Genomic DNA, 72,089 nt, shown 5'->3' on the forward strand with positions numbered 1-72,089 from the left:
AAAAATTTAACCCCACTTGTTTTGTTTTGTTGGGCTAATTTAGCACATTTTTATTAAGAAGTATCTAGGCATTGCCATAGAAAGTCTGAGAACTTCTACCTATCCCAGATTTAAAAAAAAAGAAAAAAGGAGAACCTAGTCCTTTAGATAGTGTGCCAAACAATTTAAGACTTTGTCTAGTTGCCAAGATATACAAAGCCAACCTCAGAGAATTATAGAAGTGTCCAAACATAACCAGCTATGTCTCTGTTCTAACCAATCATGTCATTCGAAAATGAAACTAATCACAGCAATTGAGACAACTATAGTCGTCTTCAGAAACTGATTCTTTCAAACTTGGTGTAAAGAGTTGGATGTGGCTGCTACTCTTGTATATCACTATTACTAAAATCATGATAACCATCATGCCGGCAAGGCTAGCAAACTCCTAAATAGTCCAATGATAATCTAAAATTTAGTTGCATAAACTGCAAGCAAGTTCAGAAAGTAAACTTAGCAGTCGTCACCTTCATCAAGTGCTAGCAGCAAAGGAACCCCTTACTAGAAAAAATAGGGCAATTTGAATAGTACAGGAAGGAAAGACGTGCATAACAAGAATAGAAGCAAGTTTAGTTAGAGATTCTAAGCAGTGCGGCATTCTAAACATAAGATTCCTACTACTATAGTCTAGGATGCAAATCATGCTGCACTCAACAGTAGTGAATTCATAGCCAACAAAACGAAGCCACACTTGCAAATCATAGCAATCCAGTGAACCACTATTCTCTCGATGCTTAATAACATGCAAAATACAGGTATATTTTCATCAAGTCCAATGTACCAGCGAATATGATCCCTTCTTGAAGCTTCCATTATCACAACAAAAAATAAAACAAGCTTCCAAAACAGACATGACAATTTCAGCTAAGCGGATAAATCTATCTAACGTTCCATCCTATCAAGTACTGCATTTTACCAACCACAGGCACCATAATAAACTAATTATAGCATAAGAAGGTGTTGAATTGAGTTTTCTATGCCACCATGTGAGAGGATTGCCTGCATTCACATTATTCTTCCATGCGGTCCTCCGTTTGTGATTGGAGAAACCTTTATTTTCATCTTTGGAAGAGTGAGGGAAGGATCCTCTTGGAGGGCAGCAGGTGCTTTGACCAAATGAATATTCTGCTCCAACTCCTTAGCTGCTGCCTGCTGCTCAATGGCTTTCTTGCCTTCATCCTGTGAAAATTTCCATAACATATTAGAATATGTACCGAAGAGTTATGGTATAAGCGAAAATGATTTCAGCACATCCATCTTTTTGACAGTACACTAGATGTTGCAGAAGAAACCCACCTCATAGCATGGTGTCTAGCCTCTCTAGCCACTCTGATTTTGTCAATCTTCTTAATGGCCTTTAGTGTGCACTCTGTAACAATTCCTATCATATCTCTCAGGCCTGTTGCGTTTCCTCTCCAACTCAAAGCATGAGAAGATGACAATCATTAGACATTGGATTTACTAAAACAATTTAAGGGCCATGACAGGAGTATAGGAAGATTAATGACTCCTGCCACAATTTATTACCTGTGTCATACCTTCCCATGTAATCGCCTGTATGCCTTGGTCCATTTCAACTTGCGAGGATTTCTCTTCATTTTAAAGTTCTTATGGCATTTGGATCGGCAAAATCGGAAAGATTCTGCAGAAAGATGCTGGTCAAAATACTATCATAGGGGCCAAAAAGAATGTACTAGGCAATAAGAATACCATGCTCATACATGCAAAAGTTTTTGACAAACCAACCAAACCATCAACGTATGAAAACCCAAACATATAAAATATGGTTTATATTTGCGGTCAAGTGCAGCATACTGGCTTCGCCTATTTTTGGGTCATTGCTATGCTGACATTTTTATCTAAATCAAGAAATATATCCCTGTTAAGTGCTAAAAATCTTATATCTGCTTAACCTTCACATGATAAGCTACTTTAACTAACCGTCAATTTTAATGTTACTTCCATGTCAGCAACTCCTCATTCAAATATACCGATCTAATTACAAACTGATGCCAAGCAGCTGCCTGGATGCCTTGCAATTGATACCCTTTTAATTCACCTTACCTAGCAAGATCGGATACATATGCTACCCTATATCAAAATTTGTATTAACGCCACATTACAGACATAATATATGTAGCATTGCTCATGATACACACACAGGAATCAAAAATTAATGATATTAAAATGATAGACTATAGTTAATTTGTCAGCACCACTTTCTGATAAATGGAAATCCGATAGTTTACGGAAGAATATGTGCCTCAAAAGGGAGGAATGCATTACGGTTAGATCAAGGCCGGGTTAAGGCCAGACTATCATAATTGATAGATTACATATATACGTATAGCAAGATGTAGTATACAATCACTAAATGACCCAAGCCAAAAACTTGCAATATCAAAAGTCTATTATATAAAATTAACTTAATAATGCATCTGAGACCAGAAACCATGAAAATCTTTGTCTGGTATAAGAATTTGTGAAGCATATTAACCATACAAGAACATAAAAAACTCCAATCTATAAAAACAACTTCTCTTTGGAACAAAGAGAGTTTAGAATATTATTACAGGAAATTATCAGAGATATAGGGCCTACCTTTGCATCATTGCGAACAAATTGAATACCATGCCCTGGATAGATGGTTGAGGAACAGAACCAACACTTCTCTAATCTCATTTTGTATTTGAGTCAAGTGTCAATTATATCCTGCAATAAGTTAGAACAAAATCATATATGAGACAAGTTATTAAAAGTCATCATCTGATTCCATCATCGTCCAGTTACTACTGACCATGATTATAAAATAGCAAGAAGGAAGTGCTATACAGGGTGATTACTATCATCAAACTTAGGCTGTTAAAAGCCCTGACTAATGTGAACAAGTACTCAAAATTTAACCAAAAAAAGAACTAAGATGATCGAGTCAAAAATAGAGGAGAGAGATGAACTTCATTGATACCGTAAACCATAAAACGGCCAAAAGAATAAAGTTAAGATTATTTTTTGGGAGGGGGGGTGAGAAGGAGATGGTGAGGATACAACCAAGAACTCATTCATTCAAGTAATTGAAGAAGCAAGACAAGTAGCAGCAAAGATTTAGGAGCAAACACAATCAAAAAAAGCTAATTTCGTGATCTCAGTCATAAAAGCATGTTTCCTAGAAGATCATATTGTGGAAGGATCAAAACCTGATCTCCAAATGCATATTTCACATAGAACAAAATCTGAACCCTAAATGCATACTTTATAACGTTAATCTTGAGCTCCAAATATGTAATCATAAATATCAAGGTGCCTAATCTTTCGATAGAAGTTGGAATCAATACTGCTGGAATTGATCTTTGCCAATGTTTGGAGCATAAGAAAGGATATGTGAATCCTACAGTCGAAGATATGAGGTATGTGAGGGGAAGCAAGGGTTTTGGGATGAAAAGGAAGATAACTTAGGGAGAAAGCAAGGATTTTAGGTGAGTAAGAAAGGAAATCATGAACAATCATGGATCCTGCATCAGTAATCCATTTTATGAAATATTGTTTTCTGATAACAGGGTCCCCTGGTTTTTCATAGTAGTCAGATTATGTCATTAAAAATCATAACATGTCTTGGAAATTCGAACCAAATATCCTTTTAAAGTAAAACTCATTCTTTAATAATGTTTATTACACGTTTTAGTAAAACTTTGCATCCAACAGTACCTTAGAGATTGCTAGAACATGTAGCCAGAAGAGAGACAAGGAGAAGAGGGGTCATTGGGGGGGGGGGGGGGGGGGGGGGGGGGGGGGGGGGGCGGGGGGGGGGGGGGGGGGGGGGGCGGGGGGGGGGGGGGGGGAGGGGGGGGGGGGGGGGGGGGGGGGGTGTTAACTATTGGACTTGCTGATTACAAATGTATATGTTTCACTACCAATTGACTCTAGATGGCTAAATCTCCAACAAAGACTCGAATATTGGTTGATTAACTATATGAACACAAGACAGTTTGCCTTATAACAAGTAACTGAATTACAGTTTGGTTTGCATTAATGCTAAAAGTAAAGAATTCTCTAAACCAATGTCAGACATATAGACAAACATCTGCATGTCTCTATTAGAATCCTGGTCTAGGGCAAAGAAATATTCTCCCACTATTTAAAACAACATGAATAATACAGGCCCTTATGATATTTCTTGAGCCTAAGATCACACCCATTCAGCCTCCTAACTATAGCATTATTCTCAGCATACTCAAGAAAAACAGCAATAAGATTGGATCTTGGCAGGACAAAAAGATGGACAGCAAAACACCAGTGCCTCTTCACTAAGTAAGAACTTTATCATTCTTTTTTTTGTTATATAACCAACAAAAAGAAGAAAAGAAAAGGTTATACAAGCATCACATGTTAACTAATATAATGCAGCAACAAAGCTAAAACTTCAACCTACATTTGTCTATAATCTATACTACAAGACCATGGTATGGCATATGCTCTTTTGATGTTACAGACATTTGCTCATACATAAAGATAACAATCAGTAAAGGCAAAAAAGACATATCCAAGCGAGCACATTCACATAGGAGCAATAAAATTCCCCTTCGTCATCAATGGACAAGCTCAACTGAATGCAAAATCCAATCTGAATTATACTGAACTAAGCAATCAAAAGAGTTGTACACCAAACTACCTTCTATGTTCAAAAGTTACAAGGGATATCAATTTCGAATCGATCCATTAAAACCCAGTGCCTATTCAAATTTGCAAGCTATATTTGTTAAGATGAATTGCTAAAGACTAAGATTTATAACTCGGAACTGATACATCACAGAAGCTGGTGATGAAAAGAAAAGATAAAATGGAAAGGGGAAAACAACGAGAAATTGAGATGCTGGTGATGAAAGAAGAAAAGAGCGGCGGATTTGCCGGTCGGAACAAGAATTGGAAAAAACAAACTGGCGGTGGGAACCGACTGAGCCTCCTATTTCTGCTTTCTTTTAACCGAGAAAGAATGGAACAGCGGAGGTTAGAGATGGGATGAGATCTCGGGAGGTGGATTTAGGTTTAGGGCACGGATTCGTCGTGGATGGAATCCGAGAGAGCGAGATGGAGGCTCGATGGCTGGTAATTAACCCGCCAGATCGGGGTTATGGGAGTACGTGTCGAGGGCGACGAGGGGTCCCCGTCCAGGTGGGGATAACTATCTACAAGAAGAAGCTAGGATAAACCCCACAGAGAATAGAAGAAGGGAGGAACTCTTACCTTGGTAGAGCAGAGGATCCGACCTCGCGTAGATGAGAGGGAAGGCGACGGGAGCCAAAGAAATCCCAGACCAGGTCCTCTTTATGAGCTCTTCCGTTCAACCTTGGTTCTCAGGACCCGTCGAGCCGCCGCAGTCGCCGTCGACGGGGAGGCGAAGAATCCGGAGGAGAGGAGAGGGGAGAGAGACACTGAGGGAGGGAGGGAATAGAGCTCAGGCGGCGCACAAATGACAAAACCTAACCCTAACTAAGGAGAAGTGAGAACTCGGTGGACCTCAAGCTGAAATCGGGCCGAGGCGGAGAGTTGGCCGGCCCTGGGCTTTGTGGGTTGTATCCCTTGCCTAACAGTATCAGCCCAACAGTTAAATAGATTATATGAGTTAAACGAATTAGACATCTAAAATTTATATCCGACCTAATTAATAAATATGTTAAACAGATCAATTTGTTTACGACCCAAACCTATTTAGACCAAACTCAAACCTATTTATGACAGGGTCGAACATGAATCAGATTGGCGGATCGGGTTATATTTTGCTACCCCTTTCTATCCCCACCAAATCTTTTTTCATTCTATCTTCTCCCTGGGTGTGTGTGTTTATAGCAATACAGTTATTATTTCTCATCAAAAATAAAAAATAGAACTAAAAATGAAAGCTAGCCACGTCAAAAAAAAAAAAAAAAGGGTTTCTCTTTTTACTTCATTGATCTGTTGCTCTTGGATTGTTTTTCCCCTTACAGCTCTTACTATGTTGCTCTGTATTCCTCTCTTTATATTGATCGCTTTTATTGTTATTTTATTTTGTTCACGCGTATGAGCACAACCAAAAGGATCAAAAGATCCCTCAGAGCAGTTCATAAGTCATTAATCCATGGAATGGAAATATTATAATTAGCATTTAATTGCAACCTAGTCCACCAATCTGTTAGTTTCTCTATGGATGTGAGCAGCTCGAAAGAAAACAAACTGTTTTGTCAAGCCATGCATCCATTAAGAGAGGATGAGGATTAGCTTCCAAATGGAGGGAAGCGTTGCAGAATCACCTTCAAGCCGCATCTTATTTGCTTACATTGTGTGTCGTACCTAATTGTTTCCCTCCCAAGATGCTCTTAGGTCAGTCATCGAAATAGCTGCATCATTATATAGGTTGTCCATAAAGCTGATCACAAGCTAGGTCGCTTGCCCAGATCAACCTGCCTTGCCCGAAATTTAGTATGCTTGGACACTAAAAATAGGCTCGCAGGACAAGCCCGGAAAAAAAAAAAAAAGACCCGATTTAAAAATCAGACTGGGTTAGAAAAAATTAAAAAATGGCATGACCTAGCCCAAGATCATATATATATATATATATATATATATATATATTATATATATATATATATATATATATATATATATATATATATATATATATATATATATATATAAACTAATTATATATTACAATGAAATAATAATTAGAGTTGATCATGGGCCAAACTTCAGGTTTAAACTATATTCATTCTTAGTCGGGTTTCTAATTAAATCTATTTAAAATTTGACATTTTTTTATACCCAAGTCAGTTTATGATCCACTCTAATAATAATATATTATATTACACTTAGTTTTTTTTTGCTGCTTTGGCGGGTTCTTTATACAAGATGTACGAATACATCCAATACAATCAAAAAATACTAGCTCACGGAGTGTTGGAGGCAGCTCCTCCATCCCTGACCAGAGGGTGTATCCGGAGTGCTGAGCCGCGTAAGCAGTCACCCAGTCGGCCGCTCCATTGGCTTCTCTGAATACATGCTTGGATATTACACTTAGTTTATAATAACAGAGGAAAAATAGAAAAAGCAAAAAAATAAGCCCGATGTTTGTGCCGAGCTAGGCCTGGGCAAAAGCAACGAACTTAACTTACAGAGCCATGGACGGAGATTTTTAAGATCCCTGGGAATGGAGGCGCCCAAACAAAGCAACGCTGTCTTGGAATTAAAAGCTTCATTCGTGATCATGATGAACTCTGATGCTAATGCAACAGCCTTTCTGAAAAATTCGTGCTGAAAGAGGCTGGATGGTGTTGAGGGCTCGCTCATTCCTCGATAGCCAAATAGCGCATGCGTTCGAGCCCACCATCGCGTCCATGTCCTCGGCTCGCCTCCGTCCCCTCCTTTACTCCCTCCTTCGCTCGACCCCAAAACCCCCCGCCCTTCCTCCCAACTTCTCCACCGCCGTCTCCCCGGACTCCGATCTCCCGGTCCCCGCTTCCCCTCCAACCCAGGAATCCATCCTCCGTGTCCTCAAGAAGCTCGACAAAAGTCCCCCAAAGGCCCTGGCCTTCTTCAACCGCATCACGTCCCAGTGTGGCTTCAAGCCCGCCCACCTCACCTACAATCTCGTGCTGCAAATTCTCTGCCACAAGGACTCCATGAAGGATTTCTGGGCCTTCCTCAAGTCCGTGGACGACGCCGGCCACACCATCGACCGGCGCACGTACGTCACCCTCCTCGCCAACTTCAAGAAGCACAAGATGGCCGCGGAGTCCTCCGCCTTGACCCAATTCTACTCCCGAGCCATGGCGAAGGCCGCCTCCGATGCCGCCATCGACTCCGCCGCCAAACTCATTCTTGGCTCGAAGGAATGGAGCGAGGCGGTCGAGAAGAAATTGCAAGACCTCAATTTGTCGTTGTCGGAGATTGTGGTCGCGAAGGTCCTTCGAATAATGCGACGTTTCCCTTCAAAGGCACTGGCTTTCTTCCGATGGGCGGGGCAGAGGCCGGGGTACAAGCACGGGTTGGTGGCGTACAATGCTATGGCTCGGATTCTTGGAAGGGAGGATTCCATTGGAGAATTCTGGAGCTTGGTTCGGGAGATGAAGGGCGAAGGGCATGAGATGGATGTGGACACGTATGTAAAGCTCTCGAGGCGGTTTCAGAAGACTATGATGATGAGGGAAGCAGTGGAGCTCTATGAGCTCATGATGGATGGCCCCTACAAGCCGGCAATTCAGGACTGCAGTGTGCTTCTGAGGCGGATTGCACGGAGTGGAGCGGACCTTGAGTTAGTTTTTAGAGTTGTGAGGAAGTATGAGGCTGCTGGGTATTCACTGTCGAAGGTCCTCTATGATGGGATTCATCGGTCGCTGACCAGCATTGGGAGGTTCGCCGAAGCTGAGGAGATCTTGAAGAGGATGAAGCTTGCAGGTTATGAACCGGATAGCATCACTTATAGCCATTTGGTCTATGGACTCTGCAAGGTTAAGAGATTGAATGAGGCTTGCAAGGTTTTGGACAACATGGAAGCTGATGGTTGCGTTCCCGACCTTATGACTTGGACTGCTTTGATTCAAGGGCATTGTTCGATAGGTGAGGTCGATGAGGCCTTAGAGTTATTGACAAAGATGATTGAAAGAAATTATGAAGCAGATGCTGATGTTCTGGATGTCTTGGTGAAAGGTTTGTGTAGTAAGAGAAGGGTGGATAGTGCCTACACTTTAGTTGTTGAAATGATGAACACCCATGTAAGGCCATGGCAGGCTACCTTTAAGTATTTGATCCAAGAACTACTGAGTGTAAGAATGCTTGAAGAGGCATTGAAGGTTCTCAATTCAATGAAGAGCCATAGGTTTCCTCCTTTCGCAGACCCTTTTCCTCCCTATATAGCCAAGTATGGGACAATTGAGGATGCTAGGGATTTTCTGAATGCATTAACAGTGAACAACTACCCGTCATCTATGACCTATTTACACGTCTTCAAGTCCTTCCTCCAAGAAGGCAGGTATTCTGAGGCTCAAGATTTACTTTCTAAATGCCCTCGCTATATCTGTGAGCATGGTGAGATCTCTAAGCTCTTCAGTTCTATTAAAGCTGGGAATGCTGCTTGAGTTTACTTGTCCAACAACTCATGAAGGCCTTGGGAATGCCAATTTTAGGCCTTGATGGATTGTCATTGTCATGCACGATGATATGATCAGACTAATGTTACAGTCTATCTTTACCTGGTATTTTTTTGTGAATAGTGGATGAGTTTGTAGCTGTTTAAACTGTTTTTTATGCAAAATCCGGATACACTTTTCATACATTCTGCTGACCCTGAATAGTTGTTTGTGATAAGGCTTGATGATTATGGTTGTGGTTTATGTGATCATTCTATATGCATTATATAAAAAGCAAAATATGAATCTTTTTCTCCCAGGACTTGGAAAATAACCTTGCAACCAAAGTGATTCTTGACCTGGATTCCTATTAGCGTTGTGTTCGGAAAGAATCTACAGATGACAATGATCACAAATTGTGGTCAATAATTTTGGATTCTCTTTTATGCTCTAACTAGTCATTGGATTCTCTTTACGGCTCCAAGGAGTCATTGTGGAGATTTTTAGGCCTGAGAAAAAGGTCTAAGATTGCACTTCTAGAAACTGCTTCTGCAAATGTATTATACATGATAGATTTTCAAAGTTATCGAGAGCCCCCTTTGCTTTATAATCTTTATGAAGCCCTAGGCTTAGTCGAGTTTTTTTGTTTTCCCCAAAAGCATTAAATCATGTCTGCAGGCCCTCTTTATGTTCTTAAAACAAGTACTTGTAAACTGGAGATCTTTTAACATTCTATAATGGAATAATGGAGAACTGTTATGAACTGATGAGTCTCTCGAGTTCTTCTGCACGTGTACTCTAAATATGTATGATGGGAAGTCTGTATATTAAGTTATTAAATCAGTGTTTAAAAGGGTTGAGGTGAAAAACAAGGCTTCTATTACTCTTGATGAAGAGAAGAACTATTGGTACATTATGATTAAACTGAACTTGTTTATGTTTCAGGTGTTTGGTGCAGATAGAAAGAAGGTGAAAGCTGTTCTTCCATGAAGCACTATAAGAACATTATCAAACACTTTGTACTTCTGCAAGGAACTGACTCACTGATGTTCAGAAAAAAAATAAAGCTGGATGGTTAGGATTCTGTTAAATCTGAGTGTATTCCATTCAAATTTTTATTGAAAAATGTGATGGCTCTGTTTTGTATTTCAATAAGAATACTAAATTTTGTTTGTTAGAGGTCATCGCTACCAAAGACATGTTGTGCTGAAATTCATGCTGATAAAATTGTCAGCATTGCATAATTATTACATTTTCATGGCATGCCTGGAAGGACCCAGAAAGATCAACAGCAGCATAGTTCACAATGTTTGAGAACTGACCAATATAAGTATATTAAGGTGGATATGTGCAATAAACATGACTGTAGATATGCAATAAAAAAAACCCTCATAAAGATTCATCCATTTCCAGCTGAACATTAATCCAGATGACAGAAAAACAAAAGGCTTTCTCATCTATTACCTTCTTTGGATGTGCCGGTCACAAGCTCCTGCAATAAAAGAGGAATGCATTGCTAAGCAACAAATTCCAATTAACTAAAATGACTGAAAATCACAACCACGCAATCACGCATATGACATAAATATTCTGCCACATGAAGTAAACCCCAAACCCTAACATCATATTATAGTCGAAAGCCCACAAAAAAGGGAAAAAAATAACAGATATCAGAATCTAGGTTCTAGGAGAACCAATGCCGGAAGAACAAAAAAATGATACTGAAATCATCAACTTTACCTAGAAAATAAAGCAGAAATTATACCGAAATGAATCGCTTATAAAGCCTGCATCGACCGATGACCTAGAACACAAGAGAAAAGAGAACAACCAAAAAAAACTTAGAAATTGAAGAAATAAACGCAGAAGGGATGAATCCATATCAGATCTGAGAAGAAAAGAGGAAAGATCAAGGGAAGAAAGAAGAAAAGATGGATCTTTCTTACCTCGATAGAGCAGAGGATCCGACCTCGCATGCACGAAAGACTTCGAACGGAAGAGGGAGAGGGAAGGCGACGGGAGCCAAAAAAATCCCAAGACCCGTCAAGCCGCCGCGGTCGCCGTCGACAGGGAGGCCGAAGTTGTCGGCATGGGGGAGGAGAGGGCGAAGGTGAAGGTTCGGAGGAGAGAGCTTGGGAGGCGAAGAGTCCGGACTTCGGAGGAGAGCTGGAGAGGAGAGGGGAGACACTCGAGAGTCGAGAGGGAGTGAGGGACGCTGAGGGAGGGAATAGAGCTCGGGCGGCGCCAGCGCACAAACCCTAAGTCCTCACTCCTCACCCTAACTACGGAGAACGGGAGAAGTCTCAATTGAAAGATCCATCATCCATCTAAAGTCGCGGACGGTGGATGGGTGGAGCAGTGAAGCCAGTGCTGCAGTGGACGGCTAGTGGACCTCGCGTTGAGATTGGGCCAAGCGGGGAGTTGGGCCGAGGCAAAGAAAATGGGCTGAGGCGGGGAGTTGGGTTGGCCCTGGGCTTTGTGGATTGTGGTCGTTATCTAACAGCCCAACAGTTAAACGGGTTATACGGGTTAAACGGGTCAGACATCTAAAACTCATACCCGACCCAATTAATAAACAGGTTAAACGGGTCAACCTGTTTATGACCCAAACCTGTTTAGGTCAAACCCAAACTTGTTTATGGCGGGTCGAACATGGATCGGGTTGGCGGGTCGGATCATATTTTGCCATCCCTACTCATAAGCCTCATGATTTTTGTTCCCAAGTTCTTTAAAATCTAATATAATAATATGAAATAAGATGGATAAAGGTTTTGGGGCTTGTGTTTGGACTTATTCCCGTGCATGTAGGAGGTCTTTTTTTAGCGTTGGGTTTGTTATCAAGGCAAGGGGAGTGTGCTTTTTCACGTGTACCTTAACTTTGAAATTTGATAAATATCACATATTCCATCTAGCAAATATACATTAGTAATGTTTTTAACCATGATAAGATTTAGAACCTGAGTTCATCCATATTATCATTGGAAATATTATGAAAGTCCATCTCTTTTGAAGCACTGGTTATAGAACTGATGGAAGAGTAATGTGCATACATCCTATGAATTGTATCTTAAAATGTAAGATGTGGCATGTGCTACATATGATCCTTGAGTTTTTTACTATAAGAGTGCCAAGAAGAAAAGTGCAATATGTTGTTGGAAAATGCAAAATCTTGAGTGGAACAAAGGCAAGACATTGACAAACCTGACCCTCTAGTTCCTTTTCCAGGATAGATGTGTTTAGGCGTAGATAAAAGCACGATTTACAATCCTCATGGTTGTGGATTGTCTCAGTAAATAGGCATATTTCTACCTAGTATCCCATCCTTATATTGCATCAACGTTGCCCATTTGTTTGTAGATGGTATTTTAACTGCATGGTTTGCCATGATATACAGTGAGTGGTGGCCAAACAGTTTTCACTAAGGTCTGACGTACCACCTCATACCGCTCGGTATAGAACGTACCATATCATACCGAGAGAAAATTGGTATGAAATATACTTTTAAGTTAGTACAAGCCACGTACCGCTCGTACCAAGGCGTGTACCGATCCATATCGAGGTGTACCAAGATAAAAATTAAGAAAAATGATTAGAAAGCTATTTTGGTATAGTGGTGTATCATACCATGCCGTACCGTACCAAATTGATAAGGTACCGATACGATACCCATTACTGGAATTGCTGACCTTGGTTATCACCAATCAATTTTGGAAGAAGTTCTTTTTTTCAGGGTGCAAAGTTGAATATGAGTACGAGGCACCGTTCTCTGAGAAATGACGAAATTGAGGTCTTCATCTGATGCTCCGAAAATTAATTATGATGCTTAATTAGTTCTAGCAAAAAAAATGGGTACATTAGCTTCTATTAATTGAATGATGGCTCAATAGCATCTATCAATTAGCTACAAAAGATCATTTCATTCAAGAAAGCATATCAACCTGCACACCTTTCATCGCTAATCAATATTACTCCTATGGATTTTTGGTTGTGCACCACATGGATCAAGCTTTGTGCATGCTACAACTCAATGACAACTTTAATTGTTGTTTAGGCCAAAATCGAATAGCGTGCGGACAAATATTAGACTAAAGGTGAGCTTGAAGAGTACAGTTAGGCTTTTCGTCATCTAGATTCTTGTAAACAACTATCCATTAACATTCATCCTCTTAAAAACTATTATGTTAGTTTAATGGAGAATATGGTGTTGTTGCTTATTGGCTTGAACTTCTCATCGGTGTTCATGGTACATCCAATTTTCTGTTCTCGCACATAAAGAATAAACTGGGTGATCATTTGTTCCTCTCGATGCCACTTGCAGGGATTTCTTCTAGTGAAAAAAGCTGAATTTTTACCATATACCATTGCGGACTGGAGGTTCCTTAGGTGGAATATTTGGATGTTAATTGAGGTTGTAACAACCCAGGACCCACCCAAAAGGACTAATTGAAAGGTATTATTTAGGTTTCTTGATTCTGTATAAGTATCCAAGATCTACCCAGCGAATAACCTATTGGACTAAACACATGCCCGCATGGATCCTTATATACTCCTCCTATTTAAGCCATGTTATTCTCGTGAGGCTAAGGGTTCGAATCCATTCAAATCTAATCACAAGCACCACGATCGGCCCATGGTCAGTCTCAAAGAATCCGTGCTGCAATATTTCATAGTCCACATAGACTATGGATCAGGTCCATTCTGATACCATTTTTAACAACCCAGAGCCTCACCCAAAAAGGCTAGCCGGAAGGTATTATTTAGATTCTTTGATCCTGTATAAGTACCCAAGATCTATCCAGCGAATAACCGATGTAGGACTAAACACATGCCTGCACGGGTCCTCACAGAGGTCATTGTTTAATGGGCCAATTTACCAATTCAAGCTGTAAAATGGGAACCTTATCAGGTAATGCATGAGAAGTTTATGGAGTGCACTTTTAGCTAGCTTTGAAGGCATAATTGAGAATGAAGATGCAGAAATTATACAATGTTTTTTCTAGCTTTTCATACTTTGGTGTTTGGGCTTGTTTTTCTGGAAGGAGCTCGTCAGAGTAAACAGACCATTTCTACAACAGCAATATAAGAAAATGTTGTGAATGAATTGATTGAAAATCTTGGCTTGGCTTTAGAGAAATACCATGTGAAATGTTATGTGATCCATCAAAAAAGAAATTAACGAATGCTACGAGCTTTAACATTATCCAAATCATGTTATATGTGTTGGTAATTTGTTCCTTTTTTTCATATCATCAGCAAAACCTACAACAAAATGATGGATGACTACAGCTAAGACTAACCATGACAAGCTATTGCAGCTATTTGTAAAAGATAGGGCAGCAGGATCAATTGTTAGAATTTGAAACTGCAGAGAAGAGAGCATGCTGATGGGCTAGGTCAGAAAGTATAGACCTTATGAACAACATTGACAATATTGATCATATGATGTCTCAAAATGAACTTATTCTGGAGGAATTTAATAATACAATCAATGATACCACTCAACCAGCAATTTCATTTGAAGGAGAATCCCAAGCACCTTCCTTATCTGCAATATCATCAAAAGACAAGAAAGGAAACAATTTAAGATTTGATGAAGAGTATGAAGTAATAAAGAAGGCAATTTATGATGTTGCTGCTGCAATCGAGGGTGGTCGAGATTCAAAAGGTGAAGTTTTTGTTCATTTAGTGAAAATTGGACTTTGTCTGCAAGTATAAGGCTTGACCTTTTGAATGTACATGGGTAGGGAAGGCCAAGAAGAGAGAGAATAGAAGATAGAAGTGTCTCAAAGAACAGGGCTGGATATACCATCTTGTATACGAAATGTTAGGCAGGTGAAGTTAGTAGTGCATATTAAAGCCAGTATTCAGATGAGGTGTAGTATAATGTCCATAAGCCCGATGTTGCTATTTTGCTTGAGACTAATCTTACTGGGGAATCTGTTTGGGAGTTCTCAGATCAATTGGTGATGATTGGAAATTCAGTATCATTCTTGAGGAAGGTTCCTCTGGCAAGATTCTAGCTCTTTGGGACTGCAACTTGGGGATGGTTATTGTTGTTTATGTCTCTAAGTCTGTGATTTGTGTAACAGTTGCTAATTTATCTTCTTTGGTTTGTATGTTTTGAGGTTTTTATGCAAACACAGGGATGGATGATCAAAGCTGCCATATGGAGTGACATGATTCAAATCCTAGGTGGATGATTCATCGCTTTCATGCCTGTGGATATGAATGTTATATGTATTGCAGAAAAGAGAAGAGAGTGACCTTTTTTATCTGGATCATAACACGGTACGGGTTCAAGGGTTTATTCCTTCCGAATGGATTATTTGATACAGGTTCTTAGATCCAGCATTCATTTGGTGTGATCATACCTATAGTTTTGTATAATGGCACGCCGGCTCAAGGTCTAGGACAAACACCGAAGGAAAAAAAAAGAAAAAAGATGCTAGAAAAAAATTTAGAAAAAAGAAAAAATATTTTATCAAAAATTGAGCTATATAAAAAAGCTTTTTTTCACATCTCACTAGAGAAGGCATCTCTTATTTTGTTTCTTTCTCTTTTTCCATGCCACACCAAAGGAGATGCTAAAGATTCCTATAAATAGAACATCACATGAGTGAGATGTTTTATTTTTACCCAAATTTAAAGACCAACACCTATTAAAAGATAAATTTTGATAACCAGTAAAACTAACTAAGTAGAATAAAAAATATTTAGTTTTAAAAAATAACAAAATAGAATAAAATTAAAAACAAAATTTTAGTATAAACGAGCAAGAAGCTCATGCACCATAATTTTAGTAACAAAAATTTTGGCTGCTACACAATTGAGTAGTGAGATACTCTGACAGCTTCCTAGCAGTTTTATGAGACCGTTGGCCATGGAGCATGAGGCTATGTTTTATTTTTTTGATATAATATAATTTATACTGATCTTGTATAAGTATGACTAATAAAATTTTAAAAAAATAACAAAGAACAAGGGTCATGATTTTTCTAAAAAATTCTACCTGATAAAAAGAAAGTTAGAAAAACAAAAAAAAAGGAGGAGGAACATTATGGCGATTCTCCTAAATTACCCCACCCCAATGTCAGGCTTTGAAGTGCAACGATTGTTCTGGATCCTGCAGCGGCTGTAACGCTGCCATTTTGGAGCATGGTGCCTGTTGTGGACTGCTTAATAATGGCGCCATCCTTTGCTCCATCGCTTTAAAGGAACGGCATTGTGGCGTTCGGTTTTTGGAGCGTGGTGCCTGTGCGTGGTTATGTCGGCAACGCAGGTGCACTTTGCCCTGGCAGGAAGTTGGGACCCGCTTGGTCCTGGGGCTTGCACTTCTAGTTGCTGGTTTGGTGTCTTGATGATGATAATGGGAATGGTGGGACTCTTGTTGAGTGGTATGATTGTTATCAGTTATAAGCCACTGTAGGTGAACTCTTTTTCTTTTTTTCTTTTCTGGGTTTATGGTGTCTTTGACATAGATGTGTTCTGAATTTTATTTAGTTCTATTTGTTCTTCTCTCTAAATGAAAATTTTGCCGATTGTTATGCTGCCCTTGAAATGCACCCCCTTTTTTTTTATTTACAAGCATTTTATATATTACGAGTACGAATATACATAATAAAATAAAAATAACAACAAGTTACGGAGTGCTCTAGACAACTCTCCCTCCTTGGCTCACAGGGTGTCCTTGGAGTGGCAGGCCACATAAGCAATTACCCAGTCCGCGACCCCGTTGACATCTCTGAATATATGCTTAGCCTAAAAGGCCACTCCATCTCTCACTATCGCCTAAATGTCCCGAAACAAGGGGTGTCTCCCTCCACCACCGCATGGGCCTCCTTGGATCCAGCTGATCACAGTGACCGAGTTACTCTCTAATATAATCGAGTTAGCCTTAGCACTCGCCACAAATGCATAGGCCGGCCCAAGCCGCCCGCAACTTTGCTTCAGAAATCGAGGTGTCAAAAATCTGGTAGCCATCAGCAGCCATCACTCTAGAGTTCGGGCCTTTGATGACAAATCCAGCACCTCCCCTTCTGCCTCCGTCCAATACGGAACCATCAAAGTTGACTTTGAAGAAACTTGGGATGGGAGCTCTCGGGTGAAAAACACCATAGAAGTGCTGTTTGAGCAGAATGGGGGCCCTAGGTGTTCCGAGCTGTCAAAGGCCCATGAGCTAAGCCTGCATGAATAATCTCTGCCGTCCGAGCTTGATCACGCTCCACAACGAACCTCGGGGACGGACTGTGCTCGCCAAATGTCTTAGCATTCTTTTTTTTTGTTGAAAACAGATTCTTCATATAATACGTGTACGAATACATCCAATAAAGTCAAAAAATACTAACTCGCGGAGTGCCAGTGGCAGCTCCCCCTCCCCCGCCAAGAAGGTGTACCCTGAATGGTGAGCCGCAAAGACAGCCGCCTAGTCGGCCGCCCCATTGGCTTCTCTAAATATATGTTTGGTCTGGACGGCCACCCCATCCCTCCCCATCATCCCTATATCCCAGACCAAAGGGTGTTCTGTACTCTTACCCCTCAGCCCCTCCTGGATCCACCTGATAATTGTGGCCGAATCGCCCTCCAGAATAATTGAGCTGGCCTGCAACACCTGCCTCGCATGTCGAAGACCCGCCCAGGCAGCTCGCAGCTCTGCCCCTGGAACCGACGTGCCGAACAACTGGCAGCCACCTGCTGCCACCACCTTGGAGTGCGGGTCCCGCATCACAAAGCCCGCACCACCCCGCATGCCTCCATCCAGTACCGATCCGTCGAAGTTGACCTTGGGGAAACTCGGGGGTAGGGGTTCCCAGGTGAAGAACACCATCTGAGGAGTTGCCTGAGCAGAGAGGAAACCCCAGGTGTCCCGAGCTATCAAAGGTCCATCTGAAGAGGGCCTGATCTCCAACGCCTGTACTCGAGTGAATTCCGTAACAAACCTCTCTTAGCGTTCTTTGCCAGCCAAATCTGGTAAGCTATACAGGTCGCTCCAATGGCCACCCGACGCATCTGAGGGATGCTAGGCCACCGACAGATCACCTGTAGGAACAGATCCCTTCGACTCCAAAAATAATGCGGAACCTTAGTAAGCCTCCAGACCCCCCTCGCCCACATGCACTGGAACAACACGTGATCCACCATCTCATCCACACAATACTCCAAATACTAGGAGGTCAATCCTTGTTTGCTTAGCACCAACCTCATCGGCAGGTGCTCTCAGGTCACATTCCATAAGAATAATGCAACATCGGGTGGAGTCCGAATCTCTAGATCCAAGTACATTTCTGGCCTAGCTTGTGCTCCCGTTGGAGAATATGGAAAACATCCCCTACCCAGACACTGTTTCTACATAACGTGCTCCAAATCCTGACATCCAAGCCCGCAGACCTTTTGAAAGAGCAGTGTTTTTAAGAATCCAAACATCCCCGAGCACAGAGGATCTCCACTCGCTTGAATCTAGAGCCCTTGCATATGTTAGATATAAAATCTTGAGCTCAACCACAGTGGCTGCCATGTTGAGCTAGAATAGGCCACATAGGTGAAGGGAGGCAGATGGATCAAAAGCCAAGACCAAATGGTGGAACTCATCATCCACAGACCACAGTTGGGAGAACAGCTTTGCAGAGTTAGTAAAATGGATGTCCTTGATGTTAGAAGTATGCCCTAGAATTCAACGTGGCTGACGTATATTTGTAATCTGGAACATAAATTTGTAATTTGACACTTATTAATAAATAAAATTGGGCAATTTGTTTTTCATTTATGTTTGTATGTGTCCATGAATCGTCCAAGAAATTAATAGGTGATGACACATATTCTCAAGGAGTTGAGAATTTGAGACATGTGTCATTAGGGATTAATTTTCAAATACTCCTGATCGATGGATTCATCACGAGGGACGGTGATCGATCCACTGAGATTAGTGCACAGATCACTTAGTCAGATGGACGAGTTTCAAGTCCACGGTGTAGAGACACTGGAGTGATTATGCGAGTACTTGTTAGAGAACAAGGTACTGAGCGTGACCAAAGATAGTAGTCACAGGGATGTCTATCCACTCGTCAGTGATTCCTTATGTTGTAGTTATATGACTGGTCCTTTGACCTGCGATGCCTCAGCTATTCACTGTGAGGTTGCTGTAGTTTGACGAGCATGCGAACTTGGATCCTAGCCATTCGAATCCTTGTAGTGCGGATTGGCTACAGTAGGTTCATTTTGGAATAGGGTTGCATCTAGATGGGATCTATCGACCTTGATAGATTAGGAGTGATCCTACGTGATTTATGAGACTGAGTTCGATAAATTTCTGGCCATGTATTTTGAAAAAGAGTTTTTCATATCTCGAACTGGAAGTCGTATAAATTTGATATATGACGGACGATGGGATTTGACGAGATATCCATAACCTCCGTCATGTCGGGATCCATGATAGATGGACTGTATTATACGCTAACTGTACCTAGAGGTTCAGACATTCCATTCTGCTGGGTTGCCACCACATACTGCTAGGTGTCACTAGTGGATTGTAAGACTCGAAGGCATTCACTTGGTGATCAGTGAACCCTGAGAGTAGAACTGAAATCGTTTCAGTCCACTGAAAGAAGTTTCAGTGATATTGAGATGGAGATCTCAATATATCTCACTACCAGTCAGAATAGAACCTACAGAGTCACACACATAGAGGATTTAATTAGTCAGACTATCATAATTGTGATTTGGAATTACAATAGAAATCAATCATCAATATGATTGGTGATTGAATTAACCCACTAAGTGTTAGTGAGTTAATGGAAGAAGAATTAAGTGGAATTGATTGCAATTGGATTGCAATTGGGCTGATTTAATGAGCCAAATCAAATTAGGATCGACCCAAATTGATTTGGGTTCATGATTGGGTCAATTTGATTAAACCAAGGTTTGTGCGGATTTTAAAGACCACATGTCGTCGTAGGATGAATATGACTTAAGTCATATTCACACTATGCGGACTTTAAAGTCCACATGGCGTCGTAGGATGCATGATCCCAAATCAATTAATTCTCCTAATGAGATTAGGAGTCCTAATGTGATTAGAAAATTAATCAATTGATTAAGTGGACACATGTCATGCATCTATGAGCACAAAGATTGGATACTTGGCATTAATCCAAGGATGGGTTATAGTCCCATACTCCTAATAAGATTAGGAGAAGCCCTAGAACCCATCTATAAAAGGCTTGGGGCGTGAACCATAGGAATCATCCTTGATCTCCACGCCTCCTCCCTCTTCCTTTCTTCCTCCTTCCCACGGCAGCAAGAGGAGCCTTCATCCTCTTCCTCCACGACAGCAAAGGAGTTCCCTTCTTCCTCTTCCAAAGCGTTGGAAGTTTGAGAAGAAAAGAAAGAAGAGAAAGACCACATGGCAACAAGGAAGAAGGAGTTCTTCCTTACGCCTCATAGCCCTTCTTCTTTCTCCTTCTCTATGGCAGCAAGGGGTCTTCATCCTCCTCTTCTTCCACGGTAGCAAGGCAAGAAAAATCCACGTACAAGGTTCCTCGTTCCTCTTCCTCCATCGCGAGCAAGGTTGAAACAGAAAGGTTTCTTCTTCAAGGAGGTAAGTTGCAGATTCTTCTTCCAATATTATGATAGTCATGAGAGGTCTTTGCAAGAAGCTAGCACTCCGGTAAGACCTTATCTCAGATGATTTGATCCTCGTGTGGATACCTGTAGAGGCCGAACACGTGTGCGGCTTAACTAGAAACCTAGAATAGATCATCAGGTTGCGGTGTTCTACACCTGCAGAATTTTTGAAGATGAAATCTTTAAATCTAAAACTTTTGATTTTTGTTTCAGTTTTATGAATCTTAATCAACCCTCCTCAGATCCTAATCTTCCCTTACTAATGAGTTCAAAGATTTTTTGGATTTGGATCCAGAAAAATTTTTGAATTCTACGATCCGAGGCGCGTTTATACAATGAACGACGTCCCGTTCGAATTCCGCTGCGAACGTCACATTGAACGGAGCGTAACCTAGTACTTGAGTTTGTTAACCATTATTAACAGAGCAGCAGCTGCTTGCAGCATACCTGGTGAGAATACTCTTGATTGAACCAATTGGCAAGCCTTCTTGCTATAGAAATTGTCAAGAGGTTAGATTAAGCCATTACCTGGAGATACATCTGAACATGAGGAAATACTTTAGAAGGCGGGTGAGAAAGAAACTAGACCAAGAGATCTACCGGTAGCCTCGTTGCCGGGCAATTGATAAAAGCTCATTGGACAGTGCAAAAGGGGTTGCTTCATGGTTGTTGAGAATTTAAAATGGAGGCATGGTGAGAGGAGAATTTTCTTTGGGATATGAGCATCCTTCTCTGCAATCTAAGTACTAGTTATGACTTGGTTTTGAAACAGTGTAATGGGGGTTTATCCTTGCTTAAACATGGGTAATCCTGACTATCTGGTCAAATCAGGGATAATGGGCTAAATTCTATAATGAAAGTTTCTAGTATTAGCTATGCCTAGGTGATGTAAGCCCATTTAATTTTTGTTTGATCCAAATATAATCCTTATTCATAATTTAAATAGTAGTATATATTTAAAATGCGTGGTGCAATTTTTAAACGAATCATATTTTATGTTAAATATTTAGGAAAAAGATTTAAAAATTTTAAATTCAATTATGCATCCTTCAAACTGAAAATCCATATTGTTAAAAATAATTTTACACTACAAAAGAATATTTAGAAACCAAAGTTCACATTATTTTAGTAGCTTCTAACCTTTGCATTTAGTAGATAAAACAAAAGAACAATATCAGTTACATTGAGTATGCTAAATTACAAGATAGGATGCATGCTGATAATCTACTTTATTGATTATAATATACATATCTTTGAATATAGATATATTTTGTATCATGCTGCTAAAAATATTTATTTTTGTACCTACATGATGCTTGGATTAGAAAGTACTAAAATATATTATGAATTTTGGATTCCAGTCATTTTGCATCAAGATGTGATCTAACTATTATTACTTTACTATTAATATTTTATATTATTATAATATAATAACATAGTGATATTTCAAATAAAAATTTAATATTAACATAATATTATATTACGAGGTTCATGGTTTACTCTTTTATTAGGTTTACATATCTGTGATCATTTCCATGAATTGTGAATTATAACCATGTTGTTGCCCTGAATTCATCTTATTTGTTGGAAAGAAATGAACTATTAGTCAACAGTAGGAGTAATATTGTTGTCGTTGGAAATCGATTTAACCTAGACGTCGAGTTGGTGGCAGGTTAGAGTTTACGGCTCATATACCGGCTCTTTTTTGGGCTCGATTTATTCATTCCTACTTTTTTGGAATCTCATCATTGGAAGTGGAAACTCTCTTAATCAACTTAGAGAGAATTGGAGAGACCGAATAAGATCACTGTGGACCTCTATGGCCATATGCCGGTAGATTTGAGTGGGAAAAAAATAGTTTTGGATGGCACTCCGATATTGACTCCAATCTGAAACCTTCAAATGGTCAAGCTAGGTGTTAAATTTTTATTGATGGATTCATCTCTTCAGCATAGATTGATTTTAATATATATATATATATATATATATATATATATATATATATATATATATATGAGGTGCAAATATCTTAGATTTTTTTAAACAAATTAGATGCTGATTGCTTGATTGGGACTTCGATGGTGAAATCCTGGTTGATGTAAGATAACGCGTTAATGCCACCTTAAATCCTACATGCTGACGTCTTCCAGCAGTCCCCAACCCCCTTTATATGTCGCTATCAACTCCACGTGAAGATTTGGCCGTTAATGCCTGCCACGTGGACTCCTAGAAGCTTCCTCACCGTCTAATCTCCCACATTAATCCAAGTGAAAAAAGAGAGAGATATAAATAAGGTTTTAACACCAAGAATAGCTTATAATAACTTTTTTTATTCATTTGCTTGGATTTTGGAAGCGCTTCCAAGTTTTGTGCTTCCTAAATAATTTTTGGAAAAAAGTTAAATATAAATATTTATTCACACCAGGTATAATTATTCCTTCATTTTGCTCATTTTCCTGAAGTTGTTTTTATGTCTTGTGCGTGCCAAATGGTATTCAGAAAAATAATTATATGTAGTAGTTATTCCAATCAAACCTTCTTATACTGAATAAAGTTATTTGAAAGAATAATTATCATGAGCTTTTCATAGTTTCAGAACCCTCATTCCATGCATTTTTATGGATAAAAATATTCCCAGCCCAGAGTTATCTCAAATAGCACGCGTGTAAGCCAATCATTGGCACCAAGTAGCTTCGCTATACATCAGGCCACGCGTCTGATCTGCGGAAGTCCCGTCGCTTGCCTGCCACGTGCCCCTCTAATTCTCCTCCTCTTTTATTTATTTATTTTTTAAAAATATTTGGTATAAAATGATCAAAATTAAATATATTTTAAATAAAAATAATAAAATTATTATTATTTTTAAAACGAATAGTCCCTACAACTCTAGAACATATATAGTTAATAAGATCAGGAAACAATAATTTTGGAGCATTCTAGGTAATTTTCTATCTCGAGAGTGCTCTCGAAGTGCCCGGATAGAAATGAAGCTCTTCGGTCCGCGGCTTTGCTTGCCTTTGATATGGTTGAATCCAGATGGTACTGCATGACAATAATCTAAAATTACTGTTGTTATTTTAAATTATTGTTCGATTTAATAATAAATAAAAATCATGAGTAATTTAAAATTATTTTAATAATTTTATTTGGATCATCAGACGTCACCTCAAGATAGCGAGAGACATACGCGTGGACACCCAGTGAGAGCAACCCTTCTCGTGGCACCACGCGGAATTGTAGACAGCCAAGCCAAGCCAAGCCAAGCTTCCCCTACCCCTTCCCTTGCTATTATTAATAGTCCCACATAGGCTTGGGTTGGTCCATCAGTGTTAATACCACTAATTGTGGGGGGAGAGAGAGAGAGGGAGAGAGATTGGAGATGGGGCTGTATGCCATGCCGAGCCCAGCAGAGGCTGGCCTTCCTTTTGTTCTATTGGCAAATGCTTTGCTTCCAATAGTACTGCTGATGGGTGGGGTGAGATGGGCCATTCTTAGAGTGATGGGATCTGATGGTGGCGAGGAGTGGCAGGAGGAGACGTTGGAGCCAATGATGGCGAGCAGGGCAGGAGCTGGAGTTCGTGTGACCCGGTTCAAGTTTTTGAGCCAGAAGGATGGTGGAGTTCGGGATTGCTGTGTGTGCCTCCATGGGTTTGAAGGAGAGGAAGAGGTCAGTGAGGTGTTGGCCTGCAAGCACTTCTTCCACAGGGCTTGTTTGGACCGGTGGTTGGGTCTCTTGCACTCCACCTGCCCACTCTGTAGAACTATGCTTTAAGGTTGTGTCTCAACTTTCATGTACTTAAAGACTTTTGTTTCTCCTCTGCCTTTAGGTTGAACAGTGGAAGGGATTGAAGAGGCTTTTTTACTGAATTCTTTTTCCCCCTCCCAGAGAATATGTGGTCTACTTTTCCCCTTCAGTGTGGAGTACATATGTAGTTTACAATGAATAGCACGTTTTGTATGTATTTGCAATGCTGAACATGATGAAAGAATGGCTTTTCTTCTCTCCTTGCAGTTGTTAATTCTTAGGAATCAGAGATTTCCTCTAAATAATTGAATTCCTTATTTAAGGGTTGTGTATGGATGATCATGTTGGGAATTATAGCACAGCTTTCTTGGAAATTAAAGATTACTAGATAGCTATATGTGTTGCATCTTGAAAATTTTGCACCACCAAGGTGATCTGCAGCATTCCTAGGAACAGAGATCACACTTTTTTTTTTTTTTTTTGCAGTCATGGTAGACTCAAATATGGCAGAGTTTAGCACAAGCTCTCAAGGATACATGATAGATCAACCATTGAAAGACATCTAATATATTTTACTGAAATGGCTAAGCATCAGAGAGTTAACCTTTCTTTCAGCAAATACAAGCTTAAATGGATGTTATATTTCTGGATTTTGAGATTAGGGATATCTGTGCAGAGAGAGGGTTGACTTAAGGTTAATGAGAAATATGCTATACAATTACATTAATCATGAAAGAGCCAAACAAAAGCATGTCAGCTATGGTTCTGCTTGGAAATACACAGAACATGAACATTGAAGTTTTCAAAATGGCAAAATACACCAACTGGTTCAACTCTGTGCAATTTATCTCCCTACTAATTCAACCATATTGAATCACTGCTCTAAACCAGTGCCAAGAACATTGTAAGATTTTCTTTGAACTTTAATTGCTATAACCTGCGGCCGATTACTTTGAGAAGCAACAAGGTATCGATCCCTGTGATTCTTGTTAATAGGCCAGGGGATGTGGATTATCATAAAACTGCCAATTAAATTGAGGCAGCAGATAGAACTGATACTAAATGCTAGCCACACTCTACAAGGACACTCAATTTTGAAGGTTTAAACATGCAACTCAGAGAGATCTCTTAGTGTGGTCTCTGTTAAAGTGTACAAAAACCTGCTAGAGTCCCAACTGTGAGGGTTAGCAGCAGCTGCATGTGCTAAGAAAGGAAACTTTCTTAAAGCTCTACCACTGAATCCCTGAACAAGAATTTACACAATCATGATGGTTAGAGGAGGTCAGCATCTATATTATCTTGAGTTTTGTTTCCAAATCCACACTGCAGTAAAGATCAGTCACTAACCTGGCATACTCCTCAGGCTTCAAGCAAAATTCCCAACAACTCAATGTCATAATGTTGTTAGGAAGCAAAAACAGAGATGTTTAAATAATAAATACGGAAAAACTCTATAAGTTCCAAAACATTAGAGATCTAGGCTAACTAATATTAATGGATTAATTTTGAGCATGCAAATTAACCACTAACTACACTAGAATGAAGTAGTTGATAATAGATAGTCTGACAAGAAAATGAAGTTGAAAACTTAGTACAGTCTCTCTCTACAAAATTATAGGGATGTCTCGGTGTATCAAAAAGTTATATCGTACCAAAGAAGCTAACGGGGCCACAGACTGGGTGGCCTCGTATCTGGCTAGTCACTATGGGGGTGCCTTGTGGGTTGGAAAGACATAGTTACCTAGAACACTCCAAGACTTATTGTTTTTTGAATTTTTTGGATGTACCCATGCTAGAACTATCTGAATTATATCGTACCAACATTGGCTTTCAAAGCTTGGTAGCATTATAAAATTTAAATATCCAGGGATCATTCTTGTTCCAACAGAAAGTAATACATAATACAAATACCTGACCAAAGTTTCTGACAAGCAAAAGATGTACTTATAAAGAAGATATTGCATATAAAAAGTTCCTTATCAGTTCCATGAAACAAGACAACGATCCACACCCCTCTCAGTAAGCAACAGACCACCAGCAGCAGCATACAGCAGCAACCACTGCTTGAGACCAATTTCATAAATTAAGCTGCAGAAAAAATTAATCAATTCTAACAAAATTCCAATCTGTAGCAGTCAATAAGATACTAATTTTTAAGACAAACCATTCACACATTCCATCAAATTCTTTAGCAGGTAGAAAACACTCATTGAAATCAATCATCTCCACTCAGTTCCTCGCCTGAACCCTCATTACTAAGCTCTCACATGAGAATTATAAATCTAGAAACATGCTGAAAATCCATTCTTCCACAGATACAAATACAGAAAAAAATGATGCTGCAACAAGGCAAAGAATTTTCACCTGAAGGTCAACTGAATGACCATAGAAGCCATAGAGAATCACCCATAGTGTTCAAGAAATATTGAAAGTGCAAGTCAAAGACATGTTATGTGATTCCATTTAAATGATACAAAAATAGATTTCCGAGAAAAAAGACCAAAGCAATCGAATGCGATTCTTGTGCTAATTTTACTGCAATATCAAATCAACAAGGATTTGACTACAAGATCTCTTTTATTTGTTCAAACATTTGATTTTATAGCATCATGATGTTTTGAGATAAGACATCCTAGAAGACTGAAATAATCATGTGCAAAGTATTCGTCAACCACTCAAATGGTAAGTTAAAAGGCCAGATAATAACACATTCGACATTACAGAAATGACTGGCAAATTGATATCCTGTATACTGAAGGTCAATGTAAAATAGATGAAGTAGATAAAGTCTAAAGCATTCGAAGATGAAACATTAAAATGTGAATTTAGTCAATGATCTGTTCAACAACACACACCCAGAAATAACTGTAGTTCAATAATTGCTAAGGTTACATCATGAGTTACAAATACCTGCATAAAAGGCCTGACTTACCATCAAGACCAGGAAAACTTAAATTCAGGAAGTAAGCCAGAAATCTCAAAGAAAGATGAGTCGGGTCCATAAGTTACAAGACCTGTGTGGCAGATTAATATTTGTTTTTTTAGGCACAGGAACAGGACCATCACCATAGCTTAATCTTCTCTTCTCAAGCATCCTGCAAAACATTAATCACAAAACAAAAATACCAAAGCAAAGTAAATAAAATTCTACGCATATCAATACTGCATGCCTATGCAAGAGATAAAAAGAAATGTAAACAGAAAAGTGATATAGCTAAGATAAAGTGTAGAGAGAGCAAATCTCAGTGGAAACCAAAAACTGAAAAATATGGACATCATTCGAGTTAATGTGGAAAGTAATCTAAAGCTAACTGAACCATAAAGACTGCCGAAGTAGAATGTGACTTGTTGGGCTGCTTCCATTTTATTATCAAGAAAAAGTCAAGAAGTGAAATATTGACGAAGATGAAACACAATAGAGGTGAAACACACAATAATACATCTAGCTTGGTTAAGTGAGAGTCTGAGATGAATGCATTGACTGGAACTGTGATATAGGTGCATGTCAATAATACATCTAGCAAATTATTGGGCTAATCTAACAAAATCAGATGAAAGGATTTGATGCCTCGATGAAGAGGACTTCAAATCTGTCAGAGGAAAGCAAAGGAACAAAAATAGTGAAATATTCTTTTTTGGCACATCCGGATAAAAATATCTTAACTAAAAGGAAAACTAGCAAGACGTTACATATACATAGAAACACAAATAGCTAACGATGTTAATAACAACCAACTCCATGCACATCAGCCTTCAAAATTTAAAGAAGATCAGCATGAAGTACGCTCCCCGGTCTCAGTAGAAAGTCTTCGTGGATAGCTTGGCAGGCCAACCAATCCGCTGCTTCGTTACCTTCCTTGCAGGTGCGAGACACCACCGACAGATGCTGATTTGATCTCTAAGTTTCGATGTCCTGTAGCAATGGAACAAGACCAGCCTTTTGAATTGGTTGTTGCATAATCCATTACATTGCTGTAAGAGAATCACCTGGCAACCAAATTTTACAACTCTAAAAAAGATTAATAGCATGATACAACCCAAGCCAAACACCCTCTAATTCAGCATACAGGACAGAAGATAAGTGCAAAGTCTTTCCACCAGCCAATAGAAGAGATCCGTCCCGGTTTCTAATGATAAAACCTGCAACAGCCATAGAATGTTGAACAGAAGCATTAAAATTCACTTAGCATTCCAAAGGGTGGGGGTAACCAAGAGATAAGTTTATCCAAACATAACTGCTGTGACAGCAGGTAAGAACTACCTCAGTGCTTCCACTGAATGATAGAAGGATGGGGAGCTTATTCAACATAAATAAGAGCAGGACGTTTCACCTTCCTGAGTAACATATCAGGAGATAAGAACCCATGCTGGAATTGCCTCAGATTTCTAGCGAACCAGATTAACCATGCCATGTAAGTCACCTTGGTTACTAAAGTAACTAATGCCGGCAAACAATGAGGATTGTCTGGGAGCTGCTCATCATTGGCTAATTTGGCTCAGCATTGAGTTGCAAAGGGACAGGACACAATAACAAGCTGACAGTCCTCCAGAACCCCCTCACAAAGGTCGCAGGACTTCTCATGTTTGTCTCTTGCCAAAAGTTGGCTTGTTAGCAATTAATTCGAGATTGTCATTAGGCTGCAGGCTAGTAAAACAAATGCGAGGACTCGTGCGGGTTTATATTTAGCTCTACATCGATTATTCATCTTAGGTGCTTATACAGAATCAGGTAACACAAATAATACCTTCCAGCTCGTTTTTTTGGGTGAGATCTTAGGTTGTAACAAATGGTATCAGAGCGGACCCGGCTCATAACCTATGTGGACTTGGAGATATTGCAGCACAAATCTATTAGGGCTGACCACAGGCTAATCATAGTGCTTGTGATTAGATTTGAATGGATTTGAACTTTTAGTCGGACAAAGACGTCAGGGCTTAAACGGAGGAGTATGTGAGGACTCACGTGGGCATGTGTTTAGTCCCACATCGGTTATTCGTTGGGCAAATCTTGGGTACTTATACAGGATCAAAAGCCCAAATAATACCTTCCGGCTAGCTTTTTTGGGTAAGGTTCTAGGTTGTTACAACAAATCCAATAGAATAAAAGATGGTACAAGATCAAACTATGTTATTTTATGATCTAATGTTATTATTGTGGTAATATCATGATATTACAATTTGCATAAAGTTTTCATTCTTATTTTTTTATGCATATATCCGGTCGTCGTCTTCTTCTTCTTCTTTATAACATCTCTTGCTCAAAATCCATATCCATTTCAATCTCTCACTAGGTCTCCCACCTTCCGGTCTACGTCCACCTGAATGGCGGATGGTTGATGATGAAGGGTGGATTCTTCTAAACCGGAGATTCTCTTCTCAATTTGTGGTACAATGTTGCTACTAGCCAATACTTTCCACTAACATAAAAGAAGAACAATCTAACACTTGAGGATAAAGATGAAAGCTCGGTATTAATAGATTCTCCAACATATAAAAGGAAACAAGTTTCAGGAGGAATGCTTTTACAAGATAAGCTTCGTACAAGAAATTTCTTCTTCTAGATTGGCATATTACTATAAGTTTATACGCTTGGAGCTATAATTATTGTTCATGGAGAGGTGGTGCATGGAGTTGTCGTTAAGTATCTAGAAGGGATAAATTTAGGATCTATAGGAAGTTGTTGACTTGTTATACAAGTGCTAGAGCTATCTGAAGGCTCCAACTGTGGCATGTACCAATTCATTTACTAGGCTTTGTTCTACTGATGAACTTTTGCTCATAACATGCACCTATCCATAAGATTATTATTATGATTTTACTTTTTGTTTTGGCGGATTCATCATACAAAGCATGTATGGATACACCCAATAAATCAAAATACATAGCTCACGGAGTACCCGATGCAGCTTTTCCTCTCCTGATCATAAGGTATTCCCTGAGTGGTGAGTCACAAAGGCAGCCACTCAGTCGGCTTATTAGGATCAAGTTTAAGGAAAGGCCTATTAGGATAGAAAGAGAGATATCGGATGTCACATCCCTATAACTGTTTCCGAAGGAGATAACATCCATCTTATTCTCTGCAACTGTCTCTGCTGGAGAAGTCAAATTAAAGCGATACACTATAGGCTTGGTCACTATTTTATCTATGCTTATAAGAGAAAGGGTGAGAGAGAAAATAAGAAATGCTTGTTCAGGACAAGGAACACGATTGACCTCTTCTTCTTCTCGTGTTACGAGCGACATGTAAGGGTCCAAATTCAAGAAAGTTGTTGCCCCATAATGTTAATATTAATCAGTATTTTCCCCATATATTTCTTTATAAATATAGTTTATTACATATTTACTCTTTGAAAATTGCTATATATATATATACACACACACTTCAAATCATCTTGTTTTTGCATGGATATTCCTTCTTTTAAATTTTTTGCTCTTTGTATTTATAAGAAGGGTTGCTTTTGTTTACCGAACTGAAATATTTCTTACCATGTCATGAGATAAATTATAATACTTTTTTCTCTCCACACTAAGTAAAATGAGATAGCATGACAATAAATATATTGATCCAAGAAAATTAAAATATTTTTCTTGTAAATATCTTTAATTGTTCTTGTAAAAATGAAAAATATCATGACTATTTGCACCAAGTGGCAATTAAGAGCTGAATGCAGTTGGATGTGGCCTAAAAATCTTGTTAGATTGCAGCTCCTTTCAGGCTGTTCTTGTATATTAGAAAGCGAATGGGGTCGTAGACTGGATGGACTTTTTTACTGCTCAATACTTGAGAGTAATTTTTTGAACATATTATATAGCTGTCTCTTTACTTTTACTTTTATGCTCTTTTTTTTTATATATAATTGTATTCAAGCGGGGTAAGTAGCCGTTGTACCCACAAAAAAAAAAAAAAAAAAAAAAAAAAAAAAAAAAAAAAAAAAATCTTGTTGGGCCTAAATGTCCAAACTCTGGGCTGCACATTTTATATTTTAACGATCGGGACACGATTTCCTCGAGGCGGGAAAGAAAATGACCGTTATCCCTGTCTTCCTTCCGACCAACGCCGTCCCAACCCCCTCCCTGATCCCCACCAGCCCCAAAACCTTACTCCTCGAGCAATGCAAGACCCTCCGAGACCTGCACCAAATCCACGCCCACCTCATCAAAACCGGTGCCGTCCTCCACCCGGCCGTCGCCGAAAACCTCCTCGAATCCTCGGCCCTCGTCGTCCCTGGCAGCCTCGACTACGCCCTCCAGGTCTTCCGCCACACCCCATCCCCCCACACCCAAGCCCACAACATCCTCATCCGTGCCTTCATCCTCTCCGGCTCCCCCTGCGAGGCCCTCCGCCTCTTCCTCCTCATGCTCGACCGCGCCGTTCCCCCTGACAAGCACACCCTCTCTTGCATCCTCAAGGCCTGTTCCAGGCTCAGTTCTCTTGAACATGGGAAACAAATCCATGCTTTTATCCTGAAGTGTGGCCTCGGCTCGGAGGACTTTGTTCAGAATAGCTTGATCCATATGTATGCTAGCTGTGGCGAGGTTGGAATTGCACGAGGCCTTTTCGATGAAATGCCTGACAGAGGGATTGTTACGTGGAATGCCATATTTGCGGGCTACTTCAAGGCTGGGGAATGGACGGAGGTTGTTAGCTTGTTTCGTCAGATGTTGGAAGCAGGACTAACTTTTGATGAAGTGACACTGATCAGTGTCTTGACGGCATGTGGACGGTCGGGGGTCTTGGACTTGGGGGAGTGGATTAATGGGTATATAGAGGCAAATGGGATGAAGGGTAGTCAAAGTCTAGTGACGTCCTTGGTAGACATGTATGCTAAATGTGGCGAGGTTGAGAAGGCGCGGAGGTTATTTGACGAAATGCCATATCGGGATGTTGTTGCTTGGAGTGCAATGATTTCTGGTTATACTCAGTCGAATCAATGTAGGGAAGCACTTGCTCTTTTCCATGAGATGCAAGAGGCTGATGTTGATCCCAATGAAGTCACCATGGTCAGTGTTCTCTCTTCTTGTGCAGTTTTGGGGGCTCTTGAGACTGGCAAGTGGGTCCATTCCTATATAAAAAGAAAAAGAATGCAGCTTACTGTTACCCTTGGCACTGCACTTGTTGATTTCTATGCAAAGTGTGGATGCATTGAGAATGCAATTGAAGCCTTCGAGAATATGCCAAGGAAGAACGCATGGACTTGGACAGTGCTGATCCAGGGGCTGGCAAGTAATGGGCAGGGAAGGGATGCCCTCAAGCTCTTCTATTCCATGCTAGAAGCTAATTTCCAGCCGACTGATGTGACTTTTATTGGTGTTCTCTCTGCTTGCAGTCATGCAGGTCTAGTTGAAGAGGGCCGACAATTTTTTGATTGCATGACTCGTCATTATGGTATTGAGCCAAGGATCGAACACTATGGTTGCATGGTTGATATTCTAGGGCGAGCTGGTTTGATCGAAGGGGCATATCACTTTATCAAGAATATGCCTATTGAACCTAATGCCATTCTGTGGAGAACATTATTGGCTTCTTGTAAAATTCACAAGAATGTGGAGATTGGGGAAGAATCATTGAAGCAAATTGTCAAATTGGAGCCTAGACATAGTGGGGACTACATACTTCTCTCAAGCATTTATGCATCAGTGGGTAGATGGGAGGATGCAGTAAAGGTGAGGAATCAGATGAAGGAGAAAGGGATTAAGAAAACTCCAGGGTGCAGCTTGATTGAAGTGGATGGGGTGATCAACGAGTTTTTCGCCGAAGATAGCACTCACCCACAATCAAAGGAGATATATGATAAAGTTGATGAGATGATCATGAAAATTAAGGTGGTTGGTTATGTGCCTAACATAGCTGATGCAAGACTAGATGCTGAGGAAGATGAGAGGGAAGTATCAGTCTCTCATCATAGCGAGAAGTTGGCCATCGCCTATGGGTTAATCAAATCTACTCCTGGAGCAACTGTTAGGGTGTCGAAGAATCTCAGAGTATGCACAGATTGCCACATAGCAACTAAGATGATATCTAAGGTTTATGAGAGAGAAATTGTGGTGAGAGATAGAAGTAGATTCCATCATTTCAGGGATGGAAATTGTTCTTGCAAGGATTATTGGTAAAATTAGCTACATACAGATGCTTAATGAATTATTCAATCATAGATTTGCTACATTTTATAGTCGCAGAAATTGTGATTTTAAATCATTCTCTGGGTTAAGTGAGTATTCAGACTAAAAGAAGAAGCTATCATCAACGTTTTAAGCCATAAACTCCATATTTTTTCTTCCTTGCATGGCATGGTTGTTTTTTGATTGCTAAACAAAGTTGTTGCTGAATATAAGATATGATAACACATCTTGATGTGCCTTATTAGTTAGTCTCACAACATTCAGTAAATGACCCTATCAGAGTGTTTACGAATTCAATTGGGTCATGAAATCTATTTCCAATTGCTGAGCTGCAAATGGTGGGGCATATTCACTTCTTGTCCATGTTTCTGAATATTATAAATTGTTTTCTTTTTCCTAGTGCATCACCACCTTCTTTATGAATAATTAATGCTCCTCTGAAGTTCTTGGCAGCTTCAGGAAGATAAGTTGGAGCTCTTCATGGCTATTCTTCTTGCTTCAGTTTTCTAAACCATTTATCTAACAGTGTGCAATTCCATCTTAATCCTGCAGCAGCTTCTTTTCCTCATCCACAATCTCAGGAAAGGTATGGTTTTCTCTTCCAGCCAATGTTATAGTTAGAAATGATATTAGTTTCTTGAAATTGCCACTTCGTGATTTTATATATGCAGCTGATAATTCACGCTCAGTTTTTTGGTAGCATCATTGTATCCTTCGGATACAGAAAATCCCTTTTCTCTTAATTTTTTCCTTTTTTGTGCCTGTTTTACAGTATTTAAATATGAAAAATAACAATGTTACTGGAACCACAGAAACCAGGAAGCCATCAAATGTCAATCAATTCAAGAGGCAAAGTCCATGAAAATTTCACTTCAGGGATTTATTTCCTTGATAATTATTTTCATTGGGAAATTCCTGGTTGCATGCTTCGACAATTTACTGTATTTGACAGGGCAGATTTCTTACCCATTATCATATGAAAATTACAAAAGAAAACACACAACAATTTTGAGGCTTTCAATACTGTCATTGGTCTTATTGCAGTGTATGTGGTTGTAGGAACTATTAAGACATTTTGTGTGTTCATGTGGAGCATAGGCGTTGGGTTTAAGGACTTGTACTCCCCTCCGGCCCTCAAAAAAAAAGGTGGGGTTTATGATTTCAGTTCTACTTAAATGAGATATCAAATTTCTGGTCTTTGTACATCACTACGAACAAATCAGAAGAGATATGAGCTTTTGTGATGAGTAGGTAGTGTTGCTGGAAATTGGACCCGGGGGCGGCTGTGGACCGAGAAGGAGGAGCTCCGGCGAATACTGGCGGACGGCGATCCGTCGGCGAGCGGCGTCCTCCGGGGGACCTGCAAGAAGCCGGTGGCCGGGCTTTTCCGGCGCCGGCCCTCCGATGCCTAAGTCAGAGGGGGGCTTAATTTTGGAGAAGAGAGAGGGACTGTATTTCCAAGTCCGAAGCCTCCCTTGGGAGGAAGAAGCCTCCAGCCCCCTTTTTAGAGGGAGAAGCTCCCCTTTTATAGAGAGAGTGGCAGGGTTACCAGTGATGTGACTGGGCGAATTAATGGGTTACCGTCACGATTGGACGTGGGCGTGGAAGTAATGAGTTGCCGTGGATGGCCCGTTCCCATCATGGGAGGAGATGGCGTGCAGCCAGAGCTTGCTTGAGGCGCACAGTGCAGTACATTCTTGGGAATGATGAGGCGTTGACAGTCGTAGCAGAGTATGGTTCCTGATTAATATGTCGTGGCGTGGCCGGCAAGTAAAACATGGTGCGGTAAGGCTGCTGCAGGGCATGGCCGCAGCATATAGATGACAAGGCCGGCCTTCTGAGGTCAGCTCAGCCTTCTGGTCTCGTCCTGCTGGTCTCAGCCTTCTGTGCTCGGCCTGCTGTGCTCGGCCTTCTGGTCTCGGCCTGCTGAGCTCGGCCTTCTGAGCTCGGCGGCCTTCTGGTCTCGGCCTGCTGAGCTCGGCCTTCCGAGCTCGGCAGCCTTCTGATTTCGGCCTTCTGAGCTCGGCCTTCTGTGCTCGGCAGCATGGATGAGCTCGGCAGCCTTCTGAGCTCGGCTTGCATGAGCTCGGCTCGGCTTTCTGAGCTCGGCCTGCATGATGAGCTCGGCAGCCTTCTGAGCTCGGCTTGCATGAGCTCGGCTCGGCTTTCTGAGCTCGGCCTGCATGATGAGCTCGGCCTGCATGATGAGCTCGGCTCGGCCTTCTGAGCTCGGCCTGCATGATGAGCTCAGGCTTGTTGTCAGATTTGGGTGCTTTAATTGTACGTGTGGGGTGGTCTATTTTTTCCCCCAACACTACCCCCGACTTCCGAGTTCGAGCAGCTTTTTGGCTCGGGCGAAGGAAGTAGTCTAGTCGTCGATCATCCTGTAACATAGCCAAATATATATGGAGATGTGCGTGCCAAGTAGGGTGTACCTCTCATGCAGTTGGAGTTAAGTGCTCCAGGTTGACTCAGCGGCCTTCTTTGGCCTTGTCTGTTGACGATCAAGCCGAAATCGAGCCGAGCTCGATTAGTCGATGGAGATCGAGCCGAGCTCGATTAGTCGATGGAGATCGAGCCGAGCTCGATTAGTCGATGGAGATCGAGCCGAGCTCGATAGTCGATGGAGATCGAGCCGAGCTCGATTAGTCGATGGAGATCGAGCCGAGCCCGATTAGTCGATGGAGATCGAGCCGAGCCCGATTAGTCGATGGAGATCGAGCCGAGCTCGATTAGTCGATGGAGATCCTGAAAATAGATAAAATATTGAAATTATTTGAAGCCAAAGTGGCGTCCTGTACCTTTTGGAGATATTTTGATGGCTCCTGAGCTCCAAAGTCCCTCAGGACTTGGCTCAGCACCGGCCTTCTTTGGCTCGATTTTCTGGGAGGTGTTCTGCGCTCGGGCTTCTGAGCTCGCGCTTATGAGCTCAGCAGCCTTCTGGTCTCGGCCTTCTGAGCTCGGCCTGCATGAGACTGCTGCAGGTCGTGGCTGCAGCATGTGGATGACGAGCTCGGCCTTCTGAGCATGGCCTAGATGAGACTGCTGCAGGTCGTGGCTGCAGCATGTGGATGACGAGCTCGGCCTTCTGAGCTCGGCTCGGCCTGCATGAGCTCGGCCTGGATGAGACTGCTGCAGGTCGTGGCTGCAGCATGTGGATGACGAGCTCGGCCTTCTGAGCTCGGCTCGGCCTGCATGAGCTTGGCCTGGATGAGCTCGGCAGCCCTCTGTGCACGGCCGGGGCTTCGGTGATGGCGACGCTCTGAAGGAGAGCAACGTCACGAGCGCCGTCGTAAGGACTTACACCCATGAGGAGGGAGCACATAACTCTCCTTCTCCAGACCTCAGCTTTTATTTCTCTTTTCCTCCAACTCGTTGATGTGAGACTTGGGCTACTACTTCTCACTAGTTGCCCCCACGTACGTCGTTGTAGCGGGAGCCATGCCTGATTCGAGATGGCTCGGGAGAAAGTTTCTTCCTCCGCTTAACATGAACCCGTGGAGGCGGCACAGGAGGAGCCTCCACTTGTTGCAGGCTTTGGGCTGCAATGGCTAGTGCTTGGACTTGCTGCACTAGCGCGTCGAAGTGCTCGGGTTGGACTTGTGGAGCTTGATCTGCCGGAGGTCTTGGTGGTGGATTCTGGACTGAGCGCCCGGGGCTTGGAGCATGATGCCGGGAGGTATCAGAGACTCCTCTGCTCCTTAGTTTCATGGCCACAACTCGGTCCCTTCCTCTAGCGCCAACTGTTGCGGGGTTCGCACCCCGGCACCAGCCCGCACACCAGCCGAGCAGGGAAAGCATCCGCGTCCCTTCCAGAGGTATTGTCCGCTTTGGGGATCGGGGATCGTCGACCGCTCCCGAGGGTCCGCGCTGTTCCGGCGGCGCCCCGGGTGGAACCACCCTTCCCACCCCTCACGGTTTTGTCCCACAAAAGGGCCCTCTGGAGGAAAGGTTTACACCTCCTCATTATAAGGCACAGACCTTTCCACTGATTAGAGCATGATGCCGGGAGGTATCAGAGACTCCTCTGCTCCTTAGTTTCATGGCTACAACTCGGGCCCTTCCTCTAGCGCCAACTGTTGCTGGAAATTGGACCCGGGGGCGGCCGCGAACCGAGGAGGAGGAGGAGCTCCGGCGAACACTGGCGGACGGCGATCCGTCGGCGGGCGGCGTCCTCCGTCTGGGTGCCTGCAGAAAAGCCGGTGGCCGGGCTTTTCCGGCGCCGGCCCTCCGATGCCTAAGTCAGAGGGGGGCTTAATTTTGGAGAAGAGAGAGGGACTGTATTTCCAAGTCCGAAGCCTCCCTTGGGAGGAAGAAGCCTCCAGCAACAGCTGCCGAGCTCCAAAGTCCCTCAAGACTTGGCTCAGCACCGGCTTTCTTTGGCTCGATTTTCTGGGAGGTGTTCTGCGCTCGGGCTTCTGAGCTCGACGGCCTGCTGAGCTTGGCCTTCTGTGCTCGGCGGCCTTCTAAGCTCGGCATTCTGACCTCGGCAGCCTGCATGAGCTCGGCCTGGATGAGCTCGGCGGCCTTCTGAGCTTAGCAGCCTGCATGAGCTCGGTCTTCTGAGCTCGGTCTGCATGAGCTCGGCCTGTATGAGCTCAGCGGGGGGCTTCTGTGATGGCGACGCTCTGAAGGGGAGCAACGTCGCGGGCGCTGTCCTAAGGACTTACGCCCGTGAGGAGGGAGTACATGCTGGTTTCTTGCTTGCTGCCGGAAGACAGAAGACTTGGAAAGACAATGGGATTTAATGGGGCTGTACCCTTTGTCACAGAGGCTTATAATCCCATTTTAAAGCTCCATAACTCTCCTTCTCCAGACCTCAGCTTTTATTTCTCTTTTCCCCCAACTCGTTGACGTGAGACTTAGACTACTACTTCTCACTGGTTGCCCCCACATACGTCGTTGCAGCGGGAGCCATGCCTGATTCGAGATGGCTCGGGAGTCGGGAGAAAGTTTCTTCCTCTGCTTAACATGATCCCGTGGAGGCGGCACAGGAGGGGCCTCCACTTGTTGCAGGCTTTGGGCTGCAATGGCTAGCGCTTGGACTTGCTGCACTAGCGCATCGAAGTGCTCGAGTTGGACTTGTGGAACTTGATCTACCGGAGATCTTGGTGGTGAATTCTGGACTGAGCGTTTGGGACTTGGAGCATGATGCTGAGAGGCGTTAAAGACTCCTCTGCTCCTTAGTTTCATGGCCGCAACTCGGGCCCTTCCTCTAGCGCCAACTGTTGCTGGAAATTGGACCCGGGGGCGGCCGTGGACCGAGGAGGAGGAGCTCCGGCGAACACTGGCGGACGGCGATCCGTCGGCGAGCGGCGTCCTCCGGGGGACCTGCAAGAAGCCGGTGGCCGGGCTTTTCCGGCGCCGGCCCTCCGATGCCTAAGTCAGAGGGGGGCTTAATTTTGGAGAAGAGAGAGGGACTGTATTTCCAAGTTCGAAGCCTCCCTTGGGAGGAAGAAGCCTCCAGCCCCCTTTTTAGAGGGAGAAGCTCCCCTTTTATAGAGAGAGTGGCAGAGTTACCTGTGATGTGACTGGGCGAATTAATGGGTTACCGTCACGATTGGACGTGGGCGTGGAAGTAATGAGTTGCCGTGGATGGCCCGTTCCCATCATGGGAGGAGATGGCGTGCAGCCAGAGCTTGCTTGAGGCGCACAGTGCAGTACATTCTTGGGAATGATGAGGCGTTGACAGTCGTAGCAGAGTATGGTTCCTGATTAATATGTCGTGGCGTGGCCGGCAAGTAAAACATGGTGCGGTAAGGCTGCTGCAGGGCATGGCCGCAGCATATAGATGACGAGGCCGGCCTTCTGAGGTCAGCTCAGCCTTCTGGTCTCGTCCTGCTGGTCTCAGCCTTCTGTGCTCGGCCTGCTGTGCTCGGCCTTCTGGTCTCGGCCTGCTGAGCTCGGCCTTCTGAGCTCGGCAGCCTTCTGGTCTCGGCCTGCTGAGCTCGGCCTTCCGAGCTCGGCAGCCTTCTGATTTCGGCCTTCTGAGCTCGGCCTTCTGTGCTCGGCAGCATGGATGAGCTCGGCAGCCTTCTGAACTCGGCTTGCATGAGCTCGGCTCGGCTTTCTGAGCTCGGCCTGCATGATGAGCTCGGCAGCCTTCTGAGCTCGGCTTGCATGAGCTCGGCTCGGCTTTCTGAGCTCGGCTTGCATGATGAGCTCGGCCTGCATGATGAGCTCGGCTCGGCCTTCTGAGCTCGGCCTGCATGATGAGCTCAGGCTTGTTGTCAGATTTGGGTGCTTTAATTGTACGTGTGGGGTGGTCTATTTTTTCCCCCAACAGGTAGTGATGTGAACAGAATGGATATGGTTTGGAAATCAATATTTGTTTTCCGAAGAAAAAAGTTAGACACCAAGTATCTGACCCATTTTCATCAAGGTAATGAAAATAAACTCATTCAAACAATCTTCAAGGATTGATTTTACATCCAAATGCTAAAACGGAGTGTGAGATTGATCGAAGCAATCTTAACATAAATTTTATCAAATTGGAATGGGTATGGGCATTAGCTATCATGTTGGTAGATATGACTACTGAGATTTCTTGTATATGGCTGGATCTCTGCTTCTTAAGTTGCTTATGGAAAAAGGCAATGTTAATGTAAAAGGGCAAGCCATGCTAAAAGGATTACAAGCAAAATTTAAAATCTAATGGTGGTTTAACCAAGTTTATTCTGCATAAAATAAATGTAGATAATAATACTTAAAATCTAGAAGTAGAAATATAATTGTTCTTGATCCAGGTTCAACATGGTCATGTTTATTTTGTGTATATACAAATGGGTCTCACTTTGAAAGTTAATGAAGTGGCCTGAATGGCCATATATTGTAGCAAAAATAAAAGATATATCTAATCTGAAATTGAAAGAATACTTACATTTGTATCTTTATCTGGATGAATATAAACTTATCTGTTCTTCTTTTTTTTTATAATAAATTTCTTATAGTCAAGTCATCTTTGGTCTGTGAGCTGATGTTTGCGGTCTAATCTGCTCCTTTGATTGCCCTCTTGGTAAGCATGCTCGAAGGAATTTTAGAAAAGCTGGTAGAATGCAATCCATGATAAGAGTGAATTTTCCAAGAGATTGGCTCACCCTGCTTAAATGTTGGTGGAAGAATGAGACAATTATTTTTGAAAATAATTTTGGTAATGTCCATATCCTGAGCCACATGCTGAGAGTAATCCTTGGTCATTACCCACACCTTTTGTACTAGGGGATTAGGGTCTTCAAGTCTCTCTTCATTGCAGGCCTTTTTTTTTTTAATAAGATGAATAAATTGTTACAGATGAAGATTTCTTTACGTATGACATCTAAATGGATTATGATAGCCGCTGTGTATTCTTACAGAGGGCCAGATAGGATAGTTAATTGCTGAAATTAACTTTTTGAAAGAAGTTTAGCTGGACAAAAAAGAAGTTACCTGTTGGAATAACCATCCAAAAAGAGTTACACATGTAAGAGAACTACTGGTAGTCCCAACTTGAAGAAAGTTATTGCTGGAAATAACTCTCTCTTTCATAATGAAAGAAAGATGAACGCTTTATTTTGGATATCTTTTACTCTCTACAACAACACCATTTTGGTCATGGAATCTAGGTATCACAGCCATGCATCTTAGGATTAGGACTAGAATTGACTTTCTAGAATGGGGGTTCGATCTACTCCGTTTCTTTCTTGGTATATTTCAATCATTTGTTCCAGTTTTTCTTAATCATCTTATAACTTCTAAGTATTTTGTTTTTGTTTTTTTTTTTGATCTACCATGTATTATGCCAATTATAATGATTTCTATTCTAATTTGGATGATCATTTCTATGCGAGTAATAATTGCTAGCATGCCGATAAATCTTCAAATACTCATAGAGGAACTCCCTCAATGCGTCTGTATACACCAAAATTTATAATGCACCATAAATGATAACTTCTCATTGATGTGGCATGGAAAAAATCCACCATTCTTCTCATCAACTATGGCATGCTTGCAATCAACTAGCCCCAAAAAGTTTCTTAGTAGGATTTTTTTTGGCGTATCTAGTGGAAACTGCAACCTATGAAATGCTGAGCGATATTCAGTTTTTGATGCATCAAACTCCATTAGTCCTTGCAAAAGCACTCGAGAGTGTTGTTAAAATTGACTTGTAGAAAGGCTGATAAATTGATAATAAAGACATTCGAGAGGAGTGATGGGAATTGGCTTGGAAAGGACAATTGATCGATAACAGAAATATCCGAGAGGCATCGATCGAAATGGCTTGAAAAAGCGATCATGCATTAACTTATGTATATCTTGCTCAATAAAACTATCATCTTGTTCATTTTCATTGAGCCACGGGAGGAAAAATATTTATGCGAAAATTTTATAGAGGTTGACTAAATAATCTATATTGATTCATCAACCAAGATTCATTTATGTATAGCATCTAAAGGGACTAGGATTAGCCACTTGTCATTTATATAAAAGACAATGTAGGACAGTTTTTGTCAGTATTAATTTCTTAAAGAAAGTTATCTGGATGAAGTTACTTGAGTAACCATCCAAAAGGAGTAATGCATGTAAGGGAACTATTGATATTTTCTTCTTTTATAACAAAAGCAAGAAGAGGGCTTCATTTTGAATCTCTCTCTTTACAATAACAAATCGATGCTGTTCATGGAACTTAGTTATTATAGCCATGTATCTAAGGACTAGGATATACTCTCCAACATGGAGGTCTGACTTATTTCAGAGTTTTTCTTGGTATTCTTCAATCATTTTTAACAGTTTTTCTCCATCATCTTGTATCTCTTAATTAATTTGTATTATTATATTCTATGCAATGGATCAACTCTACTATGTATCCCCTCACTACTATATCAATGATGATTGTTAATTTTGATGTGGATGGCTATTCTTATGTGAGTTATTATTATTGGTATGTGGATGATAATCAGCATAAGTTATTGGATAATTTTTGAAAAGTCATGAAGGAATTTCGTAAACACATCTCTAATGCTATATGCTAATATCTATGTTGTGCTGCAAATGATAAGTTTTTCTCATTGATAAGGTATGGAAAAGAACATGTCCATTGACCATGGCATGCTCACAATTGACTAGCCTAAAAAGTTCCTTAATGGGAAGCAATTGCATGAGGCAAAGACCATAGCCTTGAAAGCCAATCGCTTCGATATAGAGCTGCATCTGATTTTTCATCAGTGCTTCCACCTTAAGCTTCTAATTTTGATCCCATACTTTCCACAACCAGCCTATGCAAGCAACATTCCTTGCAGGAGATAGGCATTGTTATGGTTCAAATCTGGCTCGAGGGTGACCATGACGGTGGAGCCGAGGGAGCTGCTGGTCCTGAAAAGGGAAAGACGGGAGCCACCTCCTACGCGACGGTCGCGGACCTGCACAAAGCCTTACTGGAGCTCTCGTTGAGGGCCCTCCGATGATCAAGTTAGAGTGGGTAAATTTGGTCCAGCCAAAAGGTCCCTTAGAAATTACCTAACCGAGCTATTTATAGCCTTGGTGGAATGGCCCAGGTGGCGGAGGTACTGTCAGTCCTCATCATGAGGGGGCGTGGCTCTGAGCCGAATGGCGCGCAGCTCAGGCTGGCTGGTGACGTACGGTACAGCCTATTCTTGAGAACGGTAGGGTATTGACAGTTACAGTAGGGTATGGCTGGAGTAGTCAAGATGTCGTCTGACTGTTGTTGGCAGGTTATGGAGACGTGACACGGTAGTGTGGTGAAGTACGGCTACGTAGATGGGCGTAGGCCCGCACATGGTTGTGGTCGCTGGCGAGACCGAGCTCGTTAAGTAGTTGCGTCATGCGTTTGACGAGGTCGGATTTGCAGATGCTGGGAGTAGCTCGACTCCCAGATTCCGAGATGTGCTCGGAGGAGCGCCCCAAGCTCAAAGGTCGGAGCGTATTGCTAGGATCGGTGTCCCGAGCTTGGTCGGGACGGGTCAGCGATTGTCTGGAGGTACCTCAAGCTTGGTCGGGGGAGTCGGCAAATGTCTGGAATTGGTGGAGCTTTTGGCGGAGTTCCGAGGACGAGCTGGCTCTAGGCCGAAGTGGAGATTCAGTTGTCCGTCATTGGTGTTTATTGGGCCGAAACTGGGCGGCTATTTAGTTGCGGGCTGGACGGTTTATTTTTTCCTCTATCAGGCATACTCAAAATTTTGCCGATGACTGGATTGCGAAGATTAACCTCTTCCATCTCCAAAGTTCATCGACCATTAATCATCCTACAATCATAGGCAGGCCTGAGCAAGTTGTCCCTATAAATTTATTCCATTCACAGAAAATGAAAAAATATATTTTTACCAAATATTCCACCACCTAATTCTGTCAAAAAGACAGTCATTGGCACAAAGTTAATTTCACTAATTCAATAAGTAATGTGGGGGCCTTTTTCTTTGGTTAACCCTACTGCTAATGCTGTCTCCACTCTTCAATTTCCATACATTATAGATGATCTTGTTTATAACAAATCCACCTTTTGGGTTCATTTATTGCTCTCTCTTTCAAGGAGAGAAACAAGATAAGTGCCTTGATCATGCATGGAAGTGTATTTATTTAAGTTACATAAATAGTAAAATAGATGTTTTACATGACAAGAGAGGGATCACATCTATGGGTGCTTTTCCACAATGCAGTGGACATGCCAGTAGCATCTATTTTAGGCTCAACCTGCCCCAGTCCCAACTGATTACTCAGTTTATTATATATAATATTAATTTTATTAATATACTTATCAATTTTTAAACTCTTGGCATATGAAATTTTGTTCTATGGTTAAATTAAATGTGGTTAACTATCAAATATTTCTCATTTATGATTTAATTGTTAGAGTATTTAATTAAATGTTTCATTGGTAAACTTTCAAAGAATAGCTGATTTTAGCTTGATGAATTACTCAGGTTATAATTTTTGGTGCTAGATAAAACCAAGGTTAGATCTAATTTGTACCCGTTGCACACTAGGTATGATATGAATCTTAACATACCTAAAGTTGACCCGAAAATCCAATATACTTTTATTATCCCAATCCAGACCCAACCTTATCCTCAAAGGAGCTGGGAATGGAATAAAATTTAGACATGAAACCCTAATATGTTTGGGTCACAATGCATTGAAAGCTGGACTTGACCTGAGCTAGTAGGATCCCTATTGGTAATCTATCCAAACCAGGAGTTGTGCACAAGTCAGGGTCGGATAGATTTGGCGATACATCTAAAATTGAACCGGTTTTAAATTAATTTTCTAGAATTGAAACCGAAACCAAATTGGCCATCTACAAAAGTAGCAACGTGAATAATTTGGTTTGATTTGGTTCAATTTATCATTTTTTTAAAAAATAAAAATTAAAATATATACATTCACACATATATGAGTCACATCGGGTTAGGTTGGTATGTATGTATATGTATATGGGTTGGATGGGTTTGAAATATTTTTTTGAAAACTCAAACTGAAATCGAACTGAATTTTTATAGTTCAAAATTTTCTAAATCAACGTCAAACCAAATTAAAAAGTACTAATATACGCTAAACTGAAGAGACCTATTCGAGTTGGATTTATGGTTCAACTTTTATGCATGCTTGTTCTACACTTATACCACAAACTCACAAGCTTGACTGTCCAGGTCCAGATTTGTTATAAACCATCAACATGAAGCAGAAGGCGGTTATGTGTCCATTTCTTTTCTCTGAACAAAGTTTATACATTTTATGCTTCCAAATTTTTCATCAATTTCCAAGGTTAGTTTGGCCTATACCACCAATCACCTTCACCATATAAACAAACTGCACATAGGATGTAACGAAGTGACTGTAACTAGGTTTGAAATGGTCCTTTAATTCTAGTTCTTGTTTCTGAAACCTAACTCAATCTAAGCTGGTTTTTGCTTGTCATTTTGGGGAATGACGTGGCCTATACATTTTCCCTATCAAAAATGGACAACATATTTAATCATCAAAGCCTTGCTTTCTTAGCCTACTTCAAGATAACTCAAATTCCCAACTCTTGAGGTGTCCAAAGTCAAGCTTCGGTTATAACCACAAAAACTAGCAAACAACACTTTCTTTCCATCACCATTAAATAAGCTTAGTTGCTCTTGCTGCCGTCCAAGCAAAGGCAGCATTTTAGTAGTTCTTAATTGTTTTTGGAAGAGTTTGGTGCAACCATTAGCTTCTTCTGTTGTTAACTGTGGCGGAGGAGGATTTGGACGGTCCAATCCGGATATTGTAATTGGATTAGACTGAGACCATTCAGGTCAACTTGTTGGAGTTGCTCCTGGTGTTCAGATATTTTCCATGGCAGTTGCATCAATATCGGGTTTGAGAACTTGATCTATTCATGACTTAATGAGTCATATAACACGAATAAATCTTCCCTAGATACCTACATCATCATATTTAATGGTTGAATCAATTTAAAAAAAGCCTAAAGTTTGGGATTTATCAATAGGTAATGTTGCTCCAATACCTAACCAAAGAGCTACTACAGTACCGATCAAAAAGACTATTGTAGCTACAGGATGACGAAATGGATTTTGGAATATCAAGCAATTGGACTTAAAACATCCAACTTGTAGCACAACCCACGCGGACCAGAGTGGATTGCAAGTTCGAAGATTAGGTGAGGTTTTCTTAATGGGGAATCCAAAGTCCTTACCAGTAGACCAAAACCTTGGGTGGAATTCCTGTCCAAAAAAAAGAGAAAAAAACTCAAAGAAAGAGTATATAAATAGAGAAAGAGTCTCCTCCAATGGAATATCTTGCCATTTGGATCAGATCGATTGGTGTAGCCATCATCATCAAACGATTTAAATTTTGAAGTAAAACAAAGGAGTGTATTATAGAGCATTAGAGGGAGCATAATTCACTTTGATTCTTACGATTTCATGGATTTCCATGTCATATCAAATGAGACTTTGTTGGATTGTTACGTTTGGTCGATTCCTTGCTATTAATTGGAGGCATCGAAAAAAGGTTGGAGGATTCCGAAGCCGGCACGGCAACGATGGTCAGTTGCAGGATTGTCGGGGGGCTTGTCGCTTTTCGAGCTATTTATATTTTTCGAAAAGTAAATAGCGCTACCGACTGGGTTGCCTCTTATGCTGTGCATCACTCGAAAGAATTTTTTTTGGAAATGCCTCAAGACTCCTCCCCCCTCCTTCGTTGTCTTCTTTTGTCGGATTGTAATGGGTGCGCCCACTCCCAAGTGGTGTGAGACAACAGTGTATCAAAACCCAAGGTCGAGTGGTGTGAGTCTCCGGTGTATAAAAATAATAATAATAAAAAAAGGGTTGGAGAAGGTATCCGTTGGAATCTTGAAATACAAAAGAGAGGGGAATAAACAACAAAAAGAGAGGACATGGAACATGGAAGCAGCCTTCAAACACAAAGATATAACGAAGACATTTCGTTGCAAGCAAACAAAACCTTTTTTTAAAACAAAAAATCGTAATGCAAAGACGAGGACCAACGCTTGTATGTATAGTTAAAGAAGGCAACAAGGTACATGGCGACCGTTGTCAAGAAAATAACCTTCATGTCCTCTATATATAAAATATTTTATCCCATGGTAGCCATATATTTACCCATTCATCTCCTTTCTTCATTTAAGGATAAATAAATAATTTCAATAATAATCTCATAATTGCTAATAATGTCACGCCCCTCCAGATATCCACCAAAATAGGGTACCAAAAATGAATCGAACCTTGGTAAACCTAGTATCCCACTTTTCACTGAGCTAACTAAGATACGATTTTACTAATAACATTACTTGCGCAGTTTGTTATGTGTTATTAAATGAATTTACCTACAATATGTCACAATATTGGGAAATTATTATTTTTCCTCTTTGATAGTACATGAGAAAAATAAATTTGATGTTATTCTTTTAAGTATTTTTGAAAATTCACTGTATAGAAATATGGAAAATAGTAAAATAATAAATTGTATGATTAATCATTATTTTATACTTGTGCCGCAACTAAAAAGTACTGTCCTGTGCCAATGTGATTTAATATATTTTGAATATTAAATATTTTATATATTAGAATTTTATCCTGATTGACCGACTCGATGGTTGCACTGGTGATCTAATGACCCAACCCCTTGGCTAGGTCGGTCCGTGATTCCAATTTAATAACAATGCATTGCCGACCTTCTAAGAAATAATTGGTGCAGCAATTATCAAAAAGTCCTCTCCATTGAGAATTTTTATGCAGCTTGAAAAGGTAGTAACCATAGTTATTGACATACATAGCCAAGTAACTATAGTTATATATGGATGCAACAGTTATACAAACTTTATTTAGCAATTAGAACAAATGATTATTATCTCAAGATTCTATAGTTGATATTGAGATATTCTTTATGATACTTAACAAGGTGATATTTTTGTCGCATAATGGTAAGATATTTGATTTGACCTTTACATGAAATATCAACCTGCACATCATACTAGATGGTATCAATGCCAACTTTAGGTTCCCATCATAAGAAGTGTCAATGGTTGATAAACAATTGAATTGATGGGCACACCAAAAAAGTTTTCCAAATAAAATCTCTCTCCTATATAACATCATACTAGATGGTAACAATACCAACTTTAGGTTCCCATCATAAGAAGTGTCGGTGTCGATGGTTGTTAAACATTGAATTGATGGGCACACCCAATAAGTTTTCCAAATGAAATCTCTCTCCTATATCCTTATTACTCTATTTGAAGTCATGGGCTAGTTAGGATAATATTGTTAAGATGGCTCTAAATCTTTGATTTTCTTTTGTAGAGAACATATGATCGATGACTTAATTCCTTTGCGGTCCATTCTTTTTACGTTTTTTCCATAAGGTGGCAAGATTATAGAGTCCTACAGCAGCAGTACCATTCGCCTCTCTATAAACACGAATAGCTATTCTTGGATCTTAAACTACATATGCCTGCAGTTTGTGGTGCAGAGAATTTGACTTCTAAAAAGTCTACATTGAAGGTATCTGAAGTTAAAGTGACCCATTTGAGCCCACCACTAAAACGAAAGAGAAGTTACTGAAGAAAATTGGTGGTACTCCGCGTTAAGTGAATGGTCCCATCATTGCGAAGGCGAGTGGCGTCCACAAAGCATCTGCTTGTGGTAGTGGGTGACGAGCGTATAGCACTCTTTAGGGGAGGGGTTGCAATGTGTGAAAACCACTGTCTCAATGGGGACTTATCCTTTGTTGCTTGACCTATCAGAAGAAATTTTCTGCTCATCTCTCACAGCTGCATGCATGATTTTTTAGTTGGACCAGATCCACGAATTGGATTAGTCCAATCACGAAGCAATATGCACAGAAGTACATATATTGCACTCTTTTCTGATATGTCGGTCGACATACTTGTTGCTTCGCAGTTGGACTAATACACCAGCTCAGCGGTGGATTTGGTCCAACCAATAATTACTTGATTCACATGGAGAGAAAATTCCAATCTTGCAGGTGTCCAACATTAGCTTGATCGTCGTATTCCAGCTGCAAGGGAGTGCAGAATAGAAATTTCTGCTCCTTCGATACCTAGAGAAGTTGCTGGTTGCTTATTTTCCTTTTTTTTCTCCTTTTTATCCTTTTATTACTTATTTTATATTTTAATTTTTTTTAAAAAAAATGTTTTGCAGAAGAATACTAGAAAAAAATATATTCAATTTGTTAAAAACTAGTTATCTCGAATAAAAAGAAATATGAAACTAAATGTTTCTGAAACTGAAAATGAATTATGTTGGCAGCATAAATCATAAGCGTGTGTGGATCTCTTTTATGCTAGAATTGGTAAAACTGGCGATCAAGTAATTATGTTGAGAAGCTCATGTAAATGGAGAACTCTACAATGGAAGAGAAGAAATCTATTGATTAGCACATGGTTATGTTGATGCTTTCATGTTATTAGATATGGTGGAAAATTCATTGCCCGCCAACTAATAGTGGTTTAAATTTTGCATAAAAAAATATTGTTAAAATTAATATTGACCAGTTTCTAGTGTTATGTTGTGATTTTAAGAGTTTTTCTATTTTTATGATATTCTTCAGATCTATTAATAATTTAATAAGTTGTTTATTTTTGAGTTTCTCTATTATTTTATTTTATTAAGAAGGTAAGTTGAAGCAAGTAAAGGGCAAAGTATTCAATATACATAAATCTTTAAAACATAAAAGACCATTAAAAAAAATAAAAGTAAAGTAGAGGCTGGCCTACTCTAATATTGTCGGTTTCCTAAGATTTATAGGACTTTTTTAATTTCAAAAAGATATAATTAATCTAAAATAAATAATAAAAATAAAAATGTTTTTAATTCTAATTGAACTTCTAATAACTATTTTTAGGAAAACATAACAAAAAGACTACAAATACAACTAAAACAAATATGGATGAGACCTATATCATGGCAATAACTTGACCCACTCTGCTCCCAACCTCGTGCTTCCCTTGACCTTGAAGTTTCTGAATTTCTGTTTATCGCTTATGACCAAGTCACAGCTTCATTTAATTTGAACTTTAAACTTGGTCAGCCAAGTATAAGAACCTATATTTAATTAGCTCACTTTAGATTGAATTAATTCAAATCTAGAGCTTCTATTCAAACTTATAGGGGTTATTCTTAGCCTATCACATGTGACAATCCATAGCCTCATTCAAAAAGATTAAAAGTCAGGTTATTATTTTTGCTGAAGTCTTGAGTTGTTAGCCCATAATCTATATGTGATTGGGAGACACCACTACATTGGTTCTTTAGGAGCTCACTACGAGCCAATTGTGGTGTTTATTGTTGAATTTTATTGATTTGGATCCTTAAATTAGTGAGGACATCAAGGTTTACATGAAAAAAGCATGTGAAGACCAATGCAAATGTGTGTTTAGTTTGGATAAATCTTATATATTTATATAGGATCAAAAAAAAGAAACAACACTTTTTATCTAAATCTTTTTGGGTGAGGTTTTGGATCACTACATCACTCATATCACCACATTTATTGAATAAGATATCTTCAATTTGATGATATGCAAAAAAAAAAAAGAAGATTTTTTTTAATGAAGGAAATGTGTAGTACTTTTAGTTATTGAATGAAATGGATTAGGTTGAGACAAAGTCTTTGCTATATAACAAAAAAAAAAACAAACAAACAAAGGCAGCACGATCTTAGACATCAGCTACTTCCATCATTATAGATGAAGATGCCTTGTGTTTTAAATTTTGATAACACTTTAATCCGACTTATCCACTGCTTTCCAATTCTTTCAAACTCATGGAGGGAGTCCGCTGGAACTTCTAATTAAACAAGTTGTCAAAATTATCTACATCAGTTTTTTTTTTTATATAATTTGAAGTATGCAATACTTTTCATTTATCGAATGAAATTAAGGGATTACGTGGAGACCTAATATTTGCTAAAATAAATCACAAAAAGGCAGCATGATCTTAGACATCAGCTAGCTTACCTCATTATAAATGAAGACATCTTGTGTTTTAGACTACATCAGCTAGCCTACCTCATTATAAATGAAGATGTCTTGCGTTTTAAACTTTGATAACGCCCTAATCAAACTTATTCATTGCTTTCTAATTCTTGCACAAAAGTTATCATGGAAGAACTGGTAGAACTTTTAATTAAAAAAATTATCAAAATTATCTACATCATGATTTTTTTTTCCAAAGCTTAATTTTATGATAGTGCAACATTTTCTCCCTGAAGTTCTGACTTTTTGTGACACATGCACGGATAAGATATAATCGATAAGAATGACTAGTAATTAGGAAAAGAGTCTGCTCCATTGTTAGACAACCATGATAGCATATATAAAATATCCTTATAGTAAGTTTGATAAGGTTATGTATGTATATATCATTAGCAAGTTGATACAGCTAAATCTCATCAAAGTGGGTGGTGTAGGATGCAAAACTGGCACATTTAGCTACATTTTCTATTTCAGAATTTTCAAAGCTATTATAATGACTCAAATTTTTGAATGATGGTAACAATCCAGGATTTCATCCAAAAAGATTAGTCGAAAGATATTTTTTGGTTTTCTTAGTTTCGTATAATTACCTAAGATCTTTCTGGCGAATAATTAATGCAGGATTAAACAAATGCCCATATAGGCCCCTTACATATTCTTTCTATTTAAGCCATGACGTCCTCGTTAAACTTAGGGTCCAAATCTATTCAAATCTAATCACAAGCACCACAGTCGGTCCGTGATCGGCCTCAATAAGCCCATGCTGCAGCATCCCCTAGTTTGCATGGGCTATAGACTGGATCTACTCTGATACCAAGTAACAACTTAGGGGCTCATCCAAAATGGCTAGCCGGAAAGTATTTTTTGGATTTTTTAGACCTGCATAAGTATCCAAAATTTCTCTGGCGAGTAATCGATATGGGACTAAACATATGCCCGTGAAAGAGGATTAAGCTTATAAAATGATGACTAGTGGTATAAATATGGGTAACAACCCAGAACCTCATCTAAAATGGCTGGCTGGAAGATATTATTTATGTTACTTGATCTTGTATAAGTATATAAGATCTTCCTCCCTCTGCTCAAGCACCACGATAGGGCCTCGGTCAGCCCCAATAGATGCATGCTGCAGTGTTTCCTAGTCCAGATAGGTTATGGGTCAGGTCCGTTCTGATACTATTTGTAACAATCCGGAACCTCACCCAAAATGGTTAGCTAGAAGGTATTATTTGGATTTTTTGATCCTATACAAGTACATAAAATCTATCCAGCGAATAACCGATGTAGGACTAGACATACTTCCGCACGGATCTTCACAATACGAATTGCACGAGGACCTGGTTGACGCATGGGAGGCATCAATACTTCAGAAAGAGGCAAAGAGAGGCCACTTTAAGTATGAACCAACCCGATGTAACATTCAAATTATTATTATTTTTTGAGATGAAATGCAACGTTCAAATTTTGACCCAGCACTTGTGCACACGCTTTCTTTTGAACCTGGACTAGCTTTCCACTAACTCACCTAAGCAAGTTGGAATCATAAGAGGACTGCTTCAAACACCAGGGTACTTCAGTTGGAAGGAACATATTGACGAGTTTACTCACACGGCTGGGCTGCCACAAATTTCGGCTTGTTTTGTCTTTGTCGATAGAGAGAGAGAGCGAAACGAAAAAACTCGTGAGGGGTAGGAAAGAAGAATAGAGAAGAGGAGAGAAGGAATCGAGGAGAAGGATAAGAGAGAGAGAATGAGAGAAGGGGTCCATGGGAAGTATTTTAGACCCACGAAGTCATCCGGTTGAGTTCAATAATAATCCAAATCCAATTAAATGTGGTTGCATCAAATCTAGATTTGGATTCAATGAAAAGAACAAAAGTAGACTAATCTTTTATTTAAATAATAATAGTAATAATAACAAAACAGATAATAAGTAGGAAGAACTTAAACAAAAGGGTTAAGGGAGTTCTCTAAACTTTGAACAACTACATCAGCAAGATATGCAGCAGGATACGCGGCCGTGCAACTTTTCTATGTAAGATTTCTTCTGTTATTTTAGCAGCCACCAAATGAAAGACAACCATGTCCCACCTTACTCGACACTAAATCAAGCTGTCCTAGCCAAAGATATCAGCACCCATCTAAGTAACTTGCATAACTCAACCATTAATGTTTACTTGGTGAAGCCATGTCAACTCAAAATTATGCACCCTTCTTCTGAAGGATCAAACACAAGCTTTCCCTTCTCCCTGAGATTTATCTTGGAACTCCATGAATATTCTTATATTCCCCAAGGCATGTCAACTTTCTGGTTGAGTAATACGTTTTTTTTTTCCTTTTTTTTTTGTTATAATGTTGGAGTAGTACTTTAATGTTAGCCAAAGATGAAGGGCAAGTCCGCATTTGAATGATAGTAGTCTCTCTTAGATAGCTCTCTCTATGTAATTTCTGCATAGTTAATTTACTTCTCTTAGGAGCCATCATCTTCCTATTTTCTTAAAATTAATTTTAATAAAAGTGTGATGAAAAAGATGCTTTTGGTGGAGCCAGCTTTATTATACGAAGTGCTAGTAGTGCATTATTAGCTATAGGCAATGTTAAGATTTTTTAAATATAGTTTCAGGAGCAGAGTTACGTATGGATTAGGAAGGTCTGAATTATGCTATATATACATTAAGAGCTTCACAGATTTATTTAGAGGAAGACTCTACGACAGTTATCAGATGGCTTTTTGATCCAACTCCTACTAGCAGAAAACTTGATTCACTTTTACAAGTTTGTTAACAAATGATGTGTTCATTACTATCAATTAAGATTTTACATAGTTACAGATAAGCTAACTGTGCAGTTGATTAGATGGCATCTTCTATGGCAAACTATATAGAATCTACATGATGGATTTTTTTGGCAGGTCTTTCTATTCAATTTTTTGATATATTACTTTCTAATTCCTATGGATATATTTCTATTTTAATGATTTAAATTATCTGATTTATCAATATATATATTTATATATATATAATGACAGGTCCCACGAGGGAAGGAGTCCGTGGGGACTCCCAAGTCAAATTACGACCCGTCAAAAGGGTCCAAGACTTCGTCAATCCGACGCGTTACGATCACTTGCCTGCCGCAACCACTCACAACGCCATTGACGAAGTACCCTCTCCCGTGTCCTTAGCCGACTTCCCTGCCATTGCTTCTCTTCTTCTTATAAGACATATCTGTAACATTTCTTAATTTTTCTTTGGAAAACTGCACCTCTTAATATTAGTCATCATAACAAACTATAAAGACCCATGATAGTTGCAAGATGATATTGTTATTGATACTTGCTTAAGCGGCGCGGTGCGCGAACACACATACATACATATATATACATACATATACATACATATATACATATACATACATATATATATATATATACATATATATATATACATATACATATATATACATATACATATACATATATATACATATACATATACATATATATACATATATACATATACATATATACATATATATAGTTTAGACTCGAGGCTCCACCCATCTAAACTTCTAATGCCACACCATCACTAAAATAAAATTTCATTACGATGCATAAATTTGGAAAAAATTTAGCTTTGGCAACAACTATTCGCTCATGATTTTGCCACTTACATCCCTACCTTCCATTAAATGATCTCAATCACCCTCACCCCAACAAAAATAATAGCCATGTTATATACATATATATATATATATATAGACGGCCTCCGTTACAAGGTATTGTCCGCTCTGGGAGAGGTCCTCGTAGGTACTTCACCCCTGCACGATTTTGTCCCTTTGGTGCGGGATCACTGCTGCCAAAAAGGCCCTCACAAAGGACAGAAAATGAGACCCTTATAAGCACGACAGTTAGAGCACGAAAATGGACGGCCCCCGTTACGAGGTATTGTCCACTCTGGAAAGGTCCGCGTAGGTACTTCACCCCCGCACGGCTTTGTCCCTTCGGTGCAGGATCACCGCTACCAAAAAGGCCTTCGCCAATAAAAGGGGATGAGACCCTTACAAGCACGATCTTTTTTCGCTACTCAAACAGTATGGGACTAAAATGAAACTCTTATATGTACACACACATATACATACATACATACATACATACATACATACATACATACATACAGACACACACACACGTGCTTAAGAGGGCATGGACTTGCTAGTTTCTCCAAACCCACATGCTCGTTTTTAAAATTTAGAGGCCCTCTGTCTATATGTATGACCCTGCTAATTTTGTTAGATTAGATCTATTTGGGGTGAAATATCAATGGCGGATTTTCTATATAAATTTTATTGTCATTTTTTATAATTTTTTATAGTTTAATTTTATTTTAAAAATGTAGATTTTTTATATTTTATATAAAATATGAAAGGTGGATCTTCTATATACACCTTGAGAGCCTCAAAACCTCCGCACCCATGGTGGGTCTGATATAGTCTCATCGTGTCTCAAATTTGGTGTTATAATTGAAGTCCTATTGTTTTATTGGATAGCTCCCGGCTTGTTATCTTTTAGTAGAAAATCTTTAATAGAGTTTATTTTTGATTATTTGCTCGATGTTTCCCCACATTTCTCCTAATAGAAATCTTGAGTAGAGTTTATCCTTTAGAATTAACTCGATATTTTCCAACCCTATTTAAAATTTAGAAAAAGTATATTTAGATAGGAGTTTTGGAGAAGGAGGTTCGTTTGAACAGGGAATGTATTGAGAAGAGTCCGATTACAATTAGAAATTCATGACAATTTCTTAATAGAAAATCTTAAATATAGTTAATTTTTTAGGATTAACTCAATTTTTCCCACCCCTGCTCGTAATAGAAAATCTTAAATAGAGTTTATCTTTTTGAATTAACTAGATGTTTCCTAACCTAATTTAAAATTTTAAAAAAGAATATTTAGATAGGAGTAGGGAAAAAAGGATTGTCTGAACAAGGAATGCATTAAGATTAGTCCAATTTCAATTTGAAATTCATGATATGACATTTTCAGCTTTTCTATAATTTTTTTTTAGATTTTTCTTAATCTTAATGAAGCAGAATTTTCTCTCTCCTATTCATTTAATAGATACAAAGTTCACAGTTAAATATTTTTATCACATTAGGAAGTCCAAAGGTCCTAAAAATATCCCAGGCTCAATTTTTTCTAGTCTGTTTGGATAAGATTTTCAACTTTGTCTAGTTCTTTTCATGGCATTTATTCTCCCTCCAATTCTCACGGCATACTCCTCTCTCCATCTCTCTTTTAGGGCTCGTTTGGTTCATGGAAAGTATTTTCTCTTCTAGGAATATGATTTATGGAAAATAAATTCCTAGGAAGAGAATGCCTAAGAAAGTACTTTTGGCATGTTTGGTTGACCATGAAAAAGTGACAAATTTTCAAAGTGCTTATGTTTGGTTAGCCATCCACTTTTCTGAGAAAGTTATGGCCATCTACTTTAATGCCTCTTTAATGCTTCTTTAATATTGAAGGGCCTTTTTGAAAAGAAATAAAAATAAAGTGATTCCTGCCTCATGGAAAAGTAACTTTTCCATGTTTCTCATGGAAAAGACTTTCTCATGAAATGTGGGAATCATATTCCCATGGGAATACAATTTTCTCATCTCTCTCCTTTAAAAACTCCAACCAAACAAGAGGCATCTCATTACTTTCCCGTTGACCATACTTTCATTCCTTCTTTTCCCGCGAACCAAACGAGCCCTTACTAGCCAACTCTCTCATTTTCAATTTGGTATTGAGTCGGATCATTATTTTTGTTCTTTTCTTTTTTCTTTTTTGCTTATATTGTGGTTGCTACATATATCATGACATTATGAAATATTTAAATTAGGTCTAGACTTGCTAAGATGAATTATTTCTAGTTTCAAATAAAGGCTTTTTAATATTAAAAATATCATGAGTGCACAGACAATCTAACTTAAAAATATTTTTCTAGTAGTCATCTATATTAAAATTATGAAGACTTATATCAATTTTAGACCATGATCTTGCATTGTTATAGCAACACTAGCATATATATATATATATCAACATTACTTTTTCCTTCTTTGCATTTAGCACTTAAGGTTATTATCCTAGTTTTAGACCATGATCTTACATTGCATAGCAATACTAGTATATATATCTCAATGTTACTTTTTCCTTCTTTGAATTTGGCCCTCAAGGTTACAATCCCACTTTTACCATGATCTTGAATGGCTATAGCATCACTAGTACAAATATCGCCATGTTACTTTTTCTTTCTTTGCATTTTGGAACTGAAACCGGATTCATATCCATATTTGTTTTGTTTGATGAATACAAATATGGATATGAATGTTAGTCAGATGTAAAAATCTATATCCATTTTTATTTTAGATGGATACAAATATAAATCGAATAATAAAAATATTAAGATAAATACGAATATAAATTGGATAATTAAACTTTTTGACTATAGAATCAAGTTAGTAGTATGCTAATGTGGTCATTTACTTTTTTTTTTAAAGTTTATGAGTGCTATATATAAATTTGAATAGGGTTACAAATAGATTGGATATTCGAATATGGATCAAATAGTTGCCTATCCATATTCATATCTATTTTTTTATGGATATAAAATATAGATATGGATATTAGTCGGATACTCAAATTTCTATCTATATTCGAAAAAGATCCGGATATAAAAATAAATTCAGATGGATATTATCCAATCTACTTTCACCTCTATTGCATTTGGCCCTCAAGGTTACAATCCTGGCCCCCTTCTTGATTGTTGTGTAGAGTTCTTGAATGTGATAGCCAATATTGACCGTTTAAAACTAGTAGCAAATTCATATAGTGTTGACTTCTCAATTTACTCCAAATGGGATTCTACAACTTGTTTTATTACAAACAACAAGAAACAACAACAACAACAGTTACAAGAAGCGATGATGACCATGAAGAACAAGAGCCTATAAAGTTTCTTATAACATTATGTTCATAAGTTCAAATCAATACCCAACTCAAGGTTTTACCTATGCCAACGGTTCCAAGTGATTACATTCTTTGAAACTATACTTAATTGTTGCCGTTTTCCAAATAGTCTTTCACTATATTCCTTCAAATCAAATAATATTCACTTTACAGTCATGTCACTTGATTTTACCAATGTCCATGCTTCACATAGTAAAATATAAAGCTTTGATTTTAAAAACCTTTGTATCTAAGTAAGAAGAATGATGAAAAGCTAAGTTAGCGAACCATTTTTTCATAGATAAAATTAAAAATGGACATTATTTTCCATAGCTACAAAAATAATGACCATTATTGATCTACTTCAACACTTGCTAAGTCTTCTAGGAATATAATTATCATCATTAATTATATTACCCATATAGCAAAAAGATGACATGTAATAATGGTAAAATAATATGATTGACAAGGAGATCTTAATTATAAAATCAATGAATCCAAAAGGAAGATGATAACAAAGCGTAGCTAAATAATTACCATTTGTTTGAAAGTTTCTACAATGGACACAGCCAAAGGCTAATATCCTACTAATATTATGCTCTTGGGCTTGGAACAAGGCAAGGAAGGGTCCGGGTCTCCTTGTAGTTATCATCCCAAGTCTTCAAATCCCTTAACGCGTTTTCCATCCATTGCCGGCATCAACCCATCCCCCGCAAGTATAAAAGGAGGGGATCGAACCCCACTCAATTCCAAAGCCTTCTCCTCCTCTAATTCTACTTCCACCTTCTATTCTATCCCCCCTTATTCCCCGTGCTATTCCGATTTTATTCCCTCTATTCCAACTCCCGGTCAAAAGCCAGCCAGAGCCAGCCTTCTCAATTTTAGAACTTTATTGGGCTCTTTACTAGGGGAGTTAGGAATTAAAGACGAGTTATAAAAATAGTTTATAAAAATTGAATCCTAGACCCCTTAAGAGGCTGTTTTCTAGGGAAGTTGGGATTAGGAGAAGGTAGTGTTAATCTCGTTATTTTAATATTTGGGTGGTGATATCCGGCTCGGTAAGCAGACAAAAGGGCTTTTAGACGAAGGCATCGGAGGAGACCCCTCCACCTTCCAAACGGCTATAATTGTAGGGAGTTTTGAGGAGGGAGAGAGAGAATAAGAGAAGGTTAAGAGGCGAGAAGCGAAGGGAAAACATATAGATTAGTAGGGGATAGAGAGAGAAAGAGGGGGAGGGCGGAGATCGACGCCGGGCGGGCTGATCGGAGGACCTTGCGGGTTTCCGCCGAGAGGCCGCATCGCTGGGTGGTCTGATCCGGCGCCGGGAATCGCCGCCGCAGGGAAGACGTGGCGGGATTTGGAGGAGAAAGCCGCTCGATTGAGAGGGATTTGAAGGAAAAAAAAAGGAGGAATCTTGGGAAAAGTTTGGATTTTTATTGGTCCACCATGCCGGACGGAGGGTACTACAATTCGAAGAAGACGGACGACATCTGCGAGGATGTCTGCGGCGAGGTAATCATCGTTCTACCTCTGATTTTTTTTTTCTCTTTTTTTTTTTGTGGGGGGCAGGGGGGGTTGGGGGGTGCTGCGTGGGTTATGGATCTATTTTTGCTTGATTTTTTAGGGTTTTGGAGTGGCTGGTTTGAATTCTATCAGGCTATATGTATTTTATTTGATTTGCTCCTCCGAACGCCCTGCAATGTGGGATTCTTTTCATTAAAATTCCGATCTTTTTATGCTTTAATGAGGTTTGCCCCCTATCATTATCTCAATGAATTATTGTTGGGGCTTTGCCCTATCCGTCTCCATGAGAAAAAAGGGGTTCTGTCCCCTTCTTTTTTCTGTGGTTTAAATTAAAAGTTTGGATTGTAAAGTTGTGATTTTGGGGATCTATGTCAAAAGGAACTCTTTTTTTCCCTATTTGAGTGCTACTTTCCAGGCACTGGGAGCCTGTAATTGCTGCCTAATTTGATATTTACTAAATTTTTTTAATGCCATCTGGATTTGTAGTGTCATAACTTGATTCGGATATTGAGACTAAAACGGTTATATGGAGAGAGAGTTGTTTAGCAAAATTCAGTTTCCTATGTGCTGTGGTGTTTGTTTAATCCGTTTGGTGGTGATAAATATAGACTGACTTACATTATATCTAAATTTGCAGCAGACTTCAAGAGCAGCTCTGAGCATGTCAAGGCTCCGATGTGCCCTTCGGGGCTTCGATTTGAAGGCGTTGTTGCTTCTCCTTGTGGGTGTTCCAATTCTTATCTTCATCATCTATGTACATGGCCAGAAGATCACCTACTTTCTGAGGCCCCTGTGGGAATCTCCCCCTAAACCCTTCAATACCATCCCTCACTACTACCATGAGAATGTCTCTATGGAGAACCTTTGCAAGCTCCATGGATGGGGAGTTCGGGAAACTCCAAGGCGTGTCTTTGATGCAGTGCTGTTCAGCAATGAACTTGATATCCTTGAAATTCGATGGCATGAGCTGAGTCCATATGTTTCAGAGTTTATTCTCCTGGAGTCCAATTCTACATTCACTGGTTTGAAGAAACCCCTCGTCTTCGCAAAGAACCGGCATCAATTTAAGTTTGCTGAGTCCAGGTTGACTTACGGCACCTTTGGAGGGAGATTTGTGAAGGGGGAGAATCCTTTCGTGGAGGAGTCTTACCAGCGAGTGGCGTTGGATCAGCTTCTCAAGGTAGCAGGCATCACTGATGATGACTTATTGATCATGTCTGATGTTGATGAGATCCCAAGTGGCCACACGATCAACCTTCTGAGGTGGTGTGATGATATTCCTGAGAAGCTCCATCTCCAGCTCCGGAACTATCTATACTCATTCGAGTTCTACCTTGATGACAAGAGCTGGAGGGCTTCGGTTCACAGGTATCGAGCTGGGAAGACCCGATATGCTCATTTCCGCACGACAGATGACCTATTGGCTGATTCAGGGTGGCACTGCAGCTTCTGCTTCCGCCACATCAGTGAGTTTACATTCAAAATGATGGCATACAGCCATGTGGATCGCGTGAGATCTCCCTATTACCTAAATCCATCAAGGATTCAGGATGTTATATGCCGAGGAGCAGACCTATTTGATATGCTTCCAGAGGAGTACACATTCCAGGAAATCATTGCTAAGCTGGGACCGATCCCGAGTTCGTATTCTGCTGTCCATCTTCCAGGGCACCTACTTCAGAATGCTGACGAGTACAGATATCTCCTGCCAGGGAACTGCAAGCGTGAGCGTGGCTAAGTTTTGTTAGTGGCATCATAGGCTGCTTGCAAATGCTACAGAGAAGGTCCACTTGGAAAATTGATCTGTGGCTTTATATTGGGGATGAGTATCTAACTTGGTTGGATGATTCTTCTGTGGAAATGGGAAAGCATGTGTGAGCTCTGTTCTTTTATGTGCAATAGATTTTGAAGATTTAATAGTATCAACACATGCTTGCCTGCGGCCCATTTATTTGCCAAGGAGCTCAGTGGATTTGTAACTACCATGGGAGATTATTCATCTCTTCTTCCCTTCTTGGTATGTGATATCACACTGGTTATTGTACAATGCAAATCGAGTGAGTTTTCAAATGTTTACATTCTGGGAATTTGTTTTCTTCTAGAACTAATTTATTCATGAATTCTTCTTCCAGCCAGCCTCGATGTTCTGTTGACTTTGAGATTGTACCATCTGATTTACTAACTCTCCGTGTGGTAACAGTTCTGATTAAATTATGGCATTACTTTTTAGCAGTCCAGTGATAATTACGCTTATGATTGCTACTGCTGCCAATTAACACAAGGTTTACTTCCCATACACGAGGAATGCATAAAAAAAACTTAAGGAATCCAGGAAAAAAAATTGATGATATTTTTGGGATCTGTATTAGAGAATCTCTGTGACTTCAGTGGCCTGGAGTATTTCATGCAACTTTACTGAGGTTGTGCATGTTGAATAGAACTTGATTAAGTGATGCTTACATCTATGTGCAAGGATCAGAAAACACATCAAGATACACCACAAAGAAATTGCCCTATCATTTTGATTTCATTTTATAAAATCTTTTTCCCTGCAGAATTACATATTTGTCTTTTGCAATAGGATTGTTCACAACGAGTTATGGAAGAGCGGACGGGTTGAGTCACTTCCTTTGTAGAAAAGATTTAGTAATGATTCACTTCTTTTCGACCAGCAGTCATCCTTGTTGAAATGGATCTCCTTTCAGGATCTCAAAGAGTCCACAAGCTTGTGCTTCCATTAGCTAGAATTTTGGTTGAATAAGTTTCATGATTTTACATCCCTGGTTTTTCCTGATATTTTTCACCGCAAAGAGACTTTTGGATACTAAAGGCTGCATTGGTGGGCATTATCTGATCAGGCTTCTAAATGTTGCATAACAGCATGTAAGCTGTTATTTAGACCCGCTAAAGTAATAATTATAGCCAACAAGCTTTGCCTGTATTTGTTGTCAGCTTGTATGGATCATTAGTTCATATCAGGGTCTGAATTTTCTTTTGGAACTTGCCTCATTCTTCCTCTTAGTCTTCATCTTCTCTTTTGTAGTTCTTCTAAGTGAATCAGAGACCGTTGACCTTGTTATGGCCTGCCTAGTCTTTGCTGCACATCATAATGCATTTCTTTTTGGTGTAACAGATAAATAGATAAAAACGGAGGTATAACAAATAATAAACATGTGCATTAAGGTCTCAGTTTTCACCTATGGTAAATGCAGTATAAATGCCAGATAAACGGTCAATTCTTTTAAAAGGTTGAATCAATTTAAAGATAAACAAGTTGGACCTAATAAGTTTTGCTGAAGTTAAGCCAGCTGTATGTTCAATTTACCTGTCTGTAATTTGTAAGACTTGTCTTTCTAGAGGTCTGATCAAACCTCATGGTAAACTTCCAAATGAGGTATTTCAAATCTGGAACTACCTAGAGGCTGTATGGAAAGACTGCAGTTGATGAATTGTAATATCTAATTTCCTACTTAACGATCATTTTATTAAGAAATAGGAGAAAGATTTGATCGGGGAGGTTGAAGGCGGGAAAAAGATAGTTCATACCATAAAATATTTATGGTTTTCTAGATTCTGTCTTCCTTTAGTTCCTAATATCATAAATGAGTTGTAGAGCTAGGGATATCAACTCTATTATAGAAATTACAAGGATAAATCTGTATCACCCAACTCTCCTCTGAGTAACTCATATAGTTGTATTGCAATATTGGTTTTAAGAAAAGTAGAACTAGTACCGACAAGGTTCGCCGTACCGGTACCGGACTCTGTATCGGTGCCACATTATTATAGTATCGGTACGGTATGCGGTACGTCCGGTATACCGAGTGTCGGTACGCCGGCATACCGGTACCGGACGCTCGGTATCGTCCGATACGGTATGGTACAACATATCATGGGTATCGATAAGTATGTCGGCCAGCGATTGATACGGTATAGTACTGGTCTATACAATATCAAGGTGCCAAACTGCGGCATGTTCGAGGGCTCACCTGGTTAGGCTTCGACGGGTTTGGACAGGCTTCGAGGGCTTTGCGATGAGAGAGAGAGGTTGGATCCGGGGAGGAGGGCTTCGAGGTTTTTGCAACAAGGGAGTGAGGCCGGATCCGAAGGATGAGGCCTTCAATGGCTTTGAAGGCTTTGTGAGCTTCAACAACAAGGGGGAGAGGCTGAATCTGGTAAGGGCTTTGAAAAACCCTCAGAGAGGGAGAGATGCTGGAGGAGCAGGCTAGAGGGAGAGAGAAGAGGCAAGGGTTTCAAAGGGTCGGGAGGGAGAGGAGTTACCGTTTCGAAGAGAGCTTCTGAATGATACTGGTAACAGAACAGTTTGGTTCAATACACATTGAACCGATTGGTTCGGCACGGTTCACCGGACCTTGATTGGTTCAGCATGGGAAAGCTATTAAACAGCAATTGAACCATAGGATGATGATTAGAGTGGTGATTTTATTGATTTGTTTTCTTAGGAGTCAGATGTACTTTTCACAAAATGGATGGCATGTTTCTTGTGGAAGTCATAAAAATGGGTTGATGATTACGGTTTAGTGATTATATCCATCCCATGTTTCTGTTCTTTCATTTTTCCGCAGCTTGCTAGGGATTGTAGTTCCCCTCTATTCTTGCTGGGGAAAAAAGTGATAAAGACAATTCCAAATCTGTTACTTCTAATGGTGCTTTTAGGTGTCATATGGATACTCGGATTTGTTATCTTTGCAAAGGATACTGGAACAACCAAACAGCAACTTGTCCATTGGAAGATAATCTGATGGTAATAAACATCTTTCTGTTTTGTTTTGTTCTCTTTCTCTATTTTCGGTTTTTGTGGATGGGTGGTGGTGGTTGTGGTGGTTATTGCTATCAGAACTCTTTAGTGGGTTGCAACTTTGAGAGAGTAGATTTCTCTGGAGAAGCCTAGGCATCAAAGCTGCTTTTTTTCCTTTAAATTTCACTTATCTTTTTGTGCGTGGAGTGTTTTAGACAAGTTTATAACCTGCTTTAAATAATTGACCTTCTCTTCTTGACTAACTATGTTTCTGTTCTTGAGCTGAATTGTAACTAGCCATCCTTTGAGGGTCAGCGTTGTTTGTTCTTGCTATATTGTCAACAGTGTGCAGCTACTCCCATAAATTCAGAAAAGAATAGCTTTGATTTCTGTTTATTAGAATTTGAAGAACTAATCCACGCCCTGATTGTCCAGTTATCTCTTCATTAGCCTGCAAGTACTCTAATTTATGAAGAAACTGCATAATATGCAACTTGAAACTGCATTATCCAAATGAAATAAATTTCCTCAGAGCAAGGCTCATTAAGAGATACATTAATATGTCCAGTGACTGAATCCAATTTATTCCTTTTCTTGAGGAGGAAAATTATTTATAAGTATTGGTTGTTTTTTACTGGGACAATGCTGCTTTTGGATGTGAGAACGCTGCTCCATTTTGAAAGGTTGACTGGCCCCAACAAACCCCACAACCATCCACCCACCACCACCAACATACTCACAGAGAGATGAGCTATCCTCTAGCCCCCTTCCTGTCATTACAGGAAAAATTTGTCCCTGAAGTCCTTTTCATGTCGCCTCTTTTCTGCTGTAATGACTTGACCCTGAGTCTCCCTGTAAGAAGACATGGACTTAGAAGCTATAGGCACAATTTTCTAGTAAGCACATACTTTTGGATTCACATTGTCAGTGGCATGCTGTCTTTATTAAGCACACTGGTGAAGGTATGCAAATAGCAGACTAGATGCATACAATGGACAGTGTTTCCACAAGGGAGTGGATGCCCCACCTTTCACTCTTGCTTTCTTGGTTACAATGGTCAAAAAAAGCTTCTTAGCTAGTTTTTAACATGTGCTTTGAGAAGGCAGAGAGCCTAGCACTAGAAATTTCTGGGTCCCCTCTTACTGCCAGTGATAAGATAACTGGTTTCTTCTTTCAGGTTGATATGTGCGGTCTAGTAATAAAACAATACTGTGTCTAGGAGTGGGGGTAGGTAAACTTTTTGATACCCATAGGTTGGTTGCTTGACCTGGTGCTGTCTCATGACAAATCCCCTCCCTTGGAGGCTCATTACTTAGATTTGATCTAGTACTGGTTCAGTATTGATACCCAATACCTAAAAAACATTCTGTACCATATTATACCGATACTGTGCTAGTGTAGCATCAGTATAAGGTCCGGTATCGAGACGGCAAACTTTAGTAGGAACATTTGAAACAAGTATGAAACCATGCTATAACCCAGTTGTTCAATCCTAGTCATTTATTCTGGGCCTTCTAGCATTGAAAAGATGTTCTGAGGCATATCATGATAAACCCTCTGACAACCAAAATTACAAGCCTGTATCTTTCATCATGGTAGGTAATGATCCTACCCACTTGTAATGGAGGGAGTCTCTCTTTGTTAACCTTGGGAGGAGATCTAATATTCTGGGCCTTGTCTTGTTTCTGTTGAAGATTTTAGAAGATCGAATACCTCATGCATGACATACATCCATAACTTAAGATTTTCCATGTTTTTTCCTGTAGATATTCTTAGTTGAGGCAAAGTTTTTCAAAACTAAATGGCAAGATGCAGCCCAATCACCATTTTACTATTATGATGAAGATTGCTTCGAGCTTTTTTTTGTGATCTTTGGGACTCCATGCATGCTGAAATGCTGCCACTGATTTGTCTGTGAGGCGCTCTGTATATAATTTTTTGCTGTTACTTGAATACATCCCAATTATTTTAGCTTTTGCTCAGAGAAGAGAAACAACAGTCCACAAAGCTAAATGTGAGTCCTTTTATTTGGCTCAAAGCTCTAGTACTTTTTTTACAGGATGGTTAGCTGTTCTGATTTTTCAGTCCTTTCTCATTAGGCTGTTATTGTGCACCATTGAGTTATAAATCATCACGGCACTGCCTTTCTTTACTCAAAAGACTAGATCAGGAAAAAAGAACAAGAAATGTTTGATAAAGTAATGTTCCTCTTTCTTTCAAGAGGCTTGTAGATACTGCTATTCCTCCTTCCAGCAGTTCATGGTGCATCGAGCTCTTCACACGAATCAAAGTGAACCCAGATATACACAGTTCTCAAAACATGATGAATATGATTGCTTATGACAGGTCTAAATTTCATAGCCACAACTAATTATGTTCAAAAAACTATAGAATATAGCTAAAATCATACCAGCCTGCTTGTCCAAGCAGGCACTCGATGAGAAACATATGCTAAGCATCGAATGGTGGTGAGGTATATGAGATATGAGATACAAGTTCAAATTGAAAGAATCTAAGAGAAACATCAAACAAGGTATTAGAACATTAAGTATATTGCTTATTCTCACTATGTTAAATAACACGAGATGAATCCACTTTAAATAAAAGCCTTCAATATTTTATAAAGCTTTATACAACAAGAGAAGCACAAAGGTGGATGTGGTGCAAGGAATTTGCTAAAAATTAGCTCTCAGTATCCACTGAAGCATTTGCTGCATTTTGTGTTTCCAGAAGCTTCATTTGGCGTTCTGCGTGTTCTCTTTCGCACTGGCTGATTCCCATGATAATATCAAGCATAGTGCCAGTAGTACCAAAAAAGACCAAGGGTGCCAAGGACTTCTTCCGTATCCCCACTGGGATGGCAACTAAAGCCCCAGCTACTGAGAAGAACCATGTACCAAGCGCACTGCAAGCAAACATGAACATTGAACACCCTGCTTTTACCACTGACCCTAACAGATCTAATTCTGAAGAAAATCAATAAGGAATATATTATTTCATTTCATCTAGTTATTTTAGGAAGGAAGTTTGAATTAATTTGATGTAGTATAATAAGATTCTGGAATATTAGAAATGGTTAAAAGTAAATAAGGAGATCCTTGTTTGAGCTGTACTTGGAATGGAATTTAGTATAATATCTTGGAAGGTTAATTAGGACTGGTTGACCTATGAGGTCATGAATAGAGGTGTCAACAGGTAACGTTTGGCCGTAACCATACCCGAACCTAAAATATATTTATTAGATCCAAACCCAATTAAAATTCTACACTCATACCTAATATTGGACCCTAAAAAAGGTCAGGTACGGGTCAAATTTCATGCAAAAATTGGATATTTAATATGTTATTTTGGTATACTTGAAGACTTTTTTTTTCAAATTACTTAATGTACCTAAAGTATTACCTCATGAACTGTGAAGCATGAAAATATTAAAAAATAATAAAAAAATATCTATAAAAGGGAGCATCTGTTCAACTATTGCTTTTGTTATCTAAGCATCCATGTAATCAGAAAACATGAACAATGAAAAAATCCTACAATAATTAAGCTTAGTAAAAAACTAGCATATAGCTTGCACAATGCATGATGTTCTATGTTTTCACCTTTTTCCAACTCTTCTTAAAATGTAATATAAAAATGTAATAAATTACAATATATAGAATGCTTCAATAACCAAATTTCTTTTGCACATTAAGCAATGAACTTTAATGATTGTTGAGCAAAAACTCCCGTAATTATTACTGGAGTCCACATAGCAAATGGAGAAATTTGCACAATCCGAGCCTCCATGCAAAAACTCCTGTCATTAATATTGGTGTCATCAACTCAACCTCGCACGATGGGCGGGATATTTTTTTTCTCCTTCCTCCAACTATTTTCAAAATACAATATAATAATGTAACAAATTATAATAAATGGAAAGCTTCAATAGCCAAATTTTTATTACACATTACTAATTCGAATCCCTCGGGTAAAATAAGAACAGCCCCTACATTCAAAGCCCCCTTAAATAATGAACTTTAATGATGACCGAGCACATTAATATTAGTGTCATTAATACTAGCATCCACGTGGCGAATGGACAGCTCTACACAAGCTAACCCTCCATTTTAGATATATATAAAATAGATATAGATCACAACATACATATTACAAAAGGACTGCAACAAATAACTTGGCTAGGAATTTGGTAGAACAAGATGAGTTACGATTTCATTTCTTTCTACTTGATTATTTTTTTTTATGATAAAAAATAACAAACACCCACATATTAATATATGTATGTATTTATATATTTATGTGTGAGCGCATATATGTGTGTGTGTGTGTGTGTATATATATATACATATACTCGGGTTAGGTTTTAGGTTTTTGGGTATAGATCTATCTAAACCCAAAACCCGACCCAATAAAACTTAGGTCTAATTTCAGAATCCAAACCCAACCCAATTGCTATTGAGTTTATTTTTCATACCCAAATCCAATATTTGGGGTTGGTTTTGATTTGGGCTAGCAGGTTATGAACCTCCATGGTTCCATTAATACCCTGTTCATGATCTGTGGATCTTATTTGAGCATCCAGGGATTTATAAATAGGAGGATTGATGAAATGGAGCGGCATATCAGAAATTGAATCAATTTGAATTTGGAGGCCATTTTCCCTCAAAGGAAATCAGAAGTCCCCCCCTCTAAATTACCTTTGTCCTTATTCTCTCTTTTTAACATTGCGACTAGTGTGATCTTATCATATACCAATACACATACATACTACTCATATGATAAATATGAAACTATGACATATGGGCAGATTACACAATCAAGTGCATCTTGTGAGAATCTTGTTTGGTCTTATACCAGTTCTTTTTCATCTTTAGGTTTTTGTTGCCATGTCTCAAATAGAAAGATTGATTTGTATGTGAAAATAAATGCCTAGCATGTTCGAACTTCATTACAGATGACAATGGTTACATGTGAAAAAATCATATGAACTACCAGGTCAGATAGTACCATAAGATGCAAATAAGTTATCCTTGAAGTTACGAAGTTTCCTATCCTAACACTGTATGCCTAGTATCTTACATATCCTATGTGTGTGTTTTGGTCGCTTAAACTTCCATTTCTTCCATAATTCATCTCAGTAGCAGTTTTGTTCAAAAATTTTGATGCCTTGCTAAGAAAAAAAAATTGTCATAGTTATATTTAGAAGAAACCGTTGCTGCTTATAATGTGAGCTGAATCCTACTAGCAACAATTGCATTGAGATTTTTTTATGAATTAAAACTACAATATGCATAGATCTCACAATCATACTGAACCATATAAGCTTTCAGTTTGTTGGATTATCCTGTTCTATGCTTTCATGTTGAACAAACATTAACTTGGTGAAACAATACCACTTCATGTGCATGCCTTAAAGTCTACAGCTCAAAGTTCTCAAGAAAAGTTGCCTTGAGTTTGCCTATTTAGCTAATGCATGCAAAAAGAAAACAGGTGTAAGTACTTGTAATCCATGCAATAGGATGCAAAGGATTTTATTGGAAAAATTGAGAAAGTATAGGCTGGATGATGAAAAAGGCTATAATTATATCAGTTGGCTTCCTTCAGCTGTATTCCAGAAAGTTGGGGATGTAATGATTTCTTGTGGCATTAGCTAGGTGAATTTTCAAAGTGCCTGCTATCAGCATGACAGTCCACATTCCTTCTGATTATCATGGTTTGCTGGCTTATATGTTTCTAATATTAGTGATATATAAATAAGGTTCAAACTACAAATGTTTTTTCCCTTCAGGAAAAGAGAGGCAAAGCTCAACTACAAATGCTAAAAACATTGCACCTAAAGTTCAGTAACAGCTTTTTGGTATTTTTCTAAGCTATAGATCAAGAAAATTAGACAATAAATTGATTAGAATGAGTTGCCTCTGAAATTAATTTGCATTCTTGAGAAACAGAACAATACTCTAGTCCTCAGAGAATTTTAGGCTATTCCACCACATTAGTAGAATCAGTTCTATTGACAACTCCAATGAGGTCACTAACCTCTGTCATTCCAAATATTTAAGCATTCCCCTACAATGGAATCAACAAGATTACCACGTCCTACATTATGTGTAGCGGCTTATTCCACTCGCCCACATTTTAATAATTATTTAGGGGTCATTATAACACGTCACAGCTTAATTGCATGATATCTTCAATGCAAGTATGAAGGTGTGAAAAGATGTGACTGAGTCACTGAAGGATGAAAAGGTCTATGGTATTGTAGGTATCCATGGTGTTCCCTGCAACTGAAGATTTTCAGGATATCAAAATGTTACCTTTCTAGGGACTAGGAATCTAGGAGCAACAGCTTATGCCAATTTCTCCCACTCCTATTGACTTAGAAACTCCCACCATGCAGAGACATCTCATGGATTCAGGGACCACACCCAAATAGGCCCTAAATGAAATCATGATTCAAGATATACGGAGTCCATAAAGATGAATACTAAAAGCACAAGTGTTTCTAGTCTCTCATATATTTTCTTTCGGATTCTCCTTCCCTCAAAGCATTTTAATTTGAAGAAAACAATGACAGCACTTGCTGAAGTTTACAAACTCATTAAAGAAATTATTGCATTAACGTTCCACTGACATAGAAGTCACTAGCAGAAATTATTAATCTCATGTTTGGAAGAGGAAAAACTGTTATCAGAGAAAACCATGAATGTTACTCTCCTTACATGAAACTATGTTATTAATAGGTGCCAATATTTAAAGTTCATTCCAATTTCCTCCAAGCGCAAGGTTTACTTATCTTATTGGAAAAGAATAAGATGATCTAACCAACCATAATTATATTAATGTGTTGAAATGAACTTGGCATTAAATAGAAAGACAAGATCCATAAGATTTATGGCCAAGGATTAAGGTATCAAAGAAGGCTTGCTGTCCCAATACCGGATCTCGGACAAGTACTATGCTAGTACAATGTCAATGCGCTTGTTACAGGGGTTGGTTTGGAATATTGATACTCGGCACGCCATCTATACCATATACTAGTTTGGTACTGCTACCGTATGGTACGGTTGGTACGCACTGCTGCTGACCGCTATGGCACACCATGTACCAAATGTTGCATCCATGCTAGTCATGGGATGGCATGGAACTGCGGGGCACCATACTATATTATGTCATGACGTACCATGGCATTCACATGCTCAGACACAACTGTGAAAATGGGTCTACGCCAATCCATCTTGGTCTATACCAGGTGTGCTGACAAAAATTCTTTAAACAACTATAATCAAAAAACAAAGAAATATAAAGAAAACTGAGAAAATAATCATTACACAAAAAGTGAAATACAAAATATCAAATACACAGTACGTTAATAGGAAGTATCAACTTAATAACTTTCAATACTAATTCACTAATAGAAATGTTTCTCCATACTCAAACATTGTGAAGATCCTTAAGGTGCGGGCTTAGGTGGCCTCTAGGCAGTTTGTCTTGGATATTGGTTAGCCACCATGCACCAATAAGGACCACCATGCTTTGGTTTGTACCATTCACAGGTATGCACCCTATAATCGAGTCTATACCTGACCCTGGAATGTGTATCACATAATGTTGACTGTGAACCTAAATATTTATTTACGAAATCATTTAGTTCAGTCATCAATTAAATATTTTTTAAGAGTGGCAATATTGAGATCATAGGTCACACGGTAGCAA

At 39.5% G+C, this 72,089-nt stretch overlaps 5 protein-coding genes and 1 long non-coding RNA gene across 8 annotated transcripts in view; 4 read left to right on the plus strand and 2 right to left on the minus strand.

Annotated features, from left to right (window-relative positions):
• Positions 1-737: 737 nt before the first annotated feature.
• On the minus strand, positions 738-1,465 carry LOC120112185. The gene is made up of 2 exons (XR_005513696.1): positions 1,336-1,465; positions 738-1,218 (listed from the first exon to the last, which is right to left on the minus strand). It is a non-coding gene; the product is annotated as an uncharacterized LOC120112185 (long non-coding RNA).
• Positions 1,466-6,781: 5,316 nt separating this feature from the next.
• Positions 6,782-10,580, plus strand: LOC120112186 (pentatricopeptide repeat-containing protein At3g48250, chloroplastic-like). Its single transcript, XM_039130941.1, has one exon. The coding sequence runs from the start codon at positions 7,335-7,337 to the stop codon at positions 9,141-9,143; it is 1,809 nt and encodes a 602-aa protein (XP_038986869.1). The 5' UTR covers positions 6,782-7,334; the 3' UTR covers positions 9,144-10,580.
• A 13,498-nt stretch (positions 10,581-24,078) lies between these two features.
• On the plus strand, positions 24,079-24,764 carry LOC103723160. The gene is made up of 2 exons (XM_008813986.4): positions 24,079-24,417; positions 24,578-24,764. The coding sequence occupies exons 1-2, from the start codon at positions 24,130-24,132 to the stop codon at positions 24,614-24,616; spliced, it is 327 nt and encodes a 108-aa protein (XP_008812208.1). The 5' UTR covers positions 24,079-24,129; the 3' UTR covers positions 24,617-24,764.
• A 6,715-nt stretch (positions 24,765-31,479) lies between these two features.
• On the plus strand, positions 31,480-33,658 carry LOC103723163 (pentatricopeptide repeat-containing protein At1g08070, chloroplastic-like). Its single transcript, XM_008813990.4, has one exon. It carries the CDS (start codon positions 31,519-31,521, stop codon positions 33,604-33,606), a length of 2,088 nt encoding a protein of 695 aa, XP_008812212.1. The 5' UTR covers positions 31,480-31,518; the 3' UTR covers positions 33,607-33,658.
• A 25,206-nt stretch (positions 33,659-58,864) lies between these two features.
• LOC103723158 (beta-1,4-mannosyl-glycoprotein 4-beta-N-acetylglucosaminyltransferase-like) lies at positions 58,865-61,851 on the plus strand. Of its 2 annotated transcripts, none has more exons than XM_008813984.4 (2): positions 58,865-59,605; positions 60,255-61,851. In XM_008813984.4, the coding sequence occupies exons 1-2, from the start codon at positions 59,540-59,542 to the stop codon at positions 61,353-61,355; spliced, it is 1,167 nt and encodes a 388-aa protein (XP_008812206.1). In that variant the 5' UTR covers positions 58,865-59,539; the 3' UTR covers positions 61,356-61,851. The 2 variants fall into 2 exon arrangements, with proteins under 2 accessions (XP_008812206.1, XP_008812207.1); XM_008813985.4 differs by having other exon boundaries at positions 60,258-61,851.
• A 5,010-nt stretch (positions 61,852-66,861) lies between these two features.
• Positions 66,862-72,089, minus strand: part of LOC103723157 — an 11,714-nt gene continuing 6,486 nt past the window's right edge. For both annotated transcript variants that reach the window (XM_026799991.2, XM_008813982.3), the window contains exon 3: positions 66,862-67,281. In XM_026799991.2, coding sequence (XP_026655792.2) covers positions 67,059-67,281 — 223 coding nt within the window. In that variant the 3' untranslated portion in view covers positions 66,862-67,058. The remainder of the gene's footprint in view (positions 67,282-72,089) is intronic.

This window comes from Phoenix dactylifera, chromosome 10, assembly GCF_009389715.1.
Source record: "Phoenix dactylifera cultivar Barhee BC4 chromosome 10, palm_55x_up_171113_PBpolish2nd_filt_p, whole genome shotgun sequence".
Classification (NCBI taxonomy): domain Eukaryota; kingdom Viridiplantae; phylum Streptophyta; class Magnoliopsida; order Arecales; family Arecaceae; genus Phoenix; species Phoenix dactylifera.

Coding starts and splice junctions, on each gene's coding strand:
- LOC103723163 (XM_008813990.4), top strand. CDS start 31,519: ATGACCGTTATCCCTGTCTTCCTTCCGACCAACGCCGTCCCAACCCCC.
- LOC103723160 (XM_008813986.4), top strand. CDS start 24,130: ATGGGGCTGTATGCCATGCCGAGCCCAGCAGAGGCTGGCCTTCCTTTT. Junction 24,418..24,577: donor GGTTTGAAGGAGAGGAAGAG/GTCAGTGAGGTG, acceptor CTCTGCCTTTAG/GTTGAACAGTGGAAGGGATT.
- LOC103723158 (XM_008813984.4), top strand. CDS start 59,540: ATGCCGGACGGAGGGTACTACAATTCGAAGAAGACGGACGACATCTGC. Junction 59,606..60,254: donor GCGAGGATGTCTGCGGCGAG/GTAATCATCGTT, acceptor CTAAATTTGCAG/CAGACTTCAAGAGCAGCTCT.
- LOC120112186 (XM_039130941.1), top strand. CDS start 7,335: ATGGTGTTGAGGGCTCGCTCATTCCTCGATAGCCAAATAGCGCATGCG.